The sequence below is a fragment of the Myxine glutinosa genome, chromosome 7 (assembly GCF_964187855.1).
Source record: "Myxine glutinosa chromosome 7, kmMyxGlut1.1, whole genome shotgun sequence".
NCBI lineage: Eukaryota > Metazoa > Chordata > Myxini > Myxiniformes > Myxinidae > Myxine > Myxine glutinosa.
The window spans coordinates 15,616,651-15,688,739 of NC_136267.1; positions in this window are offsets into that span (position 1 = coordinate 15,616,651).

The window sequence follows — 72,089 nt, forward strand, 5'->3', positions numbered from 1 at the left end:
CACCAACACAAGTGCGAAAAGTGGTTTTTCAACACTAACACAAGTGCGAAAAGTGGTTTTTCAACACTATCACAAGTGCAAAAAGTGTTTTTTCCACACTAATACAAGTGCAAAAGTGGTTTACTGCACCAACACAAGTGCGAAAAGTGGTTTTTCAACACTAACACAAGTGCGAAAAGTCGTTTTTCAACACTATCACAAGTGCAAAAAGTGTTTTTTCCACACTAATACAAGTGCAAAAGTGGTTTCCTGCACCAACACAAGTGCGAAAAGTGGTTTTTCAACACTAACACAAGTGCGAAAAGTGTTTTTTCAACACTATCACAAGTGCAAAAAGTGTTTTTTCCACACTAATACAAGTGCAAAAGTGGTTTCCTGCACCAACACAAGTGCGAAAAGTGGTTTTTCAACACTAACACAAGTGCGAAAAGTGGTTTTTCAACACTAACACAAGTGCGAAAAGTGGTTTTTCAACACTATCACAAGTGCAAAAAGTGTTTTTTCCACACTAACACAAGTGCAAAAGTGGTTTTTCAACACTAACACAAGTGCGAAAAGTGGTTTTTCAACACGAACACAAGTGCGAAAAGTGGTTTTTCCACACTAATACAAGTGCAAAAGTGGTTTCCTGCACCAACACAAGTGCGAAAAGTGGTTTTTCAACACTAACACAAGTGCGAAAAGTGGTTTTTCAACACTAACACAAGTGCGAAAAGTGGTTTTTCCACACTATTACAAGAGCAAAAGTGGTTTACTGCACCAACACAAGTGCGAAAAGTGGGTTTTCAACACTAACACAAGTGCGAAAAGTGGTTTCCTTCACTAACACAAGTGCGAAAAGTGGTTTTTCAACACTAACACAAGTGCAAAAAGTGTTTTTTCCACACTAATACAAGTGCAATAGTGGTTTCCTTCACCAACACAAGTGCGAAAAGTGGTTTTTCAACACTAACACAAGTGCGAAAAGTGGGTTTTCAACACTAACACAAGTGCAAAAAGTGGTTTCCTTCACTAACACAAGTGCGAAAAGTGGTTTTTCAACATTATCACAAGTGCAAAAAGTGTTTTTTCCACACTAATACAGATGCAAAAGTGGTTTCCTGCACCAACACAAGTGCGAAAAGTGGTTTTTCAACACTAACACAAGTGCGAAAAGTGGTTTTTCAACACTATCACAAGTGCAAAAAGTGTTTTTTCCACACTAATACAAGTGCGAAAGTGGTTTCCTGTACCAACACAAGTGCGAAAAGTGGATTTTCAACACTAACACAAGTGCGAAAAGTGGGTTTTCAACACTAATACAAGTGCGAAAAGTGGTTTCCTGCACCAACACATGTGCGAAAAGTGGGTTTTCAACACTAACACAAGTGCGAAAAGTGGTTTCCTGCACCAACACCAGTGCGAAAAGTGGTTTTTCAACACTAACACAAGTGCGAAAAGTGGTTTTTTCCACACTAATACAAGTGCAAAAGTGGTTTCCTGCACAAACACAAGTGCGAAAAGTGGTTTTTCAACACTAACACAAGTGCGAAATGTGGTTTCCTTCACCAACACCAGTGCGAAAAGTAGTTTTCAACACTAACACAAGTGCGAAAAGTGGTTTTTCCACACTAATACAAGTGCAAAAGTGGTTTCCTGCACCAACACAAGTGCGAAAAGTGGTTTTTCAACACTAACACAAGTGCGAAAAGTGGTTTTTCAACACTATCACAAGTGCAAAAAGTGTTTTTTCCACACTAATACAAGTGCAAAAGTGGTTTTTCAACACTAACACAAGTGCGAAATGTGGTTTCCTTCACCAACACCAGTGCGAAAAGTAGTTTTTCAACACTAACACAAGTGCGAAAAGTGGTTTTTCCACACTAATACAAGTGCAAAAAGTGTTTTTTCCACACTAATACAAGTGCAAAAGTGGTTTCCTGCACCAACACAGGTGCGAAAAGTGGTTTTTCAACACTAACACAAGTGCGAAAAGTGGTTTTTCAACACTATCACAAGTGCGAAAAGTGTTTTTTCCACACTAACACAAGTGCGAAAAGTGGTTTTTCAACACTAACACAAGTGCGAAAAGTGTTTTTTCAACACTATCACAAGTGCAAAAAGTGTTTTTTCCACACTAATACAAGTGCAAAAGTGGTTTCCTGCACCAACACAAGTGCGAAAAGTGGTTTTTCAACACTAACACAAGTGCGAAAAGTGGTTTTTCAACACTAACACAAGTGCGAAAAGTGGTTTTTCAACACTATCACAAGTGCAAAAAGTGTTTTTTCCACACTAACACAAGTGCAAAAGTGGTTTTTCAACACTAACACAAGTGCGAAAAGTGGTTTTTCAACACTAACACAAGTGCGAAAAGTGGTTTTTCCACACTAATACAAGTGCAAAAGTGGTTTCCTGCACCAACACAAGTGCGAAAAGTGGTTTTTCAACACTAACACAAGTGCGAAAAGTGGTTTTTCAACACTAACACAAGTGCGAAAAGTGGTTTTTCCACACTATTACAAGAGCAAAAGTGGTTTACTGCACCAACACAAGTGCGAAAAGTGGGTTTTCAACACTAACACAAGTGCGAAAAGTGGTTTCCTTCACTAACACAAGTGCGAAAAGTGGTTTTTCAACACTAACACAAGTGCAAAAAGTGTTTTTTCCACACTAATACAAGTGCAATAGTGGTTTCCTTCACCAACACAAGTGCGAAAAGTGGTTTTTCAACACTAACACAAGTGCGAAAAGTGGGTTTTCAACACTAACACAAGTGCAAAAAGTGGTTTCCTTCACTAACACAAGTGCGAAAAGTGGTTTTTCAACATTATCACAAGTGCAAAAAGTGTTTTTTCCACACTAATACAGATGCAAAAGTGGTTTCCTGCACCAACACAAGTGCGAAAAGTGGTTTTTCAACACTAACACAAGTGCGAAAAGTGGTTTTTCAACACTATCACAAGTGCAAAAAGTGTTTTTTCCACACTAATACAAGTGCGAAAGTGGTTTCCTGTACCAACACAAGTGCGAAAAGTGGATTTTCAACACTAACACAAGTGCGAAAAGTGGGTTTTCAACACTAATACAAGTGCGAAAAGTGGTTTCCTGCACCAACACATGTGCGAAAAGTGGGTTTTCAACACTAACACAAGTGCGAAAAGTGGTTTCCTGCACCAACACCAGTGCGAAAAGTGGTTTTTCAACACTAACACAAGTGCGAAAAGTGGTTTTTTCCACACTAATACAAGTGCAAAAGTGGTTTCCTGCACAAACACAAGTGCGAAAAGTGGTTTTTCAACACTAACACAAGTGCGAAATGTGGTTTCCTTCACCAACACCAGTGCGAAAAGTAGTTTTCAACACTAACACAAGTGCGAAAAGTGGTTTTTCCACACTAATACAAGTGCAAAAGTGGTTTCCTGCACCAACACAAGTGCGAAAAGTGGTTTTTCAACACTAACACAAGTGCGAAAAGTGGTTTTTCAACACTATCACAAGTGCAAAAAGTGTTTTTTCCACACTAATACAAGTGCAAAAGTGGTTTTTCAACACTAACACAAGTGCGAAATGTGGTTTCCTTCACCAACACCAGTGCGAAAAGTAGTTTTTCAACACTAACACAAGTGCGAAAAGTGGTTTTTCCACACTAATACAAGTGCAAAAAGTGTTTTTTCCACACTAATACAAGTGCAAAAGTGGTTTCCTGCACCAACACAGGTGCGAAAAGTGGTTTTTCAACACTAACACAAGTGCGAAAAGTGGTTTTTCAACACTATCACAAGTGCAAAAAGTGTTTTTTCCACACTAAAACAAGTGCAAAAGTGGTTTCCTGCACCAACATAAGTGCGAAAAGTTGTTTTCAACACTAACACAAGTGCGAAAAGTGGTTTTTCAACACTATCACAAGTGCAAAAAGTGTTTTTTCCACACTAATACAAGTGCAAAAGTGATTTCCTGCACCAACACAAGTGCGAAAAGTGGCTTTTCAACACTAACACAAGTGCGAAAAGTGGTTTTTCAACACTATCACAAGTGCAAAAAGTGTTTTTTCCACACTAACACAGGTGCAAAAAGTGGTTTTTCCACACTAATACAAGTGCAAAAGTGGTTTCCTGCACCAACACAAGTGCGAAAAGTGGTTTTTCAACACTAACACAAGTGCGAAAAGTGGTTTTTCAACACTAACACAAGTGCGAAAAGTGTTTTTTCCACACTAATACAAGTGCAAAAGTGGTTTCCTGCACCAACACAAGTGCGAAATGTGGTTTTTCAACACTAACACAAGTGCGAAAAGTGGTTTTTCAACACTATCACATGTGCAAAAAGTGTTTTTTCCACACTAATACAAGTGCAAAAGTGGTTTCCTGCACCAACACAAGTGCGAAAAGTTGTTTTCAACACTAACACAAGTGCGAAAAGTGGTTTTTCAAAACTATCACAAGTGCAAAAAGTGTTTTTTCCACACTAATACAAGTGCAAAAGTGGTTTCCTGCACCAACACAAGTGCGAAAAGTGGTTTTTCAACACTAACACAAGTGTGAAAAGTGGTTTTTCAACACTATCACAAGTGCAAAAAGTGGTTTTTCAACATTATCACAAGTGCAAAAAGTGTTTTTTCCAAACTAATACAAGTGCAAAAGTGGTTTCCTGCACCAACACAAGTGCGAAAAGTGGTTTTTCAACACTAACACAAGTGTGAAAAGTGGTTTTTCAACACTATCACAAGTGCAAAAAGTGGTTTTTCAACACTATCACAAGTGCAAAAAGTATTTTTTGCAAACTAATACAAGTGCAAAAGTGGTTTCCTGCACCAACACAAGTGCGAAAAGTGGTTTTTCAACACTAACACAAGTGCGAAAAGTGGTTTTTCAACACTATCACAAGTGCAAAAAGTGTTTTTTCAACACTAATACAAGTGCAAAAGTGGTTTCCTGCACCAACACAAGTGCGAAAAGTGGTTTTTCAACACTAACACAAGTGCGAAAAGTGGTTTTTCAACACTAACACAAGTGCGAAAAGTGGTTTTTCAACACTAACACAAGTGCCAAAAGTGGTTTTTCAACACTGTCACAAGTGCAAAAAGTGTTTTTTCCACACTAATACAAGTGCAAAAGTGGTTTCCTGCACCAACACAAGTGCGAAAAGTGGTTTTTCAACACTATCACAAGTGCAAAAAGTGTTTTTTCAACACTAATACAAGTGCAAAAGTGGTTTCCTGCACCAACACAAGTGCGAAAAGTGGTTTTTCAACACTAACACAAGTGTGAAAAGTGGTTTTTCAACACTATCACAAGTGCAAAAAGTGTTTTTTCCACACTAATACAAGTGCAAAAGTGGTTTCCTGCACCAACACAAGTGCGAAAAGTGGTTTTTCAACACCAACACAAGTGCGAAAAGTGGTTTTTCAACACTAACACAAGTGCGAAAAGTGGTTTTTCAACACTATCACAAGTGCAAAAAGTGTTTTTTCCAAACTAATACAAGTGCAAAAGTGGTTTCCTGCACCAACACAAGTGCGAAAAGTGGTTTTTCAACACTAACACAAGTGCGAAAAGTGGTTTTTCAACACTACCACAAGTGCAAAAAGTGTTTTTTCCACACTAATACAAGTGCAAAAGTGGTTTACTGCACCAACACAAGTGCGAAAAGTGGTTTTTCAACACTAACACAAGTGCGAAAAGTGGTTTTTCAACACTATCACAAGTGCAAAAAGTGTTTTTTCCACACTAATACAAGTGCAAAAGTGGTTTCCTGCACCAACACAAGTGCGAAAAGTGGTTTTTCAACACTAACACAAGTGCGAAAAGTGTTTTTTCAACACTATCACAAGTGCAAAAAGTGTTTTTTCCACACTAATACAAGTGCAAAAGTGGTTTCCTGCACCAACACAAGTGCGAAAAGTGGTTTTTCAACACTAACACAAGTGCGAAAAGTGGTTTTTCAACACTAACACAAGTGCGAAAAGTGGTTTTTCAACACTATCACAAGTGCAAAAAGTGTTTTTTCCACACTAACACAAGTGCAAAAGTGGTTTTTCAACACTAACACAAGTGCGAAAAGTGGTTTTTCAACACTAACACAAGTGCGAAAAGTGGTTTTTCCACACTAATACAAGTGCAAAAGTGGTTTCCTGCACCAACACAAGTGCGAAAAGTGGTTTTTCAACACTAACACAAGTGCAAAAAGTGGTTTTTCAACACTAACACAAGTGCGAAAAGTGGTTTTTCCACACTATTACAAGTGCAAAAGTGGTTTACTGCACCAACACAAGTGCGAAAAGTGGGTTTTCAACACTAACACAAGTGCGAAAAGTGGTTTCCTTCACTAACACAAGTGCGAAAAGTGGTTTTTCAACACAAACACAAGTGCGAAAAGTGGTTTTTTCCACACTAATACAAGTGCAAAAGTGGTTTCCTGCACAAACACAAGTGCGAAAAGTGGTTTTTCAACACTAACACAAGTGCGAAATGTGGTTTCCTTCACCAACACCAGTGCGAAAAGTAGTTTTCAACACTAACACAAGTGCGAAAAGTGGTTTTTCCACACTAATACAAGTGCAAAAGTGGTTTCCTGCACCAACACAAGTGCGAAAAGTGGTTTTTCAACACTAACACAAGTGCGAAAAGTAGTTTTTCAACACTATCACAAGTGCAAAAAGTGTTTTTTCCACACTAATACAAGTGCAAAAGTGGTTTTTCAACACTAACACAAGTGCGAAATGTGGTTTCCTTCACCAACACCAGTGCGAAAAGTAGTTTTTCAACACTAACACAAGTGCGAAAAGTGGTTTTTCCACACTAATACAAGTGCAAAAAGTGTTTTTTCCACACTATTACAAGTGCAAAAGTGGTTTCCTGCACCAACACAGGTGCGAAAAGTGGTTTTTCAACACTAACACAAGTGCGAAAAGTGGTTTTTCAACACTATCACAAGTGCAAAAAGTGTTTTTTCCACACTAAAACAAGTGCAAAAGTGGTTTCCTGCACCAATATAAGTGCGAAAAGTTGTTTTCAACACTAACACAAGTGCGAAAAGTGGTTTTTCAACACTATCACAAGTGCAAAAAGTGTTTTTTCCACACTAATACAAGTGCAAAAGTGATTTCCTGCACCAACACAAGTGCGAAAAGTGGCTTTTCAACACTAACACAAGTGCGAAAAGTGGTTTTTCAACACTATCACAAGTGCAAAAAGTGTTTTTTCCACACTAACACAGGTGCAAAAAGTGGTTTTTCCACACTAATACAAGTGCAAAAGTGGTTTCCTGCACCAACACAAGTGCGAAAAGTGGTTTTTCAACACTAACACAAGTGCGAAAAGTGGTTTTTCAACACTAACACAAGTGCGAAAAGTGTTTTTTCCACACTAATACAAGTGCAAAAGTGGTTTCCTGCACCAACACAAGTGCGAAATGTGGTTTTTCAACACTAACACAAGTGCGAAAAGTGGTTTTTCAACACTATCACATGTGCAAAAAGTGTTTTTTCCACACTAATACAAGTGCAAAAGTGGTTTCCTGCACCAACACAAGTGCGAAAAGTTGTTTTCAACACTAACACAAGTGCGAAAAGTGGTTTTTCAAAACTATCACAAGTGCAAAAAGTGTTTTTTCCACACTAATACAAGTGCAAAAGTGGTTTCCTGCACCAACACAAGTGCGAAAAGTGGTTTTTCAACACTAACACAAGTGTGAAAAGTGGTTTTTCAACACTATCACAAGTGCAAAAAGTGGTTTTTCAACACTATCACAAGTGCAAAAAGTGTTTTTTCCAAACTAATACAAGTGCAAAAGTGGTTTCCTGCACCAACACAAGTGCGAAAAGTGGTTTTTCAACACTAACACAAGTGTGAAAAGTGGTTTTTCAACACTATCACAAGTGCAAAAAGTGGTTTTTCAACACTATCACAAGTGCAAAAAGTATTTTTTCCAAACTAATACAAGTGCAAAAGTGGTTTCCTGCACCAACACAAGTGCGAAAAGTGGTTTTTCAACACTAACACAAGTGCGAAAAGTGGTTTTTCAACACTATCACAAGTGCAAAAAGTGTTTTTTCCACACTAATACAAGTGCAAAAGTGGTTTCCTGCACCAACACAAGTGCGAAAAGTGGTTTTTCAACACTAACACAAGTGCGAAAAGTGGTTTTTCAACACTATCACAAGTGCAAAAAGTGTTTTTTCAACACTAATACAAGTACAAAAGTGGTTTTCTGCACCAACACAAGTGCGAAAAGTGGTTTTTCAACACTAACACAAGTGTGAAAAGTGGTTTTTCAACACTATCACAAGTGCAAAAAGTGTTTTTTCCACACTAATACAAGTGCAAAAGTGGTTTCCTGCACCAACACAAGTGCGAAAAGTGGTTTTTCAACACCAACACAAGTGCGAAAAGTGGTTTTTCAACACTAACACAAGTGCGAAAAGTGGTTTTTCAACACTATCACAAGTGCAAAAAGTGTTTTTTCCAAACTAATACAAGTGCAAAAGTGGTTTCCTGCACCAACACAAGTGCGAAAAGTGGTTTTTCAACACTATCACAAGTGCAAAAAGTGTTTTTTCCACACTAATACAAGTGAAAAAGTGGTTTCCTGCACCAACACAAGTGCGAAAGTGGTTTTTCAACACTATCACAAGTGCAAAAAGTGTTTTTTCAACACTAATACAAGTGCAAAAGTGGTTTCCTGCACCAACACAAGTGCGAAAAGTGGTTTTTCAACACTAACACAAGTGTGAAAAGTGGTTTTTCAACACTATCACAAGTGCAAAAAGTGTTTTTTCCACACTAATACAAGTGCAAAAGTGGTTTCCTGCACCAACACAAGTGCGAAAAGTGGTTTTTCAACACCAACACAAGTGCGAAAAGTGGTTTTTCAACACTAACACAAGTGCGAAAAGTGGTTTTTCAACACTATCACAAGTGCAAAAAGTGTTTTTTCCAAACTAATACAAGTGCAAAAGTGGTTTCCTGCACCAACACAAGTGCGAAAAGTGGTTTTTCAACACTAACACAAGTGCGAAAAGTGGTTTTTCAACACTATCACAAGTGCAAAAAGTGTTTTTTCCACACTAATACAAGTGCAAAAGTGGTTTACTGCACCAACACAAGTGCGAAAAGTGGTTTTTCAACACTAACACAAGTGCGAAAAGTCGTTTTTCAACACTATCACAAGTGCAAAAAGTGTTTTTTCCACACTAATACAAGTGCAAAAGTGGTTTCCTGCACCAACACAAGTGCGAAAAGTGGTTTTTCAACACTAACACAAGTGCGAAAAGTGTTTTTTCAACACTATCACAAGTGCAAAAAGTGTTTTTTCCACACTAATACAAGTGCAAAAGTGGTTTCCTGCACCAACACAAGTGCGAAAAGTGGTTTTTCAACACTAACACAAGTGCGAAAAGTGGTTTTTCAACACTAACACAAGTGCGAAAAGTGGTTTTTCAACACTATCACAAGTGCAAAAAGTGTTTTTTCCACACTAACACAAGTGCAAAAGTGGTTTTTCAACACTAACACAAGTGCGAAAAGTGGTTTTTCAACACTAACACAAGTGCGAAAAGTGGTTTTTCCACACTAATACAAGTGCAAAAGTGGTTTCCTGCACCAACACAAGTGCGAAAAGTGGTTTTTCAACACTAACACAAGTGCGAAAAGTGGTTTTTCAACACTAACACAAGTGCGAAAAGTGGTTTTTCCACACTATTACAAGTGCAAAAGTGGTTTACTGCACCAACACAAGTGCGAAAAGTGGGTTTTCAACACTAACACAAGTGCGAAAAGTGGTTTCCTTCACTAACACAAGTGCGAAAAGTGGTTTTTCAACACTAACACAGGTGCAAAAAGTGTTTTTTCCACACTAATACAAGTGCAAAAGTGGTTTCCTTCACCAACACAAGTGCGAAAAGTGGTTTTTCAACACTAACACAAGTGCGAAAAGTGGGTTTTCAACACTAACACAAGTGCAAAAAGTGGTTTCCTTCACTAACACAAGTGCGAAAAGTGGTTTTTCAACATTATCACAAGTGCAAAAAGTGTTTTTTCCACACTAATACAGATGCAAAAGTGGTTTCCTGCACCAACACAAGTGCGAAAAGTGGTTTTTCAACACTAACACAAGTGCGAAAAGTGGTTTTTCAACACTATCACAAGTGCAAAAAGTGTTTTTTCCACACTAATACAAGTGCGAAAGTGGTTTCCTGTACCAACACAAGTGCGAAAAGTGGATTTTCAACACTAACACAAGTGCGAAAAGTGGGTTTTCAACACTAATACAAGTGCGAAAAGTGGTTTCCTGCACCAACACATGTGCGAAAAGTGGGTTTTCAACACTAACACAAGTGCGAAAAGTGGTTTCCTGCACCAACACCAGTGCGAAAAGTGGTTTTTCAACACTAACACAAGTGCGAAAAGTGGTTTTTTCCACACTAATACAAGTGCAAAAGTGGTTTCCTGCACAAACACAAGTGCGAAAAGTGGTTTTTCAACACTAACACAAGTGCGAAATGTGGTTTCCTTCACCAACACCAGTGCGAAAAGTAGTTTTCAACACTAACACAAGTGCGAAAAGTGGTTTTTCCACACTAATACAAGTGCAAAAGTGGTTTCCTGCACCAACACAAGTGCGAAAAGTGGTTTTTCAACACTAACACAAGTGCGAAAAGTGGTTTTTCAACACTATCACAAGTGCAAAAAGTGTTTTTTCCACACTAATACAAGTGCAAAAGTGGTTTTTCAACACTAACACAAGTGCGAAATGTGGTTTCCTTCACCAACACCAGTGCGAAAAGTAGTTTTTCAACACTAACACAAGTGCGAAAAGTGGTTTTTCCACACTAATACAAGTGCAAAAAGTGTTTTTTCCACACTAATACAAGTGCAAAAGTGGTTTCCTGCACCAACACAGGTGCGAAAAGTGGTTTTTCAACACTAACACAAGTGCGAAAAGTGGTTTTTCAACACTATCACAAGTGCAAAAAGTGTTTTTTCCACACTAAAACAAGTGCAAAAGTGGTTTCCTGCACCAACATAAGTGCGAAAAGTTGTTTTCAACACTAACACAAGTGCGAAAAGTGGTTTTTCAACACTATCACAAGTGCAAAAAGTGTTTTTTCCACACTAATACAAGTGCAAAAGTGATTTCCTGCACCAACACAAGTGCGAAAAGTGGCTTTTCAACACTAACACAAGTGCGAAAAGTGGTTTTTCAACACTATCACAAGTGCAAAAAGTGTTTTTTCCACACTAACACAGGTGCAAAAAGTGGTTTTTCCACACTAATACAAGTGCAAAAGTGGTTTCCTGCACCAACACAAGTGCGAAAAGTGGTTTTTCAACACTAACACAAGTGCGAAAAGTGGTTTTTCAACACTAACACAAGTGCGAAAAGTGTTTTTTCCACACTAATACAAGTGCAAAAGTGGTTTCCTGCACCAACACAAGTGCGAAATGTGGTTTTTCAACACTAACACAAGTGCGAAAAGTGGTTTTTCAACACTATCACATGTGCAAAAAGTGTTTTTTCCACACTAATACAAGTGCAAAAGTGGTTTCCTGCACCAACACAAGTGCGAAAAGTTGTTTTCAACACTAACACAAGTGCGAAAAGTGGTTTTTCAAAACTATCACAAGTGCAAAAAGTGTTTTTTCCACACTAATACAAGTGCAAAAGTGGTTTCCTGCACCAACACAAGTGCGAAAAGTGGTTTTTCAACACTAACACAAGTGTGAAAAGTGGTTTTTCAACACTATCACAAGTGCAAAAAGTGGTTTTTCAACATTATCACAAGTGCAAAAAGTGTTTTTTCCACACTAATACAAGTGCAAAAGTGGTTTCCTGCACCAACACAAGTGCGAAAAGTGGTTTTTCAACACTAACACAAGTGTGAAAAGTGGTTTTTCAACACTATCACAAGTGCAAAAAGTGGTTTTTCAACACTATCACAAGTGCAAAAAGTATTTTTTCCAAACTAATACAAGTGCAAAAGTGGTTTCCTGCACCAACACAAGTGCGAAAAGTGGTTTTTCAACACTAACACAAGTGCGAAAAGTGGTTTTTCAACACTATCACAAGTGCAAAAAGTGTTTTTTCAACACTAATACAAGTGCAAAAGTGGTTTCCTGCACCAACACAAGTGCGAAAAGTGGTTTTTCAACACTAACACAAGTGCGAAAAGTGGTTTTTCAACACTAACACAAGTGCGAAAAGTGGTTTTTCAACACTAACACAAGTGCCAAAAGTGGTTTTTCAACACTGTCACAAGTGCAAAAAGTGTTTTTTCCACACTAATACAAGTGCAAAAGTGGTTTCCTGCACCAACACAAGTGCGAAAAGTGGTTTTTCAACACTATCACAAGTGCAAAAAGTGTTTTTTCAACACTAATACAAGTGCAAAAGTGGTTTCCTGCACCAACACAAGTGCGAAAAGTGGTTTTTCAACACTAACACAAGTGTGAAAAGTGGTTTTTCAACACTATCACAAGTGCAAAAAGTGTTTTTTCCACACTAATACAAGTGCAAAAGTGGTTTCCTGCACCAACACAAGTGCGAAAAGTGGTTTTTCAACACCAACACAAGTGCGAAAAGTGGTTTTTCAACACTAACACAAGTGCGAAAAGTGGTTTTTCAACACTATCACAAGTGCAAAAAGTGTTTTTTCCAAACTAATACAAGTGCAAAAGTGGTTTCCTGCACCAACACAAGTGCGAAAAGTGGTTTTTCAACACTAACACAAGTGCGAAAAGTGGTTTTTCAACACTATCACAAGTGCAAAAAGTGTTTTTTCCACACTAATACAAGTGCAAAAGTGGTTTACTGCACCAACACAAGTGCGAAAAGTGGTTTTTCAACACTAACACAAGTGCGAAAAGTGGTTTTTCAACACTATCACAAGTGCAAAAAGTGTTTTTTCCACACTAATACAAGTGCAAAAGTGGTTTCCTGCACCAACACAAGTGCGAAAAGTGGTTTTTCAACACTAACACAAGTGCGAAAAGTGTTTTTCAACACTATCACAAGTGCAAAAAGTGTTTTTTCCACACTAATACAAGTGCAAAAGTGGTTTCCTGCACCAACACAAGTGCGAAAAGTGGTTTTTCAACACTAACACAAGTGCGAAAAGTGGTTTTTCAACACTAACACAAGTGCGAAAAGTGGTTTTTCAACACTATCACAAGTGCAAAAAGTGTTTTTTCCACACTAACACAAGTGCAAAAGTGGTTTTTCAACACTAACACAAGTGCGAAAAGTGGTTTTTCAACACTAACACAAGTGCGAAAAGTGGTTTTTCCACACTAATACAAGTGCAAAAGTGGTTTCCTGCACCAACACAAGTGCGAAAAGTGGTTTTTCAACACTAACACAAGTGCGAAAAGTGGTTTTTCAACACTAACACAAGTGCGAAAAGTGGTTTTTCCACACTATTACAAGTGCAAAAGTGGTTTACTGCACCAACACAAGTGCGAAAAGTGGGTTTTCAACACTAACACAAGTGCGAAAAGTGGTTTCCTTCACTAACACAAGTGCGAAAAGTGGTTTTTCAACACTAACACAAGTGCAAAAAGTGTTTTTTCCACACTAATACAAGTGCAAAAGTGGTTTCCTTCACCAACACAAGTGCGAAAAGTGGTTTTTCAACACTAACACAAGTGCGAAAAGTGGGTTTTCAACACTAACACAAGTGCAAAAAGTGGTTTCCTTCACAAACACAAGTGCGAAAAGTGGTTTTTCAACATTATCACAAGTGCAAAAAGTGTTTTTTCCACACTAATACAGATGCAAAAGTGGTTTCCTGCACCAACACAAGTGCGAAAAGTGGTTTTTCAACACTAACACAAGTGCGAAAAGTGGTTTTTCAACACTATCACAAGTGCAAAAAGTGTTTTTTCCACACTAATACAAGTGCGAAAGTGGTTTCCTGTACCAACACAAGTGCGAAAAGTGGATTTTCAACACTAACACAAGTGCGAAAAGTGGGTTTTCAACACTAATACAAGTGCGAAAAGTGGTTTCCTGCACCAACACATGTGCGAAAAGTGGGTTTTCAACACTAACACAAGTGCGAAAAGTGGTTTCCTGCACCAACACCAGTGCGAAAAGTGGTTTTTCAACACTAACACAAGTGCGAAAAGTGGTTTTTTCCACACTAATACAAGTGCAAAAGTGGTTTCCTGCACAAACACAAGTGCGAAAAGTGGTTTTTCAACACTAACACAAGTGCGAAATGTGGTTTCCTTCACCAACACCAGTGCGAAAAGTAGTTTTCAACACTAACACAAGTGCGAAAAGTGGTTTTTCCACACTAATACAAGTGCAAAAGTGGTTTCCTGCACCAACACAAGTGCGAAAAGTGGTTTTTCAACACTAACACAAGTGCGAAAAGTGGTTTTTCAACACTATCACAAGTGCAAAAAGTGTTTTTTCCACACTAATACAAGTGCAAAAGTGGTTTTTCAACACTAACACAAGTGCGAAATGTGGTTTCCTTCACCAACACCAGTGCGAAAAGTAGTTTTTCAACACTAACACAAGTGCGAAAAGTGGTTTTTCCACACTAATACAAGTGCAAAAAGTGTTTTTTCCACACTAATACAAGTGCAAAAGTGGTTTCCTGCACCAACACAGGTGCGAAAAGTGGTTTTTCAACACTAACACAAGTGCGAAAAGTGGTTTTTCAACACTATCACAAGTGCAAAAAGTGTTTTTTCCACACTAAAACAAGTGCAAAAGTGGTTTCCTGCACCAACATAAGTGCGAAAAGTTGTTTTCAACACCAACACAAGTGCGAAAAGTGGTTTTTCAACACTATCACAAGTGCAAAAAGTGTTTTTTCCACACTAATACAAGTGCAAAAGTGATTTCCTGCACCAACACAAGTGCGAAAAGTGGCTTTTCAACACTAACACAAGTGCGAAAAGTGGTTTTTCAACACTATCACAAGTGCAAAAAGTGTTTTTTCCACACTAACACAGGTGCAAAAAGTGGTTTTTCAACACTAACACAAGTGCGAAAAGTGGTTTTTCCACACTATTACAAGTGCAAAAGTGGTTTACTGCACCAACACAAGTGCGAAAAGTGGGTTTTCAACACTAACACAAGTGCGAAAAGTGGTTTCCTTCACTAACACAAGTGCGAAAAGTGGTTTTTCAACACAAACACAAGTGCGAAAAGTGGTTTTTTCCACACTAATACAAGTGCAAAAGTGGTTTGCTGCACAAACACAAGTGCGAAAAGTGGTTTTTCAACACTAACACAAGTGCGAAATGTGGTTTCCTTCACCAACACCAGTGCGAAAAGTAGTTTTCAACACTAACACAAGTGCGAAAAGTGGTTTTTCCACACTAATACAAGTGCAAAAGTGGTTTCCTGCACCAACACAAGTGCGAAAAGTGGTTTTTCAACACTAACACAAGTGCGAAAAGTGGTTTTTCAACACTATCACAAGTGCAAAAAGTGTTTTTTCCACACTAATACAAGTGCAAAAGTGGTTTTTCAACACTAACACAAGTGCGAAATGTGGTTTCCTTCACCAACACCAGTGCGAAAAGTAGTTTTTCAACACTAACACAAGTGCGAAAAGTGGTTTTTCCACACTAATACAAGTGCAAAAAGTGTTTTTTCCACACTAATACAAGTGCAAAAGTGGTTTCCTGCACCAACACAGGTGCGAAAAGTGGTTTTTCAACACTAACACAAGTGCGAAAAGTGGTTTTTCAACACTATCACAAGTGCAAAAAGTGTTTTTTCCACACTAAAACAAGTGCAAAAGTGGTTTCCTGCACCAACATAAGTGCGAAAAGTTGTTTTCAACACTAACACAAGTGCGAAAAGTGGTTTTTCAACACTATCACAAGTGCAAAATGTGTTTTTTCCACACTAATACAAGTGCAAAAGTGATTTCCTGCACCAACACAAGTGCGAAAAGTGGCTTTTCAACACTAACACAAGTGCGAAAAGTGGTTTTTCAACACTATCACAAGTGCAAAAAGTGTTTTTTCCACACTAACACAGGTGCAAAAAGTGGTTTTTCCACACTAATACAAGTGCAAAAGTGGTTTCCTGCACCAACACAAGTGCGAAAAGTGGTTTTTCAACACTAACACAAGTGCGAAAAGTGGTTTTTCAACACTAACACAAGTGCGAAAAGTGTTTTTTCCACACTAATACAAGTGCAAAAGTGGTTTCCTGCACCAACACAAGTGCGAAAAGTGGTTTTTCAACACTAACACAAGTGCGAAAAGTGGTTTTTCAAAACTATCACAAGTGCAAAAAGTGTTTTTTCCACACTAATACAAGTGCAAAAGTGGTTTCCTGCACCAACACAAGTGCGAAAAGTGGTTTTTCAACACTAACACAAGTGTGAAAAGTGGTTTTTCAACACTATCACAAGTGCAAAAAGTGGTTTTTCAACACTATCACAAGTGCAAAAAGTGTTTTTTCCAAACTAATACAAGTGCAAAAGTGGATTCCTGCACCAACACAAGTGCGAAAAGTGGTTTTTCAACACTAACACAAGTGTGAAAAGTGGTTTTTCAACACTATCACAAGTGCAAAAAGTGGTTTTTCAACACTATCACAAGTGCAAAAAGTATTTTTTCCAAACTAATACAAGTGCAAAAGTGGTTTCCTGCACCAACACAAGTGCGAAAAGTGGTTTTTCAACACTAACACAAGTGCGAAAAGTGGTTTTTCAACACTATCACAAGTGCAAAAAGTGTTTTTTCCACACTAATACAAGTGCAAAAGTGGTTTCCTGCACCAACACAAGTGCGAAAAGTGGTTTTTCAACACTAACACAAGTGCGAAAAGTGGTTTTTCAACACTATCACAAGTGCAAAAAGTGTTTTTTCAACACTAATACAAGTACAAAAGTGGTTTTCTGCACCAACACAAGTGCGAAAAGTGGTTTTTCAACACTAACACAAGTGTGAAAAGTGGTTTTTCAACACTATCACAAGTGCAAAAAGTGTTTTTTCCACACTAATACAAGTGCAAAAGTGGTTTCCTGCACCAACACAAGTGCGAAAAGTGGTTTTTCAACACCAACACAAGTGCGAAAAGTGGTTTTTCAACACTAACACAAGTGCGAAAAGTGGTTTTTCAACACTATCACAAGTGCAAAAAGTGTTTTTTCCAAACTAATACAAGTGCAAAAGTGGTTTCCTGCACCAACACAAGTGCGAAAAGTGGTTTTTCAACACTATCACAAGTGCAAAAAGTGTTTTTTCCACACTAATACAAGTGAAAAAGTGGTTTCCTGCACCAACACAAGTGCGAAAGTGGTTTTTCAACACTATCACAAGTGCAAAAAGTGTTTTTTCAACACTAATACAAGTGCAAAAGTGGTTTCCTGCACCAACACAAGTGCGAAAAGTGGTTTTTCAACACTAACACAAGTGTGAAAAGTGGTTTTTCAACACTATCACAAGTGCAAAAAGTGTTTTTTCCACACTAATACAAGTGCAAAAGTGGTTTCCTGCACCAACACAAGTGCGAAAAGTGGTTTTTCAACACCAACACAAGTGCGAAAAGTGGTTTTTCAACACTAACACAAGTGCGAAAAGTGGTTTTTCAACACTATCACAAGTGCAAAAAGTGTTTTTTCCAAACTAATACAAGTGCAAAAGTGGTTTCCTGCACCAACACAAGTGCGAAAAGTGGTTTTTCAACACTAACACAAGTGCGAAAAGTGGTTTTTCAACACTATCACAAGTGCAAAAAGTGTTTTTTCCACACTAATACAAGTGCAAAAGTGGTTTACTGCACCAACACAAGTGCGAAAAGTGGTTTTTCAACACTAACACAAGTGCGAAAAGTCGTTTTTCAACACTATCACAAGTGCAAAAAGTGTTTTTTCCACACTAATACAAGTGCAAAAGTGGTTTCCTGCACCAACACAAGTGCGAAAAGTGGTTTTTCAACACTAACACAAGTGCGAAAAGTGTTTTTTCAACACTATCACAAGTGCAAAAAGTGTTTTTTCCACACTAATACAAGTGCAAAAGTGGTTTCCTGCACCAACACAAGTGCGAAAAGTGGTTTTTCAACACTAACACAAGTGCGAAAAGTGGTTTTTCAACACTAACACAAGTGCGAAATGTGGTTTTTCAACACTATCACAAGTGCAAAAAGTGTTTTTTCCACACTAACACAAGTGCAAAAGTGGTTTTTCAACACTAACACAAGTGCGAAAAGTGGTTTTTCAACACTAACACAAGTGCGAAAAGTGGTTTTTCCACACTAATACAAGTGCAAAAGTGGTTTCCTGCACCAACACAAGTGCGAAAAGTGGTTTTTCAACACTAACACAAGTGCGAAAAGTGGTTTTTCAACACTAACACAAGTGCGAAAAGTGGTTTTTCCACACTATTACAAGTGCAAAAGTGGTTTACTGCACCAACACAAGTGCGAAAAGTGGGTTTTCAACACTAACACAAGTGCGAAAAGTGGTTTCCTTCACTAACACAAGTGCGAAAAGTGGTTTTTCAACACTAACACAAGTGCAAAAAGTGTTTTTTCCACACTAATACAAGTGCAAAAGTGGTTTCCTTCACCAACACAAGTGCGAAAAGTGGTTTTTCAACACTAACACAAGTGCGAAAAGTGGGTTTTCAACACTAACACAAGTGCAAAAAGTGGTTTCCTTCACTAACACAAGTGCGAAAAGTGGTTTTTCAACATTATCACAAGTGCAAAAAGTGTTTTTTCCACACTAATACAGATGCAAAAGTGGTTTCCTGCACCAACACAAGTGCGAAAAGTGGTTTTTCAACACTAACACAAGTGCGAAAAGTGGTTTTTCAACACTATCACAAGTGCAAAAAGTGTTTTTTCCACACTAATACAAGTGCGAAAGTGGTTTCCTGTACCAACACAAGTGCGAAAAGTGGATTTTCAACACTAACACAAGTGCGAAAAGTGGGTTTTCAACACTAATACAAGTGCGAAAAGTGGTTTCCTGCACCAACACATGTGCGAAAAGTGGGTTTTCAACACTAACACAAGTGCGAAAAGTGGTTTCCTGCACCAACACCAGTGCGAAAAGTGGTTTTTCAACACTAACACAAGTGCGAAAAGTGGTTTTTTCCACACTAATACAAGTGCAAAAGTGGTTTCCTGCACAAACACAAGTGCGAAAAGTGGTTTTTCAACACTAACACAAGTGCGAAATGTGGTTTCCTTCACCAACACCAGTGCGAAAAGTAGTTTTCAACACTAACACAAGTGCGAAAAGTGGTTTTTCCACACTAATACAAGTGCAAAAGTGGTTTCCTGCACCAACACAAGTGCGAAAAGTGGTTTTTCAACACTAACACAAGTGCGAAAAGTGGTTTTTCAACACTATCACAAGTGCAAAAAGTGTTTTTTCCACACTAATACAAGTGCAAAAGTGGTTTTTCAACACTAACACAAGTGCGAAATGTGGTTTCCTTCACCAACACCAGTGCGAAAAGTAGTTTTTCAACACTAACACAAGTGCGAAAAGTGGTTTTTCCACACTAATACAAGTGCAAAAAGTGTTTTTTCCACACTAATACAAGTGCAAAAGTGGTTTCCTGCACCAACACAGGTGCGAAAAGTGGTTTTTCAACACTAACACAAGTGCGAAAAGTGGTTTTTCAACACTATCACAAGTGCAAAAAGTGTTTTTTCCACACTAAAACAAGTGCAAAAGTGGTTTCCTGCACCAACATAAGTGCGAAAAGTTGTTTTCAACACTAACACAAGTGCGAAAAGTGGTTTTTCAACACTATCACAAGTGCAAAAAGTGTTTTTTCCACACTAATACAAGTGCAAAAGTGATTTCCTGCACCAACACAAGTGCGAAAAGTGGCTTTTCAACACTAACACAAGTGCGAAAAGTGGTTTTTCAACACTATCACAAGTGCAAAAAGTGTTTTTTCCACACTAACACAGGTGCAAAAAGTGGTTTTTCCACACTAATACAAGTGCAAAAGTGGTTTCCTGCACCAACACAAGTGCGAAAAGTGGTTTTTCAACACTAACACAAGTGCGAAAAGTGGTTTTTCAACACTAACACAAGTGCGAAAAGTGTTTTTTCCACACTAATACAAGTGCAAAAGTGGTTTCCTGCACCAACACAAGTGCGAAATGTGGTTTTTCAACACTAACACAAGTGCGAAAAGTGGTTTTTCAACACTATCACATGTGCAAAAAGTGTTTTTTCCACACTAATACAAGTGCAAAAGTGGTTTCCTGCACCAACACAAGTGCGAAAAGTTGTTTTCAACACTAACACAAGTGCGAAAAGTGGTTTTTCAAAACTATCACAAGTGCAAAAAGTGTTTTTTCCACACTAATACAAGTGCAAAAGTGGTTTCCTGCACCAACACAAGTGCGAAAAGTGGTTTTTCAACACTAACACAAGTGTGAAAAGTGGTTTTTCAACACTATCACAAGTGCAAAAAGTGGTTTTTCAACATTATCACAAGTGCAAAAAGTGTTTTTTCCAAACTAATACAAGTGCAAAAGTGGTTTCCTGCACCAACACAAGTGCGAAAAGTGGTTTTTCAACACTAACACAAGTGTGAAAAGTGGTTTTTCAACACTATCACAAGTGCAAAAAGTGGTTTTTCAACACTATCACAAGTGCAAAAAGTATTTTTTCCAAACTAATACAAGTGCAAAAGTGGTTTCCTGCACCAACACAAGTGCGAAAAGTGGTTTTTCAACACTAACACAAGTGCGAAAAGTGGTTTTTCAACACTATCACAAGTGCAAAAAGTGTTTTTTCAACACTAATACAAGTGCAAAAGTGGTTTCCTGCACCAACACAAGTGCGAAAAGTGGTTTTTCAACACTAACACAAGTGCGAAAAGTGGTTTTTCAACACTAACACAAGTGCGAAAAGTGGTTTTTCAACACTAACACAAGTGCCAAAAGTGGTTTTTCAACACTGTCACAAGTGCAAAAAGTGTTTTTTCCACACTAATACAAGTGCAAAAGTGGTTTCCTGCACCAACACAAGTGCGAAAAGTGGTTTTTCAACACTATCACAAGTGCAAAAAGTGTTTTTTCAACACTAATACAAGTGCAAAAGTGGTTTCCTGCACCAACACAAGTGCGAAAAGTGGTTTTTCAACACTAACACAAGTGTGAAAAGTGGTTTTTCAACACTATCACAAGTGCAAAAAGTGTTTTTTCCACACTAATACAAGTGCAAAAGTGGTTTCCTGCACCAACACAAGTGCGAAAAGTGGTTTTTCAACACCAACACAAGTGCGAAAAGTGGTTTTTCAACACTAACACAAGTGCGAAAAGTGGTTTTTCAACACTATCACAAGTGCAAAAAGTGTTTTTTCCAAACTAATACAAGTGCAAAAGTGGTTTCCTGCACCAACACAAGTGCGAAAAGTAGTTTTTCAACACTAACACAAGTGCGAAAAGTGGTTTTTCAACACTATCACAAGTGCAAAAAGTGTTTTTTCCACACTAATACAAGTGCAAAAGTGGTTTACTGCACCAACACAAGTGCGAAAAGTGGTTTTTCAACACTAACACAAGTGCGAAAAGTGGTTTTTCAACACTATCACAAGTGCAAAAAGTGTTTTTTCCACACTAATACAAGTGCAAAAGTGGTTTCCTGCACCAACACAAGTGCGAAAAGTGGTTTTTCAACACTAACACAAGTGCGAAAAGTGTTTTTTCAACACTATCACAAGTGCAAAAAGTGTTTTTTCCACACTAATACAAGTGCAAAAGTGGTTTCCTGCACCAACACAGGTGCGAAAAGTGGTTTTTCAACACTAACACAAGTGCGAAAAGTGGTTTTTCAACACTAACACAAGTGCGAAAAGTGGTTTTTCAACACTATCACAAGTGCAAAAAGTGTTTTTTCCACACTAACACAAGTGCAAAAGTGGTTTTTCAACACTAACACAAGTGCGAAAAGTGGTTTTTCAACACTAACACAAGTGCGAAAAGTGGTTTTTCCACACTAATACAAGTGCAAAAGTGGTTTCCTGCACCAACACAAGTGCGAAAAGTGGTTTTCAACACTAACACAAGTGCGAAAAGTGGTTTTTCAACACTAACACAAGTGCGAAAAGTGGTTTTTCCACACTATTACAAGTGCAAAAGTGGTTTACTGCACCAACACAAGTGCGAAAAGTGGGTTTTCAACACTAACACAAGTGCGAAAAGTGGTTTCCTTCACTAACACAAGTGCGAAAAGTGGTTTTTCAACACTAACACAAGTGCAAAAAGTGTTTTTTCCACACTAATACAAGTGCAAAAGTGGTTTCCTTCACCAACACAAGTGCGAAAAGTGGTTTTTCAACACTAACACAAGTGCGAAAAGTGGGTTTTCAACACTAACACAAGTGCAAAAAGTGGTTTCCTTCACAAACACAAGTGCGAAAAGTGGTTTTTCAACATTATCACAAGTGCAAAAAGTGTTTTTTCCACACTAATACAGATGCAAAAGTGGTTTCCTGCACCAACACAAGTGCGAAAAGTGGTTTTTCAACACTAACACAAGTGCGAAAAGTGGTTTTTCAACACTATCACAAGTGCAAAAAGTGTTTTTTCCACACTAATACAAGTGCGAAAGTGGTTTCCTGTACCAACACAAGTGCGAAAAGTGGATTTTCAACACTAACACAAGTGCGAAAAGTGGGTTTTCAACACTAATACAAGTGCGAAAAGTGGTTTCCTGCACCAACACATGTGCGAAAAGTGGGTTTTCAACACTAACACAAGTGCGAAATGTGGTTTCCTGCACCAACACCAGTGCGAAAAGTGGTTTTTCAACACTAACACAAGTGCGAAAAGTGGTTTTTTCCACACTAATACAAGTGCAAAAGTGGTTTCCTGCACAAACACAAGTGCGAAAAGTGGTTTTTCAACACTAACACAAGTGCGAAATGTGGTTTCCTTCACCAACACCAGTGCGAAAAGTAGTTTTCAACACTAACACAAGTGCGAAAAGTGGTTTTTCCACACTAATACAAGTGCAAAAGTGGTTTCCTGCACCAACACAAGTGCGAAAAGTGGTTTTTCAACACTAACACAAGTGCGAAAAGTGGTTTTTCAACACTATCACAAGTGCAAAAAGTGTTTTTTCCACACTAATACAAGTGCAAAAGTGGTTTTTCAACACTAACACAAGTGCGAAATGTGGTTTCCTTCACCAACACCAGTGCGAAAAGTAGTTTTTCAACACTAACACAAGTGCGAAAAGTGGTTTTTCCACACTAATACAAGTGCAAAAAGTGTTTTTTCCACACTAATACAAGTGCAAAAGTGGTTTCCTGCACCAACACAGGTGCGAAAAGTGGTTTTTCAACACTAACACAAGTGCGAAAAGTGGTTTTTCAACACTATCACAAGTGCAAAAAGTGTTTTTTCCACACTAAAACAAGTGCAAAAGTGGTTTCCTGCACCAACATAAGTGCGAAAAGTTGTTTTCAACACTAACACAAGTGCGAAAAGTGGTTTTTCAACACTATCACAAGTGCAAAAAGTGTTTTTTCCACACTAATACAAGTGCAAAAGTGATTTCCTGCACCAACACAAGTGCGAAAAGTGGCTTTTCAACACTAACACAAGTGCGAAAAGTGGTTTTTCAACACTATCACAAGTGCAAAAAGTGTTTTTTCCACACTAACACAGGTGCAAAAAGTGGTTTTTCCACACTAATACAAGTGCAAAAGTGGTTTCCTGCACCAACACAAGTGCGAAAAGTGGTTTTTCAACACTAACACAAGTGCGAAAAGTGGTTTTTCAACACTAACACAAGTGCGAAAAGTGTTTTTTCCACACTAATACAAGTGCAAAAGTGGTTTCCTGCACCAACACAAGTGCGAAATGTGGTTTTTCAACACTAACACAAGTGCGAAAAGTGGTTTTTCAACACTATCACATGTGCAAAAAGTGTTTTTTCCACACTAATACAAGTGCAAAAGTGGTTTCCTGCACCAACACAAGTGCGAAAAGTTGTTTTCAACACTAACACAAGTGCGAAAAGTGGTTTTTCAAAACTATCACAAGTGCAAAAAGTGTTTTTTCCACACTAATACAAGTGCAAAAGTGGTTTCCTGCACCAACACAAGTGCGAAAAGTGGTTTTTCAACACTAACACAAGTGTGAAAAGTGGTTTTTCAACACTATCACAAGTGCAAAAAGTGGTTTTTCAACACTATCACAAGTGCAAAAAGTGTTTTTTCCAAACTAATACAAGTGCAAAAGTGGTTTCCTGCACCAACACAAGTGCGAAAAGTGGTTTTTCAACACTAACACAAGTGTGAAAAGTGGTTTTTCAACACTATCACAAGTGCAAAAAGTGGTTTTTCAACACTATCACAAGTGCAAAAAGTATTTTTTCCAAACTAATACAAGTGCAAAAGTGGTTTCCTGCACCAACACAAGTGCGAAAAGTGGTTTTTCAACACTAACACAAGTGCGAAAAGTGGTTTTTCAACACTATCACAAGTGCAAAAAGTGTTTTTTCCACACTAATACAAGTGCAAAAGTGGTTTCCTGCACCAACACAAGTGCGAAAAGTGGTTTTTCAACACTAACACAAGTGCGAAAAGTGGTTTTTCAACACTATCACAAGTGCAAAAAGTGTTTTTTCAACACTAATACAAGTACAAAAGTGGTTTTCTGCACCAACACAAGTGCGAAAAGTGGTTTTTCAACACTAACACAAGTGTGAAAAGTGGTTTTTCAACACTATCACAAGTGCAAAAAGTGTTTTTTCCACACTAATACAAGTGCAAAAGTGGTTTCCTGCACCAACACAAGTGCGAAAAGTGGTTTTTCAACACCAACACAAGTGCGAAAAGTGGTTTTTCAACACTAACACAAGTGCGAAAAGTGGTTTTTCAACACTATCACAAGTGCAAAAAGTGTTTTTTCCAAACTAATACAAGTGCAAAAGTGGTTTCCTGCACCAACACAAGTGCGAAAAGTGGTTTTTCAACACTATCACAAGTGCAAAAAGTGTTTTTTCCACACTAATACAAGTGAAAAAGTGGTTTCCTGCACCAACACAAGTGCGAAAGTGGTTTTTCAACACTATCACAAGTGCAAAAAGTGTTTTTTCAACACTAATACAAGTGCAAAAGTGGTTTCCTGCACCAACACAAGTGCGAAAAGTGGTTTTTCAACACTAACACAAGTGTGAAAAGTGGTTTTTCAACACTATCACAAGTGCAAAAAGTGTTTTTTCCACACTAATACAAGTGCAAAAGTGGTTTCCTGCACCAACACAAGTGCGAAAAGTGGTTTTTCAACACCAACACAAGTGCGAAAAGTGGTTTTTCAACACTAACACAAGTGCGAAAAGTGGTTTTTCAACACTATCACAAGTGCAAAAAGTGTTTTTTCCAAACTAATACAAGTGCAAAAGTGGTTTCCTGCACCAACACAAGTGCGAAAAGTGGTTTTTCAACACTAACACAAGTGCGAAAAGTGGTTTTTCAACACTATCACAAGTGCAAAAAGTGTTTTTTCCACACTAATACAAGTGCAAAAGTGGTTTACTGCACCAACACAAGTGCGAAAAGTGGTTTTTCAACACTAACACAAGTGCGAAAAGTCGTTTTTCAACACTATCACAAGTGCAAAAAGTGTTTTTTCCACACTAATACAAGTGCAAAAGTGGTTTCCTGCACCAACACAAGTGCGAAAAGTGGTTTTTCAACACTAACACAAGTGCGAAAAGTGTTTTTTCAACACTATCACAAGTGCAAAAAGTGTTTTTTCCACACTAATACAAGTGCAAAAGTGGTTTCCTGCACCAACACAAGTGCGAAAAGTGGTTTTTCAACACTAACACAAGTGCGAAAAGTGGTTTTTCAACACTAACACAAGTGCGAAAAGTGGTTTTTCAACACTATCACAAGTGCAAAAAGTGTTTTTTCCACACTAACACAAGTGCAAAAGTGGTTTTTCAACACTAACACAAGTGCGAAAAGTGGTTTTTCAACACTAACACAAGTGCGAAAAGTGGTTTTTCCACACTAATACAAGTGCAAAAGTGGTTTCCTGCACCAACACAAGTGCGAAAAGTGGTTTTTCAACACTAACACAAGTGCGAAAAGTGGTTTTTCAACACTAACACAAGTGCGAAAAGTGGTTTTTCCACACCTTTACAAGTGCAAAAGTGGTTTACTGCACCAACACAAGTGCGAAAAGTGGGTTTTCAACACTAACACAAGTGCGAAAAGTGGTTTCCTTCACTAACACAAGTGCGAAAAGTGGTTTTTCAACACTAACACAAGTGCAAAAAGTGTTTTTTCCACACTAATACAAGTGCAAAAGTGGTTTCCTTCACCAACACAAGTGCGAAAAGTGGTTTTTCAACACTAACACAAGTGCGAAAAGTGGGTTTTCAACACTAACACAAGTGCAAAAAGTGGTTTCCTTCACTAACACAAGTGCGAAAAGTGGTTTTTCAACATTATCACAAGTGCAAAAAGTGTTTTTTCCACACTAATACAGATGCAAAAGTGGTTTCCTGCACCAACACAAGTGCGAAAAGTGGTTTTTCAACACTAACACAAGTGCGAAAAGTGGTTTTTCAACACTATCACAAGTGCAAAAAGTGTTTTTTCCACACTAATACAAGTGCGAAAGTGGTTTCCTGTACCAACACAAGTGCGAAAAGTGGATTTTCAACACTAACACAAGTGCGAAAAGTGGGTTTTCAACACTAATACAAGTGCGAAAAGTGGTTTCCTGCACCAACACATGTGCGAAAAGTGGGTTTTCAACACTAACACAAGTGCGAAAAGTGGTTTCCTGCACCAACACCAGTGCGAAAAGTGGTTTTTCAACACTAACACAAGTGCGAAAAGTGGTTTTTTCCACACTAATACAAGTGCAAAAGTGGTTTCCTGCACAAACACAAGTGCGAAAAGTGGTTTTTCAACACTAACACAAGTGCGAAATGTGGTTTCCTTCACCAACAGCAGTGCGAAAAGTAGTTTTCAACACTAACACAAGTGCGAAAAGTGGTTTTTCCACACTAATACAAGTGCAAAAGTGGTTTCCTGCACCAACACAAGTGCGAAAGGTGGTTTTTCAACACTAACACAAGTGCGAAAAGTGGTTTTTCAACACTATCACAAGTGCAAAAAGTGTTTTTTCCACACTAATACAAGTGCAAAAGTGGTTTTTCAACACTAACACAAGTGCGAAATGTGGTTTCCTTCACCAACACCAGTGCGAAAAGTAGTTTTTCAACACTAACACAAGAGCGAAAAGTGGTTTTTCCACACTAATACAAGTGCAAAAAGTGTTTTTTCCACACTAATACAAGTGCAAAAGTGGTTTCCTGCACCAACACAGGTGCGAAAAGTGGTTTTTCAACACTAACACAAGTGCGAAAAGTGGTTTTTCAACACTATCACAAGTGCAAAAAGTGTTTTTTCCACACTAAAACAAGTGCAAAAGTGGTTTCCTGCACCAACATAAGTGCGAAAAGTTGTTTTCAACACTAACACAAGTGCGAAAAGTGGTTTTTCAACACTATCACAAGTGCAAAAAGTGTTTTTTCCACACTAATACAAGTGCAAAAGTGATTTCCTGCACCAACACAAGTGCGAAAAGTGGCTTTTCAACACTAACACAAGTGCGAAAAGTGGTTTTTCAACACTATCACAAGTGCAAAAAGTGTTTTTTCCACACTAACACAGGTGCAAAAAGTGGTTTTTCCACACTAATACAAGTGCAAAAGTGGTTTCCTGCACCAACACAAGTGCGAAAAGTGGTTTTTCAACACTAACACAAGTGCGAAAAGTGGTTTTTCAACACTAACACAAGTGCGAAAAGTGTTTTTTCCACACTAATACAAGTGCAAAAGTGGTTTCCTGCACCAACACAAGTGCGAAATGTGGTTTTTCAACACTAACACAAGTGCGAAAAGTGGTTTTTCAACACTATCACATGTGCAAAAAGTGTTTTTCCACACTAATACAAGTGCAAAAGTGGTTTCCTGCACCAACACAAGTGCGAAAAGTTGTTTTCAACACTAACACAAGTGCGAAAAGTGGTTTTTCAAAACTATCACAAGTGCAAAAAGTGTTTTTTCCACACTAATACAAGTGCAAAAGTGGTTTCCTGCACCAACACAAGTGCGAAAAGTGGTTTTTCAACACTAACACAAGTGTGAAAAGTGGTTTTTCAACACTATCACAAGTGCAAAAAGTGGTTTTTCAACATTATCACAAGTGCAAAAAGTGTTTTTTCCAAACTAATACAAGTGCAAAAGTGGTTTCCTGCACCAACACAAGTGCGAAAAGTGGTTTTTCAACACTAACACAAGTGTGAAAAGTGGTTTTTCAACACTATCACAAGTGCAAAAAGTGGTTTTTCAACACTATCACAAGTGCAAAAAGTATTTTTTCCAAACTAATACAAGTGCAAAAGTGGTTTCCTGCACCAACACAAGTGCGAAAAGTGGTTTTTCAACACTAACACAAGTGCGAAAAGTGGTTTTTCAACACTATCACAAGTGCAAAAAGTGTTTTTTCAACACTAATACAAGTGCAAAAGTGGTTTCCTGCACCAACACAAGTGCGAAAAGTGGTTTTTCAACACTAACACAAGTGCGAAAAGTGGTTTTTCAACACTAACACAAGTGCGAAAAGTGGTTTTTCAACACTAACACAAGTGACAAAAGTGGTTTTTCAACACTGTCACAAGTGCAAAAAGTGTTTTTTCCACACTAATACAAGTGCAAAAGTGGTTTCCTGCACCAACACAAGTGCAAAAAGTGTTTTTTCCAAACTAATACAAGTGCAAAAGTGGTTTCCTGCACCAACACAAGTGCGAAAAGTGGTTTTTCAACACTAACACAAGTGCGAAAAGTGGTTTTTCAACACTATCACAAGTGCAAAAAGTGTTTTTTCCACACTAATACAAGTGCAAAAGTGGTTTCCTGCACCAACACAAGTGCGAAAAGTGGTTTTTCAACACTATCACAAGTGCAAAAAGTGTTTTTTCAACACTAATACAAGTGCAAAAGTGGTTTCCTGCACCAACACAAGTGCGAAAAGTGGTTTTTCAACACTAACACAAGTGTGAAAAGTGGTTTTTCAACACTATCACAAGTGCAAAAAGTGTTTTTTCCACACAAATACAAGTGCAAAAGTGGTTTCCTGCACCAACACAAGTGCGAAAAGTGGTTTTTCAACACTAACACAAGTGCGAAAAGTGGTTTTTCAACACTAACACAAGTGCGAAAAGTGGTTTTTCAACACTATCACAAGTGCAAAAAGTGTTTTTTCCACACTAATACAAGTGAAAAAGTGGTTTCCTGCACCAACACAAGTGCGAAAAGTGGTTTTTCAACACTAACACAAGTGCGAAAAGTGGTTTTTCAACACTAACACAGGTGCAAAAAGTGGTTTTTCCACACTAATACAAGTGCAAAAGTGGTTTCCTGCACCAACACAAGTGCGAAAAGTGGTTTTTCAACACTAACACAAGTGCGAAAAGTGGTTTTTCAACACTAACACAAGTGCGAAAAGTGTTTTTTCCACACTAATACAAGTGCCAAAGTGGTTTCCTGCACCAACACAAGTGCGAAAAGTGGTTTTTCAACACTAACACAAGTGCGAAAAGTGGTTTTTCAACACTATCACAAGTGCAAAAAGTGTTTTTTCCACACTAATACATGTGCAAAAGTGGTTTCCTGCACCAACACAAGTGCGAAAAGTGGTTTTTCAACACTAACACTAGTGCGAAAAGTGGTTTTTCAACACTAACACAAGTGCGAAAAGTGGTTTTTCAACACTATCACAAGTGCAAAAAGTGTTTTTTCCACACTAATACAAGTGCAAAAGTGGTTTCCTGCACCAACACAAGTGCGAAAAGTTGTTTTCAACACTAACACAAGTGCGAAAAGTGGTTTTTCAACACTATCACAAGTGCAAAAAGTGTTTTTTCCACACTAATACAAGTGCAAAAGTGATTTCCTGCACCAACACTAGTGCGAAAAGTGGCTTTTCAACACTAACAGAAGTGCGAAAAGTGGTTTTTCAACACTATCACAAGTGCAAAAATTGTTTTTTCCACACTAATACAAGTGCAAAAGTGGTTTCCTGCACCAACACAAGTGCGAAAAGTGGTTTTTCAACACTAACACAAGTGCGAAAAGTGGTTTTTCAACACTAACACAAGTGCGAAAAGTGGTTTTTCAACACTATCACAAGTGCAAAAAGTGTTTTTTCCACACTAATACAAGTGCAAAAGTGGTTTCCTGCACCAACACAGGTGCGAAAAGTGGTTTTTCAACACTAACACAAGTGCGAAAAGTGGTTTTTCAACACTAACACAAGTGCGAAAAGTGGTTTTTCAATACTATCACAAGTGCAAAAAGTGTTTTTTCCACACTAATACAAGTGCAAAAGTGGTTTCCTGCACCAACACAAGTGCGAAAAGTGGTTTTTCAACACTAACACAAGTGCGAAAAGTGGTTTTTCAACACTAACACAAGTGCGAAAAGTGGTATTCAACTCGAGCACAATTGCGGAATGTTGTTCTGCAACACAAGCACAAGTGCGAAAAGTGGTTTGGTAACACTAACACAGTAACACAAGTGCGATAAGTGGTTTTCAATGCCAGTACGAGTGCGGAAAGTGGTTTTTGCAACAATAACACAAGTGTGAAAAGTGGTTTTGCAACACTAACACGAGTGTGAAAAGTGGTTTTGCAACACCAACACAAATGTGAAAGTGGTTTTGCAACACTAATACAAGTGCAAAAAGTGGTTTTCAACACGAGCATGAGCGCGGGATGTGGTTTTTGCAACACTTACCCAATTGCGAAAAGTGGTTTTCAACATCAGCACGTGTGCGGAAAGTGGTTTTCAATGCCAGCACAAGTGGAAATTGGTTTTATAACACTAAGACAAGTGCGAATTGTGGTTTTCAACACCAGCGCAATTGCAAAAAGTGATTTTCAACACTAAGCAAAGTGCGAAAAGTTGTTTTCAACACCAACACAAGTGCGGACTGTGGTTTTGCAACACATGCACAAGTGTAGAACGTGGTTTTCAACATGATTGCAAGGGTGGAAAGTGGTTTTCAATGCCAGCACAAGTGCGAAAAGTGGTTTTGCAACACCAACACAAATGTGAAAGTGGTTTTGCAACACTAACACAAGTGCGATAATGGGTTTTCAATGCCAGTATGAGTGCGGAAAGTGTTTTTTGCAACAATAACACAAGTGTGAAAAGTGGTTTCCAACACTAACACAAATGTGAACGTGGTTTTGCAACATTAACGCAAGTGCGATAAGTGGTTTTCATCACGAGCATGAGCGCGGAATGTGGTTTTTGCAACACTTACCCAATTGCGAAAAATGGTTCTCAACATTAGCACGTTTGCGGAAAGTGGTTTTCAAAGCCAGCTCAAGTGTGGAAATTGGTTTTGCAACACTAAGACAAATGCGAATAGTGGTTTTCAACACTAGCGCAATTGCAAAAAGCGATTTTCAACACGATCCAAAGTGCGAAAAGTTGTTTTCAACACCAGCACAAGTGCGGACAGTGGTTTTGCAACACAGGCACAAGTGTAGAACGTGGTTTTCAACATGATCGCAAGGGTGGAATGTGGTTTTGCAACACCAGCTCAAGTGCGCAAAGAGGTTTTCAACGCAAGCACAAGTGCGAAAAGTGGTTTTGCAACACGAACACAAGTGAGACAAATGGTTTTGCAACACGAACACAAGTGCAAAAAGTGGTTTTGAACACTAACAGGGACACGAAAAGTGGTTTTCAACACTAGCTGAAGTGCAAAAAGTTGTTTTCAACGCCAGCACAAGTGCGGAAAGTGTTTTTGCAATACCAGCACATGTGTGAGAAGTGGTTTTAAATGCCAGCACAAGTGCAGAAAATAGTTCTGCAACACTCGCTCAAGTGCGGAAAGTGGTTTTCAACACCAGCACAAGTGCGGAAAATGGTTTTGCAACACTAATACAACTGTGAAAAGTGTTTTTTCCACACTAATACAAGTGCAAAAGTGGTTTCCTGCACCAACACAAGTGCGAAAAGTGTTTTTTCAACACTAACACAAATGCAAAAAGTGGTTTTTCAACACTAAAACAAGTGCGAAAAGTGGTTTTCCCACACTAATACAAGTGCAAAAGTGGTTTCCTGCACCAACACAAGTGCGAAAAGTGGTTTTTCAACACTAACACAAGTGCGAAAAGTGGTTTTTCAACACTATCACAAGTGCAAAAAGTGTTTTTTCCACACTAACACAAGTGCAAAAGTGGTTTTTCAACACTAACACAAGTGCGAAAAGTGGTTTTTCAACACTAACACAAGTGCGAAAAGTGGTTTTTCCACACTAATACAAGTGCAAAAGTGGTTTCCTGCACCAACACAAGTGCGAAAAGTGGTTTTTCAACACTAACACAAGTGCGAAAAGTGGTTTTTCAACACTAACACAAGTGCGAAAAGTGGTTTTTCCACACTATTACAAGTGCAAAAGTGGTTTACTGCACCAAAACAAGTGCGAAAAGTGGGTTTTCAACACTAACACAAGTGCGAAAAGTGGTTTTTCAACACTATCACAAGTGCAAAAAGTGTTTTTTCCACACTAATACAAGTGCAAAAGTGGTTTCCTGCACCAACACAAGTGCGAAAAGTGGTTTTTCAACACTAACACAAGTGCGAAAAGTGGTTTTTCAACACTAACACAAGTGCGAAAAGTGGTTTTTCCACACTATTACAAGTGCAAAAGTGGTTTCCTGCACCAACACAAGTGCGAAAAGTGGTTTTTCAACACTAACACAACTGCGAAAAGTGGTTTTCAACACTAACACAAGTGCGAAAAGTGGTTTTTCAACACTATCACAAGTGCAAAAAGTGTTTTTCCCACACTAATACAAGTGCAAAAGTGGTTTCCTGCACCAACACAAGTGCGAAAAGTGGTTTTTCAACACTAACACAAGTGCGAAAAGTGGTTTTTCAACACTATCACAAGTGCAAAAGTGTTTTTTCAACACTAATACAAGTACAAAAGTGGTTTTCTGCACCAACACAAGTGCGAAAAGTGGTTTTCAACACTAGCGCAATTGCAAAAAGCGATTTTCAACACGATCCAAAGTGCGAAAAGTTGTTTTCAACACCAGCACAAGTGCGGACAGTGGTTTTGCAACACAGGCACAAGTGTAGAACGTGGTTTTCAACATGATCGCAAGGGTGGAATGTGGTTTTGCAACACCAGCTCAAGTGCGCAGAGAGGTTTTCAACGCAAGCACAAGTGCGAAAAGTGGTTTTGCAACACGAACACAAGTGAGACAAATGGTTTTGCAACACGAACACAAGTGCAAAAAGTGGTTTTGAACACTAACAGGGACACGAAAAGTGGTTTTCAACACTAGCTGAAGTGCAAAAAGTTGTTTTCAACGCCAGCACAAGTGCGGAAAGTGTTTTTGCAATACCAGCACATGTGTGAGAAGTGGTTTTAAATGCCAGCACAAGTGCAGAAAATAGTTCTGCAACACTCGCTCAAGTGCGGAAAGTGGTTTTCAACACCAGCACAAGTGCGGAAAATGGTTTTGCAACACTAATACAACTGTGAAAAGTGTTTTTTCCACACTAATACAAGTGCAAAAGTGGTTTCCTGCACCAACACAAGTGCGAAAAGTGTTTTTTCAACACTAACACAAATGCGAAAAGTGGTTTTTCAACACTAAAACAAGTGCGAAAAGTGGTTTTCCCACACTAATACAAGTGCAAAAGTGGTTTCCTGCACCAACACAAGTGCGAAAAGTGGTTTTTCAACACTAACACAAGTGCGAAAAGTGGTTTTTCAACACTATCACAAGTGCAAAAAGTGTTTTTTCCACACTAACACAAGTGCAAAAGTGGTTTTTCAACACTAACACAAGTGCGAAAAGTGGTTTTTCAACACTAACACAAGTGCGAAAAGTGGTTTTTCCACACTAATACAAGTGCAAAAGTGGTTTCCTGCACCAACACAAGTGCGAAAAGTGGTTTTTCAACACTAACACAAGTGCGAAAAGTGGTTTTTCAAGACTAACACAAGTGCGAAAAGTGGTTTTTCCACACTATTACAAGTGCAAAAGTGGTTTACTGCACCAAAACAAGTGCGAAAAGTGGGTTTTCAACACTAACACAAGTGCGAAAAGTGGTTTTTCAACACTATCACAAGTGCAAAAAGTGTTTTTTCCACACTAATACAAGTGCAAAAGTGGTTTCCTGCACCAACACAAGTGCGAAAAGTGGTTTTTCAACACTAACACAAGTGCGAAAAGTGGTTTTTCAACACTAACACAAGTGCGAAAAGTGGTTTTTCCACACTATTACAAGTGCAAAAGTGGTTTCCTGCACCAACACAAGTGCGAAAAGTGGTTTTTCAACACTAACACAACTGCGAAAAGTGGTTTTCAACACTAACACAAGTGCGAAAAGTGGTTTTTCAACACTATCACAAGTGCAAAAAGTGTTTTTTCCACACTAATACAAGTGCAAAAGTGGTTTCCTGCACCAACACAAGTGCGAAAAGTGGTTTTTCAACACTAACACAAGTGCGAAAAGTGGTTTTTCAACACTATCACAAGTGCAAAAAGTGTTTTTTCAACACTAATACAAGTACAAAAGTGGTTTTCTGCACCAACACAAGTGCGAAAAGTGGTTTTTCAACACTAACACAAGTGTGAAAAGTGGTTTTTCAACACTATCACAAGTGCAAAAAGTGTTTTTTCCACACTAATACAAGTACAAAAGTGGTTTCCTGCACCAACACTAGTGCGAAAAGTAGTTTTTCAACACTATCACAAGTGCAAAAAGTGTTTTTTCCACACTAATACAAGTGCAAAAGTGGTTTCCTGCACCAACACAAGTGCGAAAAGTGGTTTTTCAACACTAACACAAGTGCGAAAAGTGGTTTTTCAACACTAACACAAGTGCGAAAAGTGGTTTTTCCACACTATTACAAGTGCAAAAGTGGTTTCCTGCACCAACACAAGTGCGAAAAGTGGTTTTTCAACACTAACACACCTGCGAAAAGTGGTTTTCAACACTAACACAAGTGCGAAAAGTGGTTTTTCAACACTATCACAAGTGCAAAAAGTGTTTTTCCCACACTAATACAAGTGCAAAAGTGGTTTCCTGCACCAACACAAGTGCGAAAAGTGGTTTTTCAACACTAACACAAGTGCGAAAAGTGGTTTTTCAACACTATCACAAGTGCAAAAGTGTTTTTTCAACACTAATACAAGTACAAAAGTGGTTTCCTGCACCAACACAAGTGCGAAAAGTGGTTTTCAACACTAGCGCAATTGCAAAAAGCGATTTTCAACACGATCCAAAGTGCGAAAAGTTGTTTTCAACACCAGCACAAGTGCGGACAGTGGTTTTGCAACACAGGCACAAGTGTAGAACGTGGTTTTCAACATGATCGCAAGGGTGGAATGTGGTTTTGCAACACCAGCTCAAGTGCGCAGAGAGGTTTTCAACGCAAGCACAAGTGCGAAAAGTGGTTTTGCAACACGAACACAAGTGAGACAAATGGTTTTGCAACACGAACACAAGTGCAAAAAGTGGTTTTGAACACTAACAGGGACACGAAAAGTGGTTTTCAACACTAGCTGAAGTGCAAAAAGTTGTTTTCAACGCCAGCACAAGTGCGGAAAGTGTTTTTGCAATACCAGCACATGTGTGAGAAGTGGTTTTAAATGCCAGCACAAGTGCAGAAAATAGTTCTGCAACACTCGCTCAAGTGCGGAAAGTGGTTTTCAACACCAGCACAAGTGCGGAAAATGGTTTTGCAACACTAATACAACTGTGAAAAGTGTTTTTTCCACACTAATACAAGTGCAAAAGTGGTTTCCTGCACCAACACAAGTGCGAAAAGTGTTTTTTCAACACTAACACAAATGCGAAAAGTGGTTTTTCAACACTAAAACAAGTGCGAAAAGTGGTTTTCCCACACTAATACAAGTGCAAAAGTGGTTTCCTGCACCAACACAAGTGCGAAAAGTGGTTTTTCAACACTAACACAAGTGCGAAAAGTGGTTTTTCAACACTATCACAAGTGCAAAAAGTGTTTTTTCCACACTAACACAAGTGCAAAAGTGGTTTTTCAACACTAACACAAGTGCGAAAAGTGGTTTTTCAACACTAACACAAGTGCGAAAAGTGGTTTTTCCACACTAATACAAGTGCAAAAGTGGTTTCCTGCACCAACACAAGTGCGAAAAGTGGTTTTTCAACACTAACACAAGTGCGAAAAGTGGTTTTTCAACACTAACACAAGTGCGAAAAGTGGTTTTTCCACACTATTACAAGTGCAAAAGTGGTTTACTGCACCAAAACAAGTGCGAAAAGTGGGTTTACAACACTAACACAAGTGCGAAAAGTGGTTTTTCAACACTATCACAAGTGCAAAAAGTGTTTTTTCCACACTAATACAAGTGCAAAAGTGGTTTCCTGCACCAACACAAGTGCGAAAAGTGGTTTTTCAACACTAACACAAGTGCGAAAAGTGGTTTTTCAACACTAACACAAGTGCGAAAAGTGGTTTTTCCACACTATTACAAGTGCAAAAGTGGTTTCCTGCACCAACACAAGTGCGAAAAGTGGTTTTTCAACACTAACACAACTGCGAAAAGTGGTTTTCAACACTAACACAAGTGCGAAAAGTGGTTTTTCAACACTATCACAAGTGCAAAAAGTGTTTTTTCCACACTAATACAAGTGCAAAAGTGGTTTCCTGCACCAACACAAGTGCGAAAAGTGGTTTTTCAACACTAACACAAGTGCGAAAAGTGGTTTTTCAACACTATCACAAGTGCAAAAAGTGTTTTTTCAACACTAATACAAGTACAAAAGTGGTTTTCTGCACCAACACAAGTGCGAAAAGTGGTTTTTCAACACTAACACAAGTGTGAAAAGTGGTTTTTCAACACTATCACAAGTGCAAAAAGTGTTTTTTCCACACTAATACAAGTACAAAAGTGGTTTCCTGCACCAACACTAGTGCGAAAAGTAGTTTTTCAACACTATCACAAGTGCAAAAAGTGTTTTTTCCACACTAATACAAGTGCAAAAGTGGTTTCCTGCACCAACACAAGTGCGAAAAGTGGTTTTTCAACACTAACACAAGTGCGAAAAGTGGTTTTTCAACACTAACACAAGTGCGAAAAGTGGTTTTTCCACACTATTACAAGTGCAAAAGTGGTTTCCTGCACCAACACAAGTGCGAAAAGTGGTTTTTCAACACTAACACAACTGCGAAAAGTGGTTTTCAACACTAACACAAGTGCGAAAAGTGGTTTTTCAACACTATCACAAGTGCAAAAAGTGTTTTTCCCACACTAATACAAGTGCAAAAGTGGTTTCCTGCACCAACACAAGTGCGAAAAGTGGTTTTTCAACACTAACACAAGTGCGAAAAGTGGTTTTTCAACACTATCACAAGTGCAAAAGTGTTTTTTCAACACTAATACAAGTACAAAAGTGGTTTCCTGCACCAACACAAGTGCAAAAAGTGGTTTTCAACACTAGCGCAATTGCAAAAAGCGATTTTCAACACGATCCAAAGTGCGAAAAGTTGTTTTCAACACCAGCACAAGTGCGGACAGTGGTTTTGCAACACAGGCACAAGTGTAGAACGTGGTTTTCAACATGATCGCAAGGGTGGAATGTGGTTTTGCAACACCAGCTCAAGTGCGCAGAGAGGTTTTCAACGCAAGCACAAGTGCGAAAAGTGGTTTTGCAACACGAACACAAGTGCGAAAAGTGGTTTTTCAACACTATCACAAGTGCAAAAAGTGTTTTTTCCACACTAATACAAGTGCAAAAGTGGTTTCCTGCACCAACACAAGTGCGAAAAGTGGTTTTTCAACACTAACACAAGTGCAAAAAGTGGTTTTTCAACACTAACACAAGTGCGAAAAGTGGTTTTTCCACACTATTACAAGTGCAAAAGTGGTTTCCTGCACCAACACAAGTGCGAAAAGTGGTTTTTCAACACTAACACAACTGCGAAAAGTGGTTTTCAACACTAACACAAGTGCGAAAAGTGGTTTTTCAACACTATCACAAGTGCAAAAAGTGTTTTTTCCACACTAATACAAGTGCAAAAGTGGTTTCCTGCACCAACACAAGTGCGAAAAGTGGTTTTTCAACACTAACACAAGTGCGAAAAGTGGTTTTTCAACACTATCACAAGTGCAAAAAGTGTTTTTTCAACACTAATACAAGTACAAAAGTGGTTTTCTGCACCAACACAAGTGCGAAAAGTGGTTTTTCAACACTAACACAAGTGTGAAAAGTGGTTTTTCAACACTATCACAAGTGCAAAAAGTGTTTTTTCCACACTAATACAAGTGCAAAAGTGGTTTCCTGCACCAACACAAGTGCGAAAAGTGGTTTTTCAACACCAACACAAGTGCGAAAAGTCGTTTTTCAACACTAACACAAGTGCGAAAAGTGGTTTTTCAACACTATCACAAGTGCAAAAAGTGTTTTTTCCAAACTAATACAAGTGCAAAAGTGGTTTCCTGCACCAACACAAGTGCGAAAAGTGGTTTTTCAACACTATCACAAGTGCAAAAAGTGTTTTTCCCACACTAATACAAGTGCAAAAGTGGTTTCCTGCACCAACACAAGTGCGAAAAGTGGTTTTTCAACACTATCACAAGTGCAAAAAGTGTTTTTTCAACACTAATACAAGTGCAAAAGTGGTTTCCTGCACCAACACAAGTGCGAAAAGTGGTATTTCAACACTAACACAAGTGTGAAAAGTGGTTTTTCAACACTATCACAAGTGCCAAAAGTGTTTTTTCCACACTAATACAAGTGCAAAAGTGGTTTCCTGCACCAACACAAGTGCGAAAAGTGGTTTTTCAACACCAACACAAGTGCGAAAAGTGGTTTTTCAACACTAACACAAGTGCGAAAAGTGGTTTTTCAACACTATCACAAGTGCAAAAAGTGTTTTTTCCAAACTAATACAAGTGCAAAAGTGGTTTCCTGCACCAACACAAGTGCGAAAAGTGGTTTTTCAACACTAACACAAGTGCGAAAAGTGGTTTTTCAACACTATCACAAGTGCAAAAAGTGTTTTTTCCACACTAATACAAGTGCAAAAGTGGTTTACTGCACCAACACAAGTGCGAAAAGTGGTTTTTCAACACTAACACAAGTGCGAAAAGTGGTTTTTCAACACTATCACAAGTGCAAAAAGTGTTTTTTCCACACTAATACAAGTGCAAAAGTGGTTTCCTGCACCAACACAAGTGCGAAAAGTGGTTTTTCAACACTAACACAAGTGCGAAAAGTGTTTTTTCAACACTATCACAAGTGCAAAAAGTGTTTTTTCCACACTAATACAAGTGCAAAAGTGGTTTCCTGCACCAACACAAGTGCGAAAAGTGGTTTTTCAACACTAACACAAGTGCCAAAAGTGGTTTTTCAACACTAACACAAGTGCGAAAAGTGGTTTTTCAACACTATCACAAGTGCAAAAAGTGTTTTTTCCACACTAACACAAGTGCAAAAGTGGTTTTTCAACACTAACACAAGTGCGAAAAGTGGTTTTTCAACACTAACACAAGTGCGAAAAGTGGTTTTTCCACACTAATACAAGTGCAAAAGTGGTTTCCTGCACCAACACAAGTGCGAAAAGTGGTTTTTCAACACTAACACAAGTGCGAAAAGTGGTTTTTCAACACTAACACAAGTGCGAAAAGTGGTTTTTCCACACTATTACAAGTGCAAAAGTGGTTTACTGCACCAACACAAGTGCGAAAAGTGGCTTTTCAACACTAACACAAGTGCGAAAAGTGGTTTCCTTCACTAACACAAGTGCGAAAAGTGGTTTTTCAACACTAACACAAGTGCAAAAAGTGTTTTTTCCACACTAATACAAGTGCAAAAGTGATTTCCTTCACCATCACAAGTGCGAAAAGTGGTTTTTCAACACTAACACAAGTGCGAAAAGTGGGTTTTCAACACTAACACAAGTGCAAAAAGTGGTTTCCTTCACTAACACAAGTGCGAAAAGTGGTTTTTCAACATTATCACAAGTGCAAAAAGTGTTTTTTCCACACTAATACAGATGCAAAAGTGGTTTCCTGCACCAACACAAGTGCAAAAAGTGGTTTTTCAACACTAACACAAGTGCGAAAAGTGGTTTTTCAACACTATCACAAGTGCAAAAAGTGTTTTTTCCACACTAATACAAGTGCGAAAGTGGTTTCCTGTACCAACACAAGTGCGAAAAGTGGATTTTCAACACTAACACAAGTGCGAAAAGTGGGTTTTCAACACTAATACAAGTGCGAAAAGTGGTTTCCTGCACCAACACATGTGCGAAAAGTGGGTTTTCAACACTAACACAAGTGCGAAAAGTGGTTTCCTGCACCAACACCAGTGCGAAAAGTGGTTTTTCAACACTAACACAAGTGCGAAAAGTGGTTTTTTCCACACTAATACAAGTGCAAAAGTGGTTTCCTGCACAAACACAAGTGCGAAAAGTGGTTTTTCAACACTAACACAAGTGCGAAATGTGGTTTCCTTCACCAACACCAGTGCGAAAAGTAGTTTTCAACACTAACACAAGTGCGAAAAGTGGTTTTTCCACACTAATACAAGTGCAAAAGTGGTTTCCTGCACCAACACAAGTGCGAAAAGTGGTTTTTCAACACTAACACAAGTGCGAAAAGTGGTTTTTCAACACTATCACAAGTGCAAAAAGTGTTTTTTCCACACTAATACAAGTGCAAAAGTGGTTTTTCAACACTAACACAAGTGCGAAATGTGGTTTCCTTCACCAACACCAGTGCGAAAAGTAGTTTTTCAACACTAACACAAGTGCGAAAAGTGGTTTTTCCACACTAATACAAGTGCAAAAAGTGTTTTTTCCACACTAATACAAGTGCAAAAGTGGTTTCCTGCACCAACACAGGTGCGAAAAGTGGTTTTTCAACACTAACACAAGTGCGAAAAGTGGTTTTTCAACACTATCACAAGTGCAAAAAGTGTTTTTTCCACACTAAAACAAGTGCAAAAGTGGTTTCCTGCACCAACACAAGTGCGAAAAGTTGTTTTCAACACTAACACAAGTGCGAAAAGTGGTTTTTCAACACTATCACAAGTGCAAAAAGTGTTTTTTCCACACTAATACAAGTGCAAAAGTGATTTCCTGCACCAACACAAGTGCGAAAAGTGGCTTTTCAACACTAACACAAGTGCGAAAAGTGGTTTTTCAACACTATCACAAGTGCAAAAAGTGTTTTTTCCACACTAACACAGGTGCAAAAAGTGGTTTTTCCACACTAATACAAGTGCAAAAGTGGTTTCCTGCACCAACACAAGTGCGAAAAGTGGTTTTTCAACACTAACATAAGTGCGAAAAGTGGTTTTTCAACACTAACACAAGTGCGAAAAGTGTTTTTTCCACACTAATACAAGTGCAAAAGTGGTTTCCTGCACCAACACAAGTGCGAAATGTGGTTTTTCAACACTAACACAAGTGCGAAAAGTGGTTTTTCAACACTATCACATGTGCAAAAAGTGTTTTTTCCACACTAATACAAGTGCAAAAGTGGTTTCCTGCACCAACACAAGTGCGAAAAGTTGTTTTCAACACTAACACAAGTGCGAAAAGTGGTTTTTCAAAACTATCACAAGTGCAAAAAGTGTTTTTTCCACACTAATACAAGTGCAAAAGTGGTTTCCTGCACCAACACAAGTGCGAAAAGTGGTTTTTCAACACTAACACAAGTGCGAAAAGTGGTTTTTCAACACTAACACAAGTGCAAAAAGTGGTTTTTCCACACTATTACAAGTGCAAAAGTGGTTTCCTGCACCAACACAAGTGCGAAAAGTGGTTTTTCAACACTAACACAAGTGCGAAAAGTGGTTTTTCAACACTATCACAAGTGCAAAAAGTGTTTTTTCCACACTAATACAAGTCCAAAGTGGTTTCCTGCACCAACACAAGTGCGAAAAGTGGTTTTTCAACACTAACACAAGTGCGAAAAGTGGTTTTTCAACACTAACACAAGTGCGAAAAGTGGTTTTTCAACACTATCACAAGTGCAAAAAGTGTTTTTTCCACACTAATACAAGTGCAAAAGTGGTTTCCTGCACCAACACAAGTGCGAAAAGTGGTTTTTCAACACTAACACAAGTGCGAAAAGTGGTTTTTCAACACTATCACAAGTGCAAAAAGTGTTTTTTCAACACTAATACAAGTGCAAAAGTGGTTTCCTGCACCAACACAAGTGCGAAAAGTGGTTTTTCAACACCAACACAAGTGCGAAAAGTGGTTTTTCAACACTAACACAAGTGCGAAAAGTGGTTTTTCAACACTATCACAAGTGCAAAAAGTGTTTTTTCCAAACGAATACAAGTGCAAAAGTGGTTTCCTGCACCAACACAAGTGCGAAAAGTGGTTTTTCAACACTAACACAAGTGCGAAAAGTGGTTTTTCAACACTATCACAAGTGCAAAAAGTGTTTTTTCCAAACTAATACAAGTGCAAAAGTGGTTTCCTGCACCAACACAAGTGCGAAAAGTGGTTTTTCAACACTAACACAAGTGCGAAAAGTGTTTTTTCCACACTAATACAAGTGCAAAAGTGGTTTCCTGCACCAACACAAGTGCGAAAAGTGGTTTTTCAACACTATCACAAGTGCAAAAAGTGTTTTTTCAACACTAATACAAGTGCAAAAGTGGTTTCCTGCACCAACACAAGTGCGAAAAGTGGTTTTTCAACACTAACACAAGTGTGAAAAGTGGTTTTTCAACACTATCACAAGTGCAAAAAGTGTTTTTTCCACACAAATACAAGTGCAAAAGTGGTTTCCTGCACCAACACAAGTGCGAAAAGTGGTTTTTCAACACTAACACAAGTGCGAAAAGTGGTTTTTCAACACTAACACAAGTGCGAAAAGTGGTTTTTCAACACTATCACAAGTGCAAAAAGTGTTTTTTCCACACTAATACAAGTGAAAAAGTGGTTTCCTGCACCAACACAAGTGCGAAAAGTGGTTTTTCAACACTAACACAAGTGCGAAAAGTGGTTTTTCAACACTAACACAGGTGCAAAAAGTGGTTTTTCCACACTAATACAAGTGCAAAAGTGGTTTCCTGCACCAACACAAGTGCGAAAAGTGGTTTTTCAACACTAACACAAGTGCGAAAAGTGGTTTTTCAACACTAACACAAGTGCGAAAAGTGTTTTTTCCACACTAATACAAGTGCCAAAGTGGTTTCCTGCACCAACACAAGTGCGAAAAGTGGTTTTTCAACACTAACACAAGTGCGAAAAGTGGTTTTTCAACACTATCACAAGTGCAAAAAGTGTTTTTTCCACACTAATACATGTGCAAAAGTGGTTTCCTGCACCAACACAAGTGCGAAAAGTGGTTTTTCAACACTAATACAAGTGCGAAAAGTGGTTTTTCAACACTAACACAAGTGCGAAAAGTGGTTTTTCAACACTATCACAAGTGCAAAAAGTGTTTTTTCCACACTAATACAAGTGCAAAAGTGGTTTCCTGCACCAACACAAGTGCGAAAAGTTGTTTTCAACACTAACACAAGTGCGAAAAGTGGTTTTTCAACACTATCACAAGTGCAAAAAGTGTTTTTTCCACACTAATACAAGTGCAAAAGTGATTTCCTGCACCAACACTAGTGCGAAAAGTGGCTTTTCAACACTAACACAAGTGCGAAAAGTGGTTTTTCAACACTATCACAAGTGCAAAAATTGTTTTTTCCACACTAATACAAGTGCAAAAGTGGTTTCCTGCACCAACACAAGTGCGAAAAGTGGTTTTTCAACACTAACACAAGTGCGAAAAGTGGTTTTTCAACACTAACACAAGTGCGAAAAGTGGTTTTTCAACACTATCACAAGTGCAAAAAGTGTTTTTTCCACACTAATACAAGTGCAAAAGTGGTTTCCTGCACCAACACAGGTGCGAAAAGTGGTTTTTCAACACTAACACAAGTGCGAAAAGTGGTTTTTCAACACTAACACAAGTGCGAAAAGTGGTTTTTCAACACTATCACAAGTGCAAAAAGTGTTTTTTCCACACTAATACAAGTGCAAAAGTGGTTTCCTGCACCAACACAAGTGCGAAAAGTGGTTTTTCAACACTAACACAAGTGCGAAAAGTGGTTTTCAATGCCAGTACGAGTGCGGAAAGTGGTTTTTGCAACAATAACACAAGTGTGAAAAGTGGTTTTGCAACACTAACACGAGTGTGAAAAGTGGTTTTGCAACACCAACACAAATGTGAAAGTGGTTTTGCAACACTAATACAAGTGCAAAAAGTGGTTTTCAACACGAGCATGAGCGCGGGATGTGGTTTTTGCAACACTTACCCAATTGCGAAAAGTGGTTTTCAACATCAGCACGTGTGCGGAAAGTGGTTTTCAATGCCAGCACAAGTGGAAATTGGTTTTATAACACTAAGACAAGTGCGAATTGTGGTTTTCAACACCAGCGCAATTGCAAAAAGTGATTTTCAACACTAAGCAAAGTGCGAAAAGTTGTTTTCAACACCAACACAAGTGCGGACTGTGGTTTTGCAACACATGCACAAGTGTAGAACGTGGTTTTCAACATGATTGCAAGGGTGGAAAGTGGTTTTCAATGCCAGCACAAGTGCGAAAAGTGGTTTTGCAACACCAACACAAATGTGAAAGTGGTTTTGCAACACTAACACAAGTGCGATAAGTGGTTTTCAATGCCAGTATGAGTGCGGAAAGTGTTTTTTGCAACAATAACACAAGTGTGAAAAGTGGTTTCCAACACTAACACAAATGTGAACGTGGTTTTGCAACATTAACGCAAGTGCGATAAGTGGTTTTCATCACGAGCATGAGCGCGGAATGTGGTTTTTGCAACACTTACCCAATTGCGAAAAATGGTTCTCAACATTAGCACGTTTGCGGAAAGTGGTTTTCAAAGCCAGCTCAAGTGTGGAAATTGGTTTTGCAACACTAAGGCAAATGCGAATAGTGGTTTTCAACACTAGCGCAATTGCAAAAAGCGATTTTCAACACGATCCAAAGTGCGAAAAGTTGTTTTCAACACCAGCACAAGTGCGGACAGTGGTTTTGCAACACAGGCACAAGTGTAGAACGTGGTTTTCAACATGATCGCAAGGGTGGAATGTGGTTTTGCAACACCAGCTCAGGTGCGCAGAGAGGTTTTCAACGCAAGCACAAGTGCGAAAAGTGGTTTTGCAACACGAACACAAGTGAGACAAATGGTTTTGCAACACGAACACAAGTGCAAAAAGTGGTTTTGAACACTAACAGGGACACGAAAAGTGGTTTTCAACACTAGCTGAAGTGCAAAAAGTTGTTTTCAACGCCAGCACAAGTGCGGAAAGTGTTTTTGCAATACCAGCACATGTGTGAGAAGTGGTTTTAAATGCCAGCACAAGTGCAGAAAATAGTTCTGCAACACTCGCTCAAGTGCGGAAAGTGGTTTTCAACACCAGCACAAGTGAGGAAAATGGTTTTGCAACACTAATACAACTGTGAAAAGTGTTTTTTCCACACTAATACAAGTGCAAAAGTGGTTTCCTGCACCAACACAAGTGCGAAAAGTGTTTTTTCAACACTAACTCAAATGCGAAAAGTGGTTTTTCAACACTAAAACAAGTGCGAAAAGTGGTTTTCCCACACTAATACAAGTGCAAAAGTGGTTTCCTGCACCAACACAAGTGCGAAAAGTGGTTTTTCAACACTAACACAAGTGCGAAAAGTGGTTTTTCAACACTATCACAAGTGCAAAAAGTGTTTTTTCCACACTAACACAAGTGCAAAAGTGGTTTTTCAACACTAACACAAGTGCGAAAAGTGGTTTTTCAACACTAACACAAGTGCGAAAAGTGGTTTTTCCACACTAATACAAGTGCAAAAGTGGTTTCCTGCACCAACACAAGTGCGAAAAGTGGTTTTTCAACACTAACACAAGTGCGAAAAGTGGTTTTTCAACACTAACACAAGTGCGAAAAGTGGTTTTTCCACACTATTACAAGTGCAAAAGTGGTTTACTGCACCAAAACAAGTGCGAAAAGTGGGTTTTCAACACGAACACAAGTGCGAAAAGTGGTTTTTCAACACTATCACAAGTGCAAAAAGTGTTTTTTCCACACTAATACAAGTGCAAAAGTGGTTTCCTGCACCAACACAAGTGCGAAAAGTGGTTTTTCAACACTAACACAAGTGCAAAAAGTGGTTTTTCAACACTAACACAAGTGCGAAAAGTGGTTTTTCCACACTATTACAAGTGCAAAAGTGGTTTCCTGCACCAACACAAGTGCGAAAAGTGGTTTTTCAACACTAACACAACTGCGAAAAGTGGTTTTTCAACACTAACAGAAGTGCGACAAGTGGTTTTTCAACACTATCACAAGTGCAAAAAGTGTTTTTTCCACACTAATACAAGTGCAAAAGTGGTTTCCTGCACCAACACAAGTGCGAAAAGTGGTTTTTCAACACTAACACAAGTGCGAAAAGTGGTTTTTCAACACTATCACAAGTGCAAAAAGTGTTTTTTCAACACTAATACAAGTACAAAAGTGGTTTCCTGCACCAACACAAGTGCGAAAAGTGGTTTTTCAACACGAACACAAGTGTGAAAAGTGGTTTTTCAACACTATCACAAGTGCAAAAAGTGTTTTTTCGACACTAATACAAGTGCAAAAGTGGTTTCCTGCACCAACACAAGTGCGAAAAGTGGTTTTTCAACACCAACACAAGTGCGAAAAGTGGTTTTTCAACACTAACACAAGTGCGAAAAGTGGTTTTTCAACACTATCACAAGTGCAAAAAGTGTTTTTTCCAAACTAATACAAGTGCAAAAGTGGTTTCCTGCACCAACACAAGTGCGAAAAGTGGTTTTTCAACACTAACACAAGTGCGAAAAGTGGTTTTTCAACACTATCACAAGTGCAAAAAGTGTTTTTTCCAAACTAATACAAGTGCAAAAGTGGTTTCCTGCACCAACACATGTGCGAAAAGTGGTTTTTCAACACTAACACAAGTGCGAAAAGTGGTTTTTCAACACTATCACAAGTGCAAAAAGTGTTTTTTCCACACTAATACAAGTGCAAAAGTGGTTTCCTGCACCAACACAAGTGCGAAAAGTGGTTTTTCAACAATATCACAAGTGCAAAAAGTGTTTTTTCAACACTAATACAAGTGCAAAAGTGGTTTCCTGCACCAACACAAGTGCGAAAAGTGGTTTTTCAACACTAACACAAGTGTGAAAAGTGGTTTTTCAACACTATCACAAGTGCAAAAAGTGTTTTTTCCACACTAATACAAGTGCAAAAGTGGTTTCCTGCACCAACACAAGTGCGAAAAGTGGTTTTTCAACACTAACACAAGTGCGAAAAGTGGTTTTTCAACACTATCACAAGTGCAAAAAGTGTTTTTTCCAAACTAATACAAGTGCAAAAGTGGTTTCCTGCACCAACACAAGTGCGAAAAGTGGTTTTTCAACACTAACACAAGTGCGAAAAGTGGTTTTTCAACACTATCACAAGTGCAAAAAGTGTTATTTCCACACTAATACAAGTGCAAAAGTGGTTTCCTGCACCAACACAAGTGCGAAAAGTGGTTTTTCAACACTAACACAAGTGCGAAAAGTGGTTTTTCAACACTAACACAAGTGCGAAAAGTGGTTTTTCAACACTATCACAAGTGCAAAAAGTGTTTTTTCCACACTAATACAAGTGAAAAAGTGGTTTCCTGCACCAACACAAGTGCGAAAAGTGGTTTTTCAACACTAACACAAGTGCGAAAAGTGGTTTTTCAACACTAACACAGGTGCAAAAAGTGGTTTTTCCACACTAATACAAGTGCAAAAGTGGTTTCCTGCACCAACACAAGTGCGAAAAGTGGTTTATCAACACTAACACAAGTGCGAAAAGTGGTTTTTCAACACTAACACAAGTGCGAAAAGTGTTTTTTCCACACTAATACAAGTGCCAAAGTGGTTTCCTGCACCAACACAAGTGCGAAAAGTGGTTTTTCAACACTAACACAAGTGCGAAAAGTGGTTTTTCAACACTATCACAAGTGCAAAAAGTGTTTTTTCCACACTAATACAAGTGCAAAAGTGGTTTCCTGCACCAACACAAGTGCGAAAAGTGGTTTTTCAACACTAACACAAGTGCGAAAAGTGGTTTTTCAACACTAACACAAGTGCGAAAAGTGGTTTTTCAACACTATCACAAGTGCAAAAAGTGTTTTTTCCACACTAATACAAGTGCAAAAGAGGTTTCCTGCACCAACACAAGTGCGAAAAGTTGTTTTCAACACTAACACAAGTGCGAAAAGTGGTTTTTCAACACTATCACAAGTGCAAAAAGTGTTTTTTCCACACTAATACAAGTGCAAAAGTGATTTCCTGCACCAACACTAGTGCGAAAAGTGGCTTTTCAACACTAACACAAGTGCGAAAAGTGGTTTTTCAACACTAACACAAGTGCGAAAAGTGGTTTTTCAACACTAACACAAGTGCGAAAAGTGGTTTTTCCACACTATTACAAGTGCAAAAGTGGTTTACTGCACCAAAACAAGTGCGAAAAGTGGGTTTTCAACACGAACACAAGTGCGAAAAGTGGTTTTTCAACACTATCACAAGTGCAAAAAGTGTTTTTTCCACACTAATACAAGTGCAAAAGTGGTTTCCTGCACCAACACAAGTGCGAAAAGTGGTTTTTCAACACTAACACAAGTGCGAAAAGTGGTTTTTCCACACTAATACAAGTGCAAAAGTGGTTTCCTGCACCAACACAAGTGCGAAAAGTGGTTTTTCAACACTAACACAAGTGCGAAAAGTGGTTTTTCAACACTAACACAAGTGCGAAAAGTGGTTTTTCAACACTATCACAAGTGCAAAAAGTGTTTTTTCCACACTAATACAAGTGCAAAAGTGGTTTCCTGCACCAACACAGGTGCGAAAAGTGGTTTTCAACACTAACACAAGTGCGAAAAGTGGTTTTTCAACACTAACACAAGTGCGAAAAGTGGTTTTTCAACACTATCACAAGTGCAAAAAGTGTTTTTTCCACACTAATACAAGTGCAAAAGTGGTTTCCTGCACCAACACAAGTGCGAAAAGTGGTTTTTCAACACTAACACAAGTGCGAAAAGTGGTTTTTCATCACTAACACAAGTGCGAAAAGTGGTATTCAACTCGAGCACAATTGCGGAATGTTGTTCTGCAACACAAGCACAAGTGCGAAAAGTGGTTTGGTAACACTAACACAGTAACACAAGTGCAATAAGTGGTTTTCAATGCCAGTACGAGTGCGGAAAGTGGTTTTTGCAACAATAACACAAGTGTGAAAAGTGGTTTTGCAACACTAACACGAGTGTGAAAAGTGGTTTTGCAACACCAACACAAATGTGAAAGTGGTTTTGCAACACTAATACAAGTGCAAAAAGTGGTTTTCAACACGAGCATGAGCGCGGGATGTGGTTTTTGCAACACTTACCCAATTGCGAAAAGTGGTTTTCAACATCAGCACGTGTGCGGAAAGTGGTTTTCAATGCCAGCACAAGTGGAAATTGGTTTTATAACACTAAGACAAGTGCGAATTGTGGTTTTCAACACCAGCGCAATTGCAAAAAGTGATTTTCAACACTAAGCAAAGTGCGAAAAGTTGTTTTCAACACCAACACAAGTGCGGACTGTGGTTTTGCAACACATGCACAAGTGTAGAACGTGGTTTTCAACATGATTGCAAGGGTGGAAAGTGGTTTTCAATGCCAGCACAAGTGCGAAAAGTGGTTTTGCAACACCAACACAAATGTGAAAGTGGTTTTGCAACACTAACACAAGTGCGATAAGTGGTTTTCAATGCCAGTATGAGTGCGGAAAGTGTTTTTTGCAACAATAACACAAGTGTGAAAAGTGGTTTCCAACACTAACACAAATGTGAACGTGGTTTTGCAACATTAACGTAAGTGCGATAAGTGGTTTTCATCACGAGCATGAGCGCGGAATGTGGTTTTTGCAACACTTACCCAATTGCGAAAAATGGTTCTCAACATTAGCACGTTTGCGGAAAGTGGTTTTCAAAGCCAGCTCAAGTGTGGAAATTGGTTTTGCAACACTAAGACAAATGCGAATAGTGGTTTTCAACACTAGCGCAATTGCAAAAAGCGATTTTCAACACGATCCAAAGTGCGAAAAGTTGTTTTCAACACCAGCACAAGTGCGGACAGTGGTTTTGCAATACAGGCACAAGTGTAGAACGTGGTTTTCAACATGATCGCAAGGGTGGAATGTGGTTTTGCAACACCAGCTCAAGTGCGCAGAGAGGTTTTCAACGCAAGCACAAGTGCGAAAAGTGGTTTTGCAACACGAACACAAGTGAGACAAATGGTTTTGCAACACGAACACAAGTGCAAAAAGTGGTTTTGAACACTAACAGGGACACGAAAAGTGGTTTTCAACACTAGCTGAAGTGCAACAAGTTGTTTTCAACGCCAGCACAAGTGCGGAAAGTGTTTTTGCAATACCAGCACATGTGTGAGAAGTGGTTTTAAATGCCAGCACAAGTGCAGAAAATAGTTCTGCAACACTCGCTCAAGTGCGGAAAGTGGTTTTCAACACCAGCACAAGTGCGGAAAATGGTTTTGCAACACTAATACAACTGTGAAAAGTGTTTTTTCCACACTAATACAAGTGCAAAAGTGGTTTCCTGCACCAACACAAGTGCGAAAAGTGTTTTTTCAACACTAACACAAATGCGAAAAGTGGTTTTTCAACACTAAAACAAGTGCGAAAAGTGGTTTTCCCACACTAATACAAGTGCAAAAGTGGTTTCCTGCACCAACACAAGTGCGAAAAGTGGTTTTTCAACACTAACACAAGTGCGAAAAGTGGTTTTTCAACACTATCACAAGTGCAAAAAGTGTTTTTTCCACACTAACACAAGTGCAAAAGTGGTTTTTCAACACTAACACAAGTGCGAAAAGTGGTTTTTCAACACTAACACAAGTGCGAAAAGTGGTTTTTCCACACTAATACAAGTGCAAAAGTGGTTTCCTGCACCAACACAAGTGCGAAAAGTGGTTTTTCAACACTAACACAAGTGCGAAAAGTGGTTTTTCAACACTAACACAAGTGCGAAAAGTGGTTTTTCCACACTATTACAAGTGCAAAAGTGGTTTACTGCACCAAAACAAGTGCGAAAAGTGGGTTTTCAACACGAACACAAGTGCGAAAAGTGGTTTTTCAACACTATCACAAGTGCAAAAAGTGTTTTTTCCACACTAATACAAGTGCGAAAAGTGGGTTTTCCACACTATTACAAGTGCAAAAGTGGTTTCCTGCACCAACACAAGTGCAAAAAGTGGTTTTTCAACACTAACACAACTGCGAAAAGTGGTTTTCAACACTAACACAAGTGCGAAAAGTGGTTTTTCAACACTATCACAAGTGCAAAAAGTGTTTTTTCCACACTAATACAAGTGCAAAATTGGTTTCCTGCACCAACACAAGTGCGAAAAGTGGTTTTTCAACACTAACACAAGTGCGAAAAGTGGTTTTTCAACACTATCACAAGTGCAAAAAGTGTTTTTTCAACACTAATACAAGTACAAAAGTGGTTTCCTGCACCAACACAAGTGCGAAAAGTGGTTTTTCAACACTAACACAAGTGTGAAAAGTGGTTTTTCAACACTATCACAAGTGCAAAAAGTGTTTTTTCGACACTAATACAAGTGCAAAAGTGGTTTCCTGCACCAACACAAGTGCGAAAAGTGGTTTTTCAACACCAACACAAGTGCGAAAAGTGGTTTTTCAACACTAACACAAGTGCGAAAAGTGGTTTTTCAACACTATCACAAGTGCAAAAAGTGTTTTTTCCAAACTAATACAAGTGCAAAAGTGGTTTCCTGCACCAACACAAGTGCGAAAAGTGGTTTTTCAACACTAACACAAGTGCGAAAAGTGATTTTTCAACACTATCACAAGTGCAAAAAGTGTTTTTTCCAAACTAATACAAGTGCAAAAGTGGTTTCCTGCACCAACACATGTGCGAAAAGTGGTTTTTCAACACTAACATAAGTGCGAAAAGTGGTTTTTCAACACTATCACAAGTGCAAAAAGTGTTTTTTCCACACTAATACAAGTGCAAAAGTGGTTTCCTGCACCAATACAAGTGCGAAAAGTGGTTTTTCAACACTATCACAAGTGCAAAAAGTGTTTTTTCAACACTAATACAAGTGCAAAAGTGGTTTCCTGCACCAACACAAGTGCGAAAAGTGGTTTTTCAACACTAACACAAGTGTGAAAAGTGGTTTTTCAACACTATCACAAGTGCAAAAAGTGTTTTTTCCACACTAATACAAGTGCAAAAGTGGTTTCCTGCACCAACACAAGTGCGGAAAGTGGTTTTTCAACACTAACACAAGTGCGAAAAGTGGTTTTTCAACACTATCACATGTGCAAAAAGTGTTATTTCCACACTAATACAAGTGCAAAAGTGGTTTCCTGCACCAACACAAGTGCGAAAAGTGGTTTTTCAACACTAACACAAGTGCGAAAAGTGGTTTTTCAACACTAACACAAGTGCGAAAAGTGGTTTTTCAACACTATCACAAGTGCAAAAAGTGTTTTTTCCACACTAATACAAGTGAAAAAGTGGTTTCCTGCACCAACACAAGTGCGAAAAGTGGTTTTTCAACAATAACACAAGTGCGAAAAGTGGTTTTTCAACACTAACACAGGTGCAAAAAGTGGTTTTTCCACACTAATACAAGTGCAAAAGTGGTTTCCTGCACCAACACAAGTGCGAAAAGTGGTTTATCAACACTAACACAAGTGCGAAAAGTGGTTTTTCAACACTAACACAAGTGCGAAAAGTGTTTTTTCCACACTAATACAAGTGCCAAAGTGGTTTCCTGCACCAACACAAGTGCGAAAAGTGGTTTTTCAACACTAACACAAGTGCGAAAAGTGGTTTTTCAACACTATCACAAGTGCAAAAAGTGTTTTTTCCACACTAATACAAGTGCAAAAGTGGTTTCCTGCACCAACACAAGTGCGAAAAGTGGTTTTTCAACACTAACACAAGTGCGAAAAGTGGTTTTTCAACACTAACACAAGTGCGAAAAGTGGTTTTTCAACACTATCACAAGTGCAAAAAGTGTTTTTTCCACACTAATACAAGTGCAAAAGTGGTTTCCTGCACCAACACAAGTGCGAAAAGTTGTTTTCAACACTAACACAAGTGCGAAAAGTGGTTTTTCAACACTATCACAAGTGCAAAAAGTGTTTTTTCCACACTAATACAAGTGCAAAAGTGATTTCCTGCACCAACACTAGTGCGAAAAGTGGCTTTTCAACACTAACACAAGTGCGAAAAGTGGTTTTTCAACACTAACACAAGTGCGAAAAGTGGTTTTTCAACACTAACACAAGTGCGAAAAGTGGTTTTTCCACACTATTACAAGTGCAAAAGTGGTTTACTGCACCAAAACAAGTGCGAAAAGTGGGTTTTCAACACGAACACAAGTGCGAAAAGTGGTTTTTCAACACTATCACAAGTGCAAAAAGTGTTTTTTCCACACTAATACAAGTGCAAAAGTGGTTTCCTGCACCAACACAAGTGCGAAAAGTGGTTTTTCAACACTAACACAAGTGCGAAAAGTGGTTTTTCCACACTAATACAAGTGCAAAAGTGGTTTCCTGCACCAACACAAGTGCGAAAAGTGGTTTTTCAACACTAACACAAGTGCGAAAAGTGGTTTTTCAACACTAACACAAGTGCGAAAAGTGGTTTTTCAACACTATCACAAGTGCAAAAAGTGTTTTTTCCACACTAATACAAGTGCAAAAGTGGTTTCCTGCACCAACACAGGTGCGAAAAGTGGTTTTCAACACTAACACAAGTGCGAAAAGTGGTTTTTCAACACTAACACAAGTGCGAAAAGTGGTTTTTCAACACTATCACAAGTGCAAAAAGTGTTTTTTCCACACTAATACAAGTGCAAAAGTGGTTTCCTGCACCAACACAAGTGCGAAAAGTGGTTTTTCAACACTAACACAAGTGCGAAAAGTGGTTTTTCAACACTAACACAAGTGCGAAAAGTGGTATTCAACTCGAGCACAATTGCGGAATGTTGTTCTGCAACACAAGCACAAGTGCGAAAAGTGGTTTGGTAACACTAACACAGTAACACAAGTGCAATAAGTGGTTTTCAATGCCAGTACGAGTGCGGAAAGTGGTTTTTGCAACAATAACACAAGTGTGAAAAGTGGTTTTGCAACACTAACACGAGTGTGAAAAGTGGTTTTGCAACACCAACACAAATGTGAAAGTGGTTTTGCAACACTAATACAAGTGCAAAAAGTGGTTTTCAACACGAGCATGAGCGCGGGATGTGGTTTTTGCAACACTTACCCAATTGCGAAAAGTGGTTTTCAACATCAGCACGTGTGCGGAAAGTGGTTTTCAATGCCAGCACAAGTGGAAATTGGTTTTATAACACTAAGACAAGTGCGAATTGTGGTTTTCAACACCAGCGCAATTGCAAAAAGTGATTTTCAACACTAAGCAAAGTGCGAAAAGTTGTTTTCAACACCAACACAAGTGCGGACTGTGGTTTTGCAACACATGCACAAGTGTAGAACGTGGTTTTCAACATGATTGCAAGGGTGGAAAGTGGTTTTCAATGCCAGCACAAGTGCGAAAAGTGGTTTTGCAACACCAACACAAATGTGAAAGTGGTTTTGCAACACTAACACAAGTGCGATAAGTGGTTTTCAATGCCAGTATGAGTGCGGAAAGTGTTTTTTGCAACAATAACACAAGTGTGAAAAGTGGTTTCCAACACTAACACAAATGTGAACGTGGTTTTGCAACATTAACGCAAGTGCGATAAGTGGTTTTCATCACGAGCATGAGCGCGGAATGTGGTTTTTGCAACACTTACCCAATTGCGAAAAATGGTTCTCAACATTAGCACGTTTGCGGAAAGTGGTTTTCAAAGCCAGCTCAAGTGTGGAAATTGGTTTTGCAACACTAAGACAAATGCGAATAGTGGTTTTCAACACTAGCGCAATTGCAAAAAGCGATTTTCAACACGATCCAAAGTGCGAAAAGTTGTTTTCAACACCAGCACAAGTGCGGACAGTGGTTTTGCAACACAGGCACAAGTGTAGAACGTGGTTTTCAACATGATCGCAAGGGTGGAATGTGGTTTTGCAACACCAGCTCAAGTGCGCAGACAGGTTTTCAACGCAAGCACAAGTGCGAAAAGTGGTTTTGCAACACGAACACAAGTGAGACAAATGGTTTTGCAACACGAACACAAGTGCAAAAAGTGGTTTTGAACACTAACAGGGACACGAAAAGTGGTTTTCAACACTAGCTGAAGTGCAAAAAGTTGTTTTCAACGCCAGCACAAGTGCGGAAAGTGTTTTTGCAATACCAGCACATGTGTGAGAAGTGGTTTTAAATGCCAGCACAAGTGCAGAAAATAGTTCTGCAACACTCGCTCAAGTGCGGAAAGTGGTTTTCAACACCAGCACAAGTGCGGAAAATGGTTTTGCAACACTAATACAACTGTGAAAAGTGTTTTTTCCACACTAATACAAGTGCAAAAGTGGTTTCCTGCACCAACACAAGTGCGAAAAGTGTTTTTTCAACACTAACACAAATGCGAAAAGTGGTTTTTCAACACTAAAACAAGTGCGAAAAGTGGTTTTTCAACACTAACACAAGTGCGAAAAGTGGTTTTTCAACACTAACACAAGTGCGAAAAGTGGTATTCAACTCGAGCACAATTGCGGAATGTTGTTCTGCAACACAAGCACAAGTGCGAAAAGTGGTTTGGTAACACTAACACAGTAACACAAGTGCAATAAGTGGTTTTCAATGCCAGTACGAGTGCGGAAAGTGGTTTTTGCAACAATAACACAAGTGTGAAAAGTGGTTTTGCAACACTAACACGAGTGTGAAAAGTGGTTTTGCAACACCAACACAAATGTGAAAGTGGTTTTGCAACACTAATACAAGTGCAAAAAGTGGTTTTCAACACGAGCATGAGCGCGGGATGTGGTTTTTGCAACACTTACCCAATTGCGAAAAGTGGTTTTCAACATCAGCACGTGTGCGGAAAGTGGTTTTCAATGCCAGCACAAGTGGAAATTGGTTTTATAACACTAAGACAAGTGCGAATTGTGGTTTTCAACACCAGCGCAATTGCAAAAAGTGATTTTCAACACTAAGCAAAGTGCGAAAAGTTGTTTTCAACACCAACACAAGTGCGGACTGTGGTTTTGCAACACATGCACAAGTGTAGAACGTGGTTTTCAACATGATTGCAAGGGTGGAAAGTGGTTTTCAATGCCAGCACAAGTGCAAAAAGTGGTTTTGCAACACCAACACAAATGTGAAAGTGGTTTTGCAACACTAACACAAGTGCGATAAGTGGTTTTCAATGCCAGTATGAGTGCGGAAAGTGTTTTTTGCAACAATAACACAAGTGTGAAAAGTGGTTTCCAACACTAACACAAATGTGAACGTGGTTTTGCAACATTAACGCAAGTGCGATAAGTGGTTTTCATCACGAGCATGAGCGCGGAATGTGGTTTTTGCAACACTTACCCAATTGCGAAAAATGGTTCTCAACATTAGCACGTTTGCGGAAAGTGGTTTTCAAAGCCAGCTCAAGTGTGGAAATTGGTTTTGCAACACTAAGACAAATGCGAATAGTGGTTTTCAACACTAGCGCAATTGCAAAAAGCGATTTTCAACACGATCCAAAGTGCGAAAAGTTGTTTTCAACACCAGCACAAGTGCGGACAGTGGTTTTGCAACACAGGCACAAGTGTAGAACGTGGTTTTCAACATGATCGCAAGGGTGGAATGTGGTTTTGCAACACCAGCTCAAGTGCGCAGAGAGGTTTTCAACGCAAGCACAAGTGCGAAAAGTGGTTTTGCAACACGAACACAAGTGAGACAAATGGTTTTGCAACACGAACACAAGTGCAAAAAGTGGTTTTGAACACTAACAGGGACACGAAAAGTGGTTTTCAACACTAGCTGAAGTGCAAAAAGTTGTTTTCAACGCCAGCACAAGTGCGGAAAGTGTTTTTGCAATACCAGCACATGTGTGAGAAGTGGTTTTAAATGCCAGCACAAGTGCAGAAAATAGTTCTGCAACACTCGCTCAAGTGCGGAAAGTGGTTTTCAACACCAGCACAAGTGCGGAAAATGGTTTTGCAACACTAATACAACTGTGAAAAGTGTTTTTTCCACACTAATACAAGTGCAAAAGTGGTTTCCTGCACCAACACAAGTGCGAAAAGTGTTTTTTCAACACTAACACAAATGCGAAAAGTGGTTTTTCAACACTAAAACAAGTGCGAAAAGTGGTTTTCCCACACTAATACAAGTGCAAAAGTGGTTTCCTGCACCAACACAAGTGCGAAAAGTGGTTTTTCAACACTAACACAAGTGCGAAAAGTGGTTTTTCAACACTATCACAAGTGCAAAAAGTGTTTTTTCCACACTAACACAAGTGCAAAAGTGGTTTTTCAACACTAACACAAGTGCGAAAAGTGGTTTTTCAACACTAACACAAGTGCGAAAAGTGGTTTTTCCACACTAATACAAGTGCAAAAGTGGTTTCCTGCACCAACACAAGTGCGAAAAGTGGTTTTTCAACACTAACACAAGTGCGAAAAGTGGTTTTTCAACACTAACACAAGTGCGAAAAGTGGTTTTTCCACACTATTACAAGTGCAAAAGTGGTTTACTGCACCAAAACAAGTGCGAAAAGTGGGTTTTCAACACGAACACAAGTGCGAAAAGTGGTTTTTCAACACTATCACAAGTGCAAAAAGTGTTTTTTCCACACTAATACAAGTGCGAAAAGTGGGTTTTCCACACTATTACAAGTGCAAAAGTGGTTTCCTGCACCAACACAAGTGCAAAAAGTGGTTTTTCAACACTAACACAACTGCGAAAAGTGGTTTTCAACACTAACACAAGTGCGAAAAGTGGTTTTTCAACACTATCACAAGTGCAAAAAGTGTTTTTTCCACACTAATACAAGTGCAAAATTGGTTTCCTGCACCAACACAAGTGCGAAAAGTGGTTTTTCAACACTAACACAAGTGCGAAAAGTGGTTTTTCAACACTATCATAAGTGCAAAAAGTGTTTTTTCAACACTAATACAAGTACAAAAGTGGTTTCCTGCACCAACACAAGTGCGAAAAGTGGTTTTTCAACACTAACACAAGTGTTAAAAGTGGTTTTTCAACACTATCACAAGTGCAAAAAGTGTTTTTTCGACACTAATACAAGTGCAAAAGTGGTTTCCTGCACCAACACAAGTGCGAAAAGTGGTTTTTCAACACCAACACAAGTGCGAAAAGTGGTTTTTCAACACTAACACAAGTGCGAAAAGTGGTTTTTCAACACTATCACAAGTGCAAAAAGTGTTTTTTCCAAACTAATACAAGTGCAAAAGTGGTTTCCTGCACCAACACAAGTGCGAAAAGTGGTTTTTCAACACTAACACAAGTGCGAAAAGTGATTTTTCAACACTATCACAAGTGCAAAAAGTGTTTTTTCCAAACTAATACAAGTGCAAAAGTGGTTTCCTGCACCAACACATGTGCGAAAAGTGGTTTTTCAACACTAACACAAGTGCGAAAAGTGGTTTTTCAACACTATCACAAGTGCAAAAAGTGTTTTTTCCACACTAATACAAGTGCAAAAGTGGTTTCCTGCACCAACACAAGTGCGAAAAGTGGTTTTTCAACACTATCACAAGTGCAAAAAGTGTTTTTTCAACACTAATACAAGTGCAAAAGTGGTTTCCTGCACCAACACAAGTGCGAAAAGTGGTTTTTCAACACTAACACAAGTGTGAAAAGTGGTTTTTCAACACTATCACAAGTGCAAAAAGTGTTTTTTCCACACTAATACAAGTGCAAAAGTGGTTTCCTGCACCAACACAAGTGCGGAAAGTGGTTTTTCAACACCAACACAAGTGCGAAAAGTGGTTTTTCAACACTAACACAAGTGCGAAAAGTGGTTTTTCAACACTATCACAAGTGCAAAAAGTGTTTTTTCCAAACTAATACAAGTGCAAAAGTGGTTTCCTGCACCAACACAAGTGCGAAAAGTGGTTTTTCAACACTAACACAAGTGCGAAAAGTGGTTTTTCAACACTATCACAAGTGCAAAAAGTGTTTTTTCCACACTAATACAAGTGCAAAAGTGGTTTCCTGCACCAACACAAGTGCGAAAAGTGGTTTTTCAACACTAACACAAGTGCCAAAAGTGGTTTTTCAACACTAACACAAGTGCAAAAAGTGGTTTTTCCACACTAATACAAGTGCAAAAGTGGTTTCCTGCACCAACACAAGTGCGATAAGTGGTTTTTCAACACTAACACAAGTGCGAAAAGTGGTTTTTCAACACTATCACAAGTGCAAAAAGTGTTTTTTCCACATTAATACAAGTGCAAAAGTGATTTCCTGCACCAACACTAGTGCGAAAAGTGGCTTTTCAACACTAACACAAGTGCGAAAAGTGGTTTTTCAACACTAACACAAGTGCGAAAAGTGGTTTTTCAACACTAACACAAGTGCGAAAAGTGGTTTTTCCACACTATTACAAGTGCAAAAGTGGTTTACTGCACCAAAACAAGTGCGAAAAGTGGGTTTTCAACACGAACACAAGTGCGAAAAGTGGTTTTTCAACACTATCACAAGTGCAAAAAGTGTTTTTTCCACACTAATACAAGTGCAAAAGTGGTTTCCTGCACCAACACAAGTGCGAAAAGTGGTTTTTCAACACTAACACAAGTGCGAAAAGTGGTTTTTCCACACTAATACAAGTGCAAAAGTGGTTTCCTGCACCAACACAAGTGCGAAAAGTGGTTTTTCAACACTAACACAAGTGCGAAAAGTGGTTTTTCAACACTAACACAAGTGCGAAAAGTGGTTTTTCAACACTATCACAAGTGCAAAAAGTGTTTTTTCCACACTAATACAAGTGCAAAAGTGGTTTCCTGCACCAACACAGGTGCGAAAAGTGGTTTTCAACACTAACACAAGTGCGAAAAGTGGTTTTTCAACACTAACACAAGTGCGAAAAGTGGTTTTTCAACACTATCACAAGTGCAAAAAGTGTTTTTTCCACACTAATACAAGTGCAAAAGTGGTTTCCTGCACCAACACAAGTGCGAAAAGTGGTTTTTCAACACTAACACAAGTGCGAAAAGTGGTTTTTCAACACTAACACAAGTGCGAAAAGTGGTATTCAACTCGAGCACAATTGCGGAATGTTGTTCTGCAACACAAGCACAAGTGCGAAAAGTGGTTTGGTAACACTAACACAGTAACACAAGTGCAATAAGTGGTTTTCAATGCCAGTACGAGTGCGGAAAGTGGTTTTTGCAACAATAACACAAGTGTGAAAAGTGGTTTTGCAACACTAACACGAGTGTGAAAAGTGGTTTTGCAACACCAACACAAATGTGAAAGTGGTTTTGCAACACTAATACAAGTGCAAAAAGTGGTTTTCAACACGAGCATGAGCGCGGGATGTGGTTTTTGCAACACTTACCCAATTGCGAAAAGTGGTTTTCAACATCAGCACGTGTGCGGAAAGTGGTTTTCAATGCCAGCACAAGTGGAAATTGGTTTTATAACACTAAGACAAGTGCGAATTGTGGTTTTCAACACCAGCGCAATTGCAAAAAGTGATTTTCAACACTAAGCAAAGTGCGAAAAGTTGTTTTCAACACCAACACAAGTGCGGACTGTGGTTTTGCAACACATGCACAAGTGTAGAACGTGGTTTTCAACATGATTGCAAGGGTGGAAAGTGGTTTTCAATGCCAGCACAAGTGCGAAAAGTGGTTTTGCAACACCAACACAAATGTGAAAGTGGTTTTGCAACACTAACACAAGTGCGATAAGTGGTTTTCAATGCCAGTATGAGTGCGGAAAGTGTTTTTTGCAACAATAACACAAGTGTGAAAAGTGGTTTCCAACACTAACACAAATGTGAACGTGGTTTTGCAACATTAACGCAAGTGCGATAAGTGGTTTTCATCACGAGCATGAGCGCGGAATGTGGTTTTTGCAACACTTACCCAATTGCGAAAAATGGTTCTCAACATTAGCACGTTTGCGGAAAGTGGTTTTCAAAGCCAGCTCAAGTGTGGAAATTGGTTTTGCAACACTAAGACAAATGCGAATAGTGGTTTTCAACACTAGCGCAATTGCAAAAAGCGATTTTCAACACGATCCAAAGTGCGAAAAGTTGTTTTCAACACCAGCACAAGTGCGGACAGTGGTTTTGCAACACAGGCACAAGTGTAGAACGTGGTTTTCAACATGATCGCAAGGGTGGAATGTGGTTTTGCAACACCAGCTCAAGTGCGCAGAGAGGTTTTCAACGCAAGCACAAGTGCGAAAAGTGGTTTTGCAACACGAACACAAGTGAGACAAATGGTTTTGCAACACGAACACAAGTGCAAAAAGTGGTTTTGAACACTAACAGGGACACGAAAAGTGGTTTTCAACACTAGCTGAAGTGCAAAAAGTTGTTTTCAACGCCAGCACAAGTGCGGAAAGTGTTTTTGCAATACCAGCACATGTGTGAGAAGTGGTTTTAAATGCCAGCACAAGTGCAGAAAATAGTTCTGCAACACTCGCTCAAGTGCGGAAAGTGGTTTTCAACACCAGCACAAGTGCGGAAAATGGTTTTGCAACACTAATACAACTGTGAAAAGTGTTTTTTCCACACTAATACAAGTGCAAAAGTGGTTTCCTGCACCAACACAAGTGCGAAAAGTGTTTTTTCAACACTAACACAAATGCGAAAAGTGGTTTTTCAACACTAAAACAAGTGCGAAAAGTGGTTTTCCCACACTAATACAAGTGCAAAAGTGGTTTCCTGCACCAACACAAGTGCGAAAAGTGGTTTTTCAACACTAACACAAGTGCGAAAAGTGGTTTTTCAACACTATCACAAGTGCAAAAAGTGTTTTTTCCACACTAACACAAGTGCAAAAGTGGTTTTTCAACACTAACACAAGTGCGAAAAGTGGTTTTTCAACACTAACACAAGTGCGAAAAGTGGTTTTTCCACACTAATACAAGTGCAAAAGTGGTTTCCTGCACCAACACAAGTGCGAAAAGTGGTTTTTCAACACTAACACAAGTGCGAAAAGTGGTTTTTCAACACTAACACAAGTGCGAAAAGTGGTTTTTCCACACTATTACAAGTGCAAAAGTGGTTTACTGCACCAAAACAAGTGCGAAAAGTGGGTTTTCAACACGAACACAAGTGCGAAAAGTGGTTTTTCAACACTATCACAAGTGCAAAAAGTGTTTTTTCCACACTAATACAAGTGCGAAAAGTGGGTTTTCCACACTATTACAAGTGCAAAAGTGGTTTCCTGCACCAACACAAGTGCAAAAAGTGGTTTTTCAACACTAACACAACTGCGAAAAGTGGTTTTCAACACTAACACAAGTGCGAAAAGTGGTTTTTCAACACTATCACAAGTGCAAAAAGTGTTTTTTCCACACTAATACAAGTGCAAAATTGGTTTCCTGCACCAACACAAGTGCGAAAAGTGGTTTTTCAACACTAACACAAGTGCGAAAAGTGGTTTTTCAACACTATCACAAGTGCAAAAAGTGTTTTTTCAACACCAATACAAGTACAAAAGTGGTTTCCTGCACCAACACAAGTGCGAAAAGTGGTTTTTCAACACTAACACAAGTGTGAAAAGTGGTTTTTCAACACTATCACAAGTGCAAAAAGTGTTTTTTCGACACTAATACAAGTGCAAAAGTGGTTTCCTGCACCAACACAAGTGCGAAAAGTGGTTTTTCAACACCAACACAAGTGCGAAAAGTGGTTTTTCAACACTAACACAAGTGCGAAAAGTGGTTTTCCCACACTAATACAAGTGCAAAAGTGGTTTCCTGCACCAACACAAGTGCGAAAAGTGGGTTTTCAACACTAACACAAGTGCGAAAAGTGGTTTTTCAACACTATCACAAGTGCAAAAAGTGTTTTTTCCACACTAACACAAGTGCAAAAGTGGTTTTTCAACACTAACACAAGTGCGAAAAGTGGTTTTTCAACACTAACACAAGTGCGAAAAGTGGTTTTTCCACACTAATACAAGTGCAAAAGTGGTTTCCTGCACCAACACAAGTGCGAAAAGTGGTTTTTCAACACTAACACAAGTGCGAAAAGTGGTTTTTCAACACTAACACAAGTGCGAAAAGTGGTTTTTCCACACTATTACAAGTGCAAAAGTGGTTTACTGCACCAAAACAAGTGCGAAAAGTGGGTTTTCAACACGAACACAAGTGCGAAAAGTGGTTTTTCAACACTATCACAAGTGCAAAAAGTGTTTTTTCCACACTAATACAAGTGCGAAAAGTGGGTTTTCCACACTATTACAAGTGCAAAAGTGGTTTCCTGCACCAACACAAGTGCAAAAAGTGGTTTTTCAACACTAACACAACTGCGAAAAGTGGTTTTCAACACTAACACAAGTGCGAAAAGTGGTTTTTCAACACTATCACAAGTGCAAAAAGTGTTTTTTCCACACTAATACAAGTGCAAAATTGGTTTCCTGCACCAACACAAGTGCGAAAAGTGGTTTTTCAACACTAACACAAGTGCGAAAAGTGGTTTTTCAACACTATCACAAGTGCAAAAAGTGTTTTTTCAACACTAATACAAGTACAAAAGTGGTTTCCTGCACCAACACAAGTGCGAAAAGTGGTTTTTCAACACTAACACAAGTGTGAAAAGTGGTTTTTCAACACTATCACAAGTGCAAAAAGTGTTTTTTCGACACTAATACAAGTGCAAAAGTGGTTTCCTGCACCAACACAAGTGCGAAAAGTGGTTTTTCAACACCAACACAAGTGCGAAAAGTGGTTTTTCAACACTAACACAAGTGCGAAAAGTGGTTTTCCCACACTAATACAAGTGCAAAAGTGGTTTCCTGCACCAACACAAGTGCGAAAAGTGGTTTTTCAACACTAACACAAGTGCGAAAAGTGGTTTTTCAACACTATCACAAGTGCAAAAAGTGTTTTTTCCACACTAACACAAGTGCAAAAGTGGTTTTTCAACACTAACACAAGTGCGAAAAGTGGTTTTTCAACACTAACACAAGTGCGAAAAGTGGTTTTTCCACACTAATACAAGTGCAAAAGTGGTTTCCTGCACCAACACAAGTGCGAAAAGTGGTTTTTCAACACTAACACAAGTGCGAAAAGTGGTTTTTCAACACTAACACAAGTGCGAAAAGTGGTTTTTCCACACTATTACAAGTGCAAAAGTGGTTTACTGCACCAAAACAAGTGTGAAAAGTGGGTTTTCAACACGAACACAAGTGCGAAAAGTGGTTTTTCAACACTATCACAAGTGCAAAAAGTGTTTTTTCCACACTAATACAAGTGCGAAAAGTGGGTTTTCCACACTATTACAAGTGCAAAAGTGGTTTCCTGCACCAACACAAGTGCAAAAAGTGGTTTTTCAACACTAACACAACTGCGAAAAGTGGTTTTCAACACTAACACAAGTGCGAAAAGTGGTTTTTCAACACTATCACAAGTGCAAAAAGTGTTTTTTCCACACTAATACAAGTGCAAAATTGGTTTCCTGCACCAACACAAGTGCGAAAAGTGGTTTTTCAACACTAACACAAGTGCGAAAAGTGGTTTTTCAACACTATCACAAGTGCAAAAAGTGTTTTTTCAACACTAATACAAGTACAAAAGTGGTTTCCTGCACCAACACAAGTGCGAAAAGTGGTTTTTCAACACTAACACAAGTGTGAAAAGTGGTTTTTCAACACTATCACAAGTGCAAAAAGTGTTTTTTCGACACTAATACAAGTGCAAAAGTGGTTTCCTGCACCAACACAAGTGCGAAAAGTGGTTTTTCAACACCAACACAAGTGCGAAAAGTGGTTTTTCAACACTAACACAAGTGCGAAAAGTGGTTTTTCAACACTATCACAAGTGCAAAAAGTGTTTTTTCCAAACTAATACAAGTGCAAAAGTGGTTTCCTGCACCAACACAAGTGCGAAAAGTGGTTTTTCAACACTAACACAAGTGCGAAAAGTGATTTTTCAACACTATCACAAGTGCAAAAAGTGTTTTTTCCAAACTAATACAAGTGCAAAAGTGGTTTCCTGCACCAACACATGTGCGAAAAGTGGTTTTTCAACACTAACACAAGTGCGAAAAGTGGTTTTTCAACACTATCACAAGTGCAAAAAGTGTTTTTTCCACACTAATACAAGTGCAAAAGTGGTTTCCTGCACCAACACAAGTGCGAAAAGTGGTTTTTCAACACTATCACAAGTGCAAAAAGTGTTTTTTCAACACTAATACAAGTGCAAAAGTGGTTTCCTGCACCAACACAAGTGCGAAAAGTGGTTTTTCAACACTAACACAAGTGTGAAAAGTGGTTTTTCAACACTATCACAAGTGCAAAAAGTGTTTTTTCCACACTAATACAAGTGCAAAAGTGGTTTCCTGCACCAACACAAGTGCGGAAAGTGGTTTTTCAACACTAACACAAGTGCGAAAAGTGGTTTTTCAACACTATCACAAGTGCAAAAAGTGTTATTTCCACACTAATACAAGTGCAAAAGTGGTTTCCTGCACCAACACAAGTGCGAAAAGTGGTTTTTCAACACTAACACAAGTGCGAAAAGTGGTTTTTCAACACTAACACAAGTGCGAAAAGTGGTTTTTCAACACTATCACAAGTGCAAAAAGTGTTTTTTCCACACTAATACAAGTGAAAAAGTGGTTTCCTGCACCAACACAAGTGCGAAAAGTGGTTTTTCAACACTAACACAAGTGCGAAAAGTGGTTTTTCAACACTAACACAGGTGCAAAAAGTGGTTTTTCCACACTAATACAAGTGCAAAAGTGGTTTCCTGCACCAACACAAGTGCGAAAAGTGGTTTATCAACACTAACACAAGTGCGAAAAGTGGTTTTTCAACACTAACACAAGTGCGAAAAGTGTTTTTTCCACACTAATACAAGTGCCAAAGTGGTTTCCTGCACCAACACAAGTGCGAAAAGTGGTTTTTCAACACTAACACAAGTGCGAAAAGTGGTTTTTCAACACTATCACAAGTGCAAAAAGTGTTTTTTCCACACTAATACAAGTGCAAAAGTGGTTTCCTGCACCAACACAAGTGCGAAAAGTGGTTTTTCAACACTAACACAAGTGCGAAAAGTGGTTTTTCAACACTAACACAAGTGCGAAAAGTGGTTTTTCAACACTATCACAAGTGCAAAAAGTGTTTTTTCCACACTAATACAAGTGCAAAAGTGGTTTCCTGCACCAACACAAGTGCGAAAAGTTGTTTTCAACACTAACACAAGTGCGAAAAGTGGTTTTTCAACACTATCACAAGTGCAAAAAGTGTTTTTTCAACACTAATACAAGTGCAAAAGTGGTTTCCTGCACCAACACAAGTGCGAAAAGTGGTTTTTCAACACTAACACAAGTGTGAAAAGTGGTTTTTCAACACTATCACAAGTGCAAAAAGTGTTTTTTCCACACTAATACAAGTGCAAAAGTGGTTTCCTGCACCAACACAAGTGCGGAAAGTGGTTTTTCAACACTAACACAAGTGCGAAAAGTGGTTTTTCAACACTATCACAAGTGCAAAAAGTGTTATTTCCACACTAATACAAGTGCAAAAGTGGTTTCCTGCACCAACACAAGTGCGAAAAGTGGTTTTTCAACACTAACACAAGTGCGAAAAGTGGTTTTTCAACACTAACACAAGTGCGAAAAGTGGTTTTTCAACACTATCACAAGTGCAAAAAGTGTTTTTTCCACACTAATACAAGTGCAAAAGTGGTTTCCTGCACCAACACAAGTGCGAAAAGTGGTTTTTCAACACTAACACAAGTGCGAAAAGTGGTTTTTCAACACTAACACAACTGCGAAAAGTGGTTTTCAACACTAACACAAGTGCGAAAAGTGGTTTTTCAACACTATCACAAGTGCAAAAAGTGTTTTTTCCACACTAATACAAGTGCAAAATTGGTTTCCTGCACCAACACAAGTGCGAAAAGTGGTTTTTCAACACTAACACAAGTGCGAAAAGTGGTTTTTCAACACTATCACAAGTGCAAAAAGTGTTTTTTCAACACTAATACAAGTACAAAAGTGGTTTCCTGCACCAACACAAGTGCGAAAAGTGGTTTTTCAACACTAACACAAGTGTGAAAAGTGGTTTTTCAACACTATCACAAGTGCAAAAAGTGTTTTTTCGACACTAATACAAGTGCAAAAGTGGTTTCCTGCACCAACACAAGTGCGAAAAGTGGTTTTTCAACACCAACACAAGTGCGAAAAGTGGTTTTTCAACACTAACACAAGTGCGAAAAGTGGTTTTTCAACACTATCACAAGTGCAAAAAGTGTTTTTTCCAAACTAATACAAGTGCAAAAGTGGTTTCCTGCACCAACACAAGTGCGAAAAGTGGTTTTTCAACACTAACACAAGTGCGAAAAGTGATTTTTCAACACTATCACAAGTGCAAAAAGTGTTTTTTCCAAACTAATACAAGTGCAAAAGTGGTTTCCTGCACCAACACATGTGCGAAAAGTGGTTTTTCAACACTAACACAAGTGCGAAAAGTGGTTTTTCAACACTATCACAAGTGCAAAAAGTGTTTTTTCCACACTAATACAAGTGCAAAAGTGGTTTCCTGCACCAACACAAGTGCGAAAAGTGGTTTTTCAACACTATCACAAGTGCAAAAAGTGTTTTTTCAACACTAATACAAGTGCAAAAGTGGTTTCCTGCACCAACACAAGTGCGAAAAGTGGTTTTTCAACACTAACACAAGTGTGAAAAGTGGTTTTTCAACACTATCACAAGTGCAAAAAGTGTTTTTTCCACACTAATACAAGTGCAAAAGTGGTTTCCTGCACCAACACAAGTGCGGAAAGTGGTTTTTCAACACTAACACAAGTGCGAAAAGTGGTTTTTCAACACTATCACAAGTGCAAAAAGTGTTATTTCCACACTAATACAAGTGCAAAAGTGGTTTCCTGCACCAACACAAGTGCGAAAAGTGGTTTTTCAACACTAACACAAGTGCGAAAAGTGGTTTTTCAACACTAACACAAGTGCGAAAAGTGGTTTTTCAACACTATCACAAGTGCAAAAAGTGTTTTTTCCACACTAATACAAGTGAAAAAGTGGTTTCCTGCACCAACACAAGTGCGAAAAGTGGTTTTTCAACACTAACACAAGTGCGAAAAGTGGTTTTTCAACACTAACACAGGTGCAAAAAGTGGTTTTTCCACACTAATACAAGTGCAAAAGTGGTTTCCTGCACCAACACAAGTGCGAAAAGTGGTTTATCAACACTAACACAAGTGCGAAAAGTGGTTTTTCAACACTAACACAAGTGCGAAAAGTGTTTTTTCCACACTAATACAAGTGCCAAAGTGGTTTCCTGCACCAACACAAGTGCGAAAAGTGGTTTTTCAACACTAACACAAGTGCGAAAAGTGGTTTTTCAACACTATCACAAGTGCAAAAAGTGTTTTTTCCACACTAATACAAGTGCAAAAGTGGTTTCCTGCACCAACACAAGTGCGAAAAGTGGTTTTTCAACACTAACACAAGTGCGAAAAGTGGTTTTTCAACACTAACACAAGTGCGAAAAGTGGTTTTTCAACACTATCACAAGTGCAAAAAGTGTTTTTTCCACACTAATACAAGTGCAAAAGTGGTTTCCTGCACCAACACAAGTGCGAAAAGTTGTTTTCAACACTAACACAAGTGCGAAAAGTGGTTTTTCAACACTATCACAAGTGCAAAAAGTGTTTTTTCAACACTAATACAAGTGCAAAAGTGGTTTCCTGCACCAACACAAGTGCGAAAAGTGGTTTTTCAACACTAACACAAGTGTGAAAAGTGGTTTTTCAACACTATCACAAGTGCAAAAAGTGTTTTTTCCACACTAATACAAGTGCAAAAGTGGTTTCCTGCACCAACACAAGTGCGGAAAGTGGTTTTTCAACACTAACACAAGTGCGAAAAGTGGTTTTTCAACACTATCACAAGTGCAAAAAGTGTTATTTCCACACTAATACAAGTGCAAAAGTGGTTTCCTGCACCAACACAAGTGCGAAAAGTGGTTTTTCAACACTAACACAAGTGCGAAAAGTGGTTTTTCAACACTAACACAAGTGCGAAAAGTGGTTTTTCAACACTATCACAAGTGCAAAAAGTGTTTTTTCCACACTAATACAAGTGAAAAAGTGGTTTCCTGCACCAACACAAGTGCGAAAAGTGGTTTTTCAACACTAACACAAGTGCGAAAAGTGGTTTTTCAACACTAACACAGGTGCAAAAAGTGGTTTTTCCACACTAATACAAGTGCAAAAGTGGTTTCCTGCACCAACACAAGTGCGAAAAGTGGTTTATCAACACTAACACAAGTGCGAAAAGTGGTTTTTCAACACTAACACAAGTGCGAAAAGTGTTTTTTCCACACTAATACAAGTGCCAAAGTGGTTTCCTGCACCAACACAAGTGCGAAAAGTGGTTTTTCAACACTAACACAAGTGCGAAAAGTGGTTTTTCAACACTATCACAAGTGCAAAAAGTGTTTTTTCCACACTAATACAAGTGCAAAAGTGGTTTCCTGCACCAACACAAGTGCGAAAAGTGGTTTTTCAACACTAACACAAGTGCGAAAAGTGGTTTTTCAACACTAACACAAGTGCGAAAAGTGGTTTTTCAACACTATCACAAGTGCAAAAAGTGTTTTTTCCACACTAATACAAGTGCAAAAGTGGTTTCCTGCACCAACACAAGTGCGAAAAGTTGTTTTCAACACTAACACAAGTGCGAAAAGTGGTTTTTCAACACTATCACAAGTGCAAAAAGTGTTTTTTCCACACTAATACAAGTGCAAAAGTGATTTCCTGCACCAACACTAGTGCGAAAAGTGGCTTTTCAACACTAACACAAGTGCGAAAAGTGGTTTTTCAACACTAACACAAGTGCGAAAAGTGGTTTTTCAACACTAACACAAGTGCGAAAAGTGGTTTTTCCACACTATTACAAGTGCAAAAGTGGTTTACTGCACCAAAACAAGTGCGAAAAGTGGGTTTTCAACACGAACACAAGTGCGAAAAGTGGTTTTTCAACACTATCACAAGTGCAAAAAGTGTTTTTTCCACACTAATACAAGTGCAAAAGTGGTTTCCTGCACCAACACAAGTGCGAAAAGTGGTTTTTCAACACTAACACAAGTGCGAAAAGTGGTTTTTCCACACTAATACAAGTGCAAAAGTGGTTTCCTGCACCAACACAAGTGCGAAAAGTGGTTTTTCAACACTAACACAAGTGCGAAAAGTGGTTTTTCAACACTAACACAAGTGCGAAAAGTGGTTTTTCAACACTATCACAAGTGCAAAAAGTGTTTTTTCCACACTAATACAAGTGCAAAAGTGGTTTCCTGCACCAACACAGGTGCGAAAAGTGGTTTTCAACACTAACACAAGTGCGAAAAGTGGTTTTTCAACACTAACACAAGTGCGAAAAGTGGTTTTTCAACACTATCACAAGTGCAAAAAGTGTTTTTTCCACACTAATACAAGTGCAAAAGTGGTTTCCTGCACCAACACAAGTGCGAAAAGTGGTTTTTCAACACTAACACAAGTGCGAAAAGTGGTTTTTCAACACTAACACAAGTGCGAAAAGTGGTATTCAACTCGAGCACAATTGCGGAATGTTGTTCTGCAACACAAGCACAAGTGCGAAAAGTGGTTTGGTAACACTAACACAGTAACACAAGTGCAATAAGTGGTTTTCAATGCCAGTACGAGTGCGGAAAGTGGTTTTTGCAACAATAACACAAGTGTGAAAAGTGGTTTTGCAACACTAACACGAGTGTGAAAAGTGGTTTTGCAACACCAACACAAATGTGAAAGTGGTTTTGCAACACTAATACAAGTGCAAAAAGTGGTTTTCAACACGAGCATGAGCGCGGGATGTGGTTTTTGCAACACTTACCCAATTGCGAAAAGTGGTTTTCAACATCAGCACGTGTGCGGAAAGTGGTTTTCAATGCCAGCACAAGTGGAAATTGGTTTTATAACACTAAGACAAGTGCGAATTGTGGTTTTCAACACCAGCGCAATTGCAAAAAGTGATTTTCAACACTAAGCAAAGTGCGAAAAGTTGTTTTCAACACCAACACAAGTGCGGACTGTGGTTTTGCAACACATGCACAAGTGTAGAACGTGGTTTTCAACATGATTGCAAGGGTGGAAAGTGGTTTTCAATGCCAGCACAAGTGCGAAAAGTGGTTTTGCAACACCAACACAAATGTGAAAGTGGTTTTGCAACACTAACACAAGTGCGATAAGTGGTTTTCAATGCCAGTATGAGTGCGGAAAGTGTTTTTTGCAACAATAACACAAGTGTGAAAAGTGGTTTCCAACACTAACACAAATGTGAACGTGGTTTTGCAACATTAACGCAAGTGCGATAAGTGGTTTTCATCACGAGCATGAGCGCGGAATGTGGTTTTTGCAACACTTACCCAATTGCGAAAAATGGTTCTCAACATTAGCACGTTTGCGGAAAGTGGTTTTCAAAGCCAGCTCAAGTGTGGAAATTGGTTTTGCAACACTAAGACAAATGCGAATAGTGGTTTTCAACACTAGCGCAATTGCAAAAAGCGATTTTCAACACGATCCAAAGTGCGAAAAGTTGTTTTCAACACCAGCACAAGTGCGGACAGTGGTTTTGCAACACAGGCACAAGTGTAGAACGTGGTTTTCAACATGATCGCAAGGGTGGAATGTGGTTTTGCAACACCAGCTCAAGTGCGCAGAGAGGTTTTCAACGCAAGCACAAGTGCGAAAAGTGGTTTTGCAACACGAACACAAGTGAGACAAATGGTTTTGCAACACGAACACAAGTGCAAAAAGTGGTTTTGAACACTAACAGGGACACGAAAAGTGGTTTTCAACACTAGCTGAAGTGCAAAAAGTTGTTTTCAACGCCAGCACAAGTGCGGAAAGTGTTT